Here is a 72,089-nt window from a genome sequence, read left to right as displayed (position 1 = left end):
TTGTTGTGACGTGTGCAATTGCTGCTTGTTGCCGTAAGTTTTGTTGTTTGGTGCTTGTTGCAGTGCATCACTTTTTACCGCATGGTGCTATGCAAAAGACTGTAGTGGGTTACGTTGTGTGGTGCTTTTTGGTCACAGTTTTCCCTCGGTGGTGACGTTGTCATACAATGCAAGAAACTGCTTGCGTAATTGCTGTGGGGTTGCGTAGTGCGATTGCGTAGCATTTTGGTTTTCTTTGCTACTGTAGCATGATTTTGAAGACCGTCTTGTAGCTGCCCTCATTGCTATGATGTCAAGCTTTGTGGTTGATTTCTTTTTGTCGTTGTGACTTTGTCATCGTCATTCTTTAATGCTCACGAGGTTTGTCTCGCATGTCTTTTGCTTTAGTGAAGCAATATTTTTTTTTTTTTTTGCTGCCCCACTCTTATGCTTATGTTGCCTTGTTTGTTTTGTTGCAGCCATGGTATTTTTCAAGTGTTTTATGAGCAATACCATCACTATTCTTGTGAAGGAAGGTGATTTGCAAGATAAAGGAACGACATTGAAACTTTGTGTGCTGTTGACTGGCCCTAAGGCGCTTGTTCTTCCTGCAAAAGACAACTCGATGCATATCAGGTCATGGTTTTCTGAAGTATCCTAGGAGGTGACAAATTTTGGTCGGCCAAATACGAAGTAGAAAGCATGTACATCGAGGATTCTTATCTTGGGTCATTCACACCATGTTCGTGACAATCCACTGGCTTCGTTTAAGCTTATTAGCGATCGCATCCTTAGCGGAGCTATGACTTGGAATAGCACCTTGTCGACTACTAGAGAAGCCATCTTTGTTGAGTTTTATTGGGAGTGGTTTGAAGATGTCTTGAGCTGATCCAAAGATGTGCTTACTAACGTGGGCCTTTATCATGCTGTATATGCATCTTTGTTTAGTTATGATTGTCATCCTTCCGTCATTCTTGCGTTCTTTGAGCATTGGTGTTTAGTGACCAACACACTTCACACGACTTAAGGGGAGATGTTGTTTTCACTTTGGGATCTCCATAAGATAGAAGGCTTGCCGATCCATGGTAAGTGTTATGACAAGGTTGTTCCTAGCGTGGATGAATTTTCTCTCGAAATAGCTGATGATTGCCTACGAGTTGTTGCTATTTGTTTTGGGCATATTATAAGCTTTCCCAGGAGGCTCAGGGTAAGTCAGGTGTGAAGATTTCTTCATGGATTCGATTTTGGTATTTGAATGCTATGAAGTACAAAAAGCCTTCGAAGAAAAGTGGCCGCAACAAGACTACTAAGCCAAATGGAGCCTCAGACCCATCAGGTGCCATTAGTTCAACTAAGTGTTGTGTCCTTGCTGAGTTGAAAGTGTTTGAGGATCTTGGCGTTGCATCAGAGCACGTGGAAGAATCTTACCTAGCTGCTTTCTTAGCTTGTTGGCTTTGTAAGTTTGTTTTCCACAAAGATGACGTCAGCTTTATTCGTCCTGGAGTCTTTAAAGTGGCTAACAAGATGGTTGCAAGTGAATCTTTTAGCCTCGTTGTTTGATTTTAGCCAATATTTATGATGACTTGAGTATTGTTTCGAACAGAGTGAGCACTGAAGATTGTGTTACAGTACTCCCCTACCACTATGCATACAGTTGGTTGGGTGAGTATTTTGATGATGATTTTGATTTTTTTTTTTTTTGTTTTGTCATACACAGTTTATGCTCTTACGGGCCAAGAGCGCTAGGTGTCGCCTTTTAAGCTTGTGCGAACAAGGAGCATTGTTGCTATGTGCAGTTTAGGCTTGTGCAAGCAATGAGCTTTGTGTGTTGTCTTTTAAAATTGTGCAAACAAGGAGTGTTGAGTGTCGTCTTTTATGCTCATGCGAACAAGGAGCATTGTGCCGTGTGCAGTTTAGGCTCATGCAAGCGAGGAGCATTGAGTGTCGCCTTTTAAACTCGTGCGAACAAGGAGCATTATGCCGTGTGCAGTTTAGCGAACAAGGAGCATTGTGCCGTGTGCAGTTTAGCGAACAAGGAGCATTGAGTGTCGCCTTTTAAACTCGTGTGAACAAGGAGCATTATGCCGTGTGCAGTTTAGCGAACAAGGAGCATTGTGCCGTGTGCAGTTTAGCGAACAAGGAACATTGTGCCGTGTGCAGTTTAGGCTCATGCAAGCGAGGAACATTGAGTGTCGCCTTTTAAACTCATGCGAACAAGGAGCATTATGCCGTGTGCAGTTTAGGCTCATGTAGGTGAGAAGCATTGAGTGTCACCTTTTAAACTCATGTAAACAATAAGTGTCAAGTGCCACATTTTAAGCTCGTGCGAACAAGGAGCATTGTGCCGTATGCAGTTTAGGCTTATACAGGTAAGGAGCATTGCTTGTTTGGTTTAGGGGTAGTAACACTTCAAGAATCTGCCATTGATGGGGTCGATCTTTAAGCCGTCTTCCGTCATGATTAAGTAAGCGTTTGTAGACATTGAAATTTTAGTGAAATAAATTTTGACCAATGTATTAAAATTACAACCTTCACTCATTTCACCTACAACTTCCACTTACTTCACCAACCTCACACATTTATTTCACCTACATCACACACTCATTTCACCTACAACTCCCATTTACTTCACCAACCTCACACACTTACTTCACCTACCAACTCCATTTACTTCACCTACAACATCCACTCACTTCACCAAAAAAATGGATGGTGGTGATTCACTTTCAAAGCCTATAAATAGGCTTCTCCATCAAGAGAAAAAGGGGAGAGGAATTTACATTACACCAAAACCTCGAACCCTTGAAACTCTAAAGCTCTCAAGCAAATCCCGAAGGATCAAGAAAGCACTCTTCGTTCTTCGTCAAATCCTCATTCAAGATCAAGCCCCAACGGCCCTTGAAGAACTTCTACCAACTCAAGATCAAGCCCCGACGGCCCTTGAAGAAAGTGTTCATCGTTCATCATCCGTTCATCCTAAGATCAAGCCCTAACGGCCCTTTGGATCAACAACCTCAACAAATTCACACATCCAATTGTTCTTCAAGATTAAGCCCACAAGCTTTGAAGATCCGCTCATCCATCAACCTTCAAGATCAAGCCCAAAAGCCCTTGAAGAAATCCACACAACCATTATTCAAGATTAAGCCCCGACGGCCTTTGAAGAAAGTGTTCATCGTTCATCGTCCGTTCATCCTAAGATCAAGCCCCAACGGCCCTTTGGATCAACAACCTCAATAAATCCACACATCCAATCGTTCTTCAAGATTAAGCCCAAAAGCCCTTGAAGATCCGCTCATCCATCAATCTTCAAGATCAAGCCCAAAAACCCTTTGAAGAAATCCGCACAACCATTATTCAAGATCAAGCCCCAACGGCCCTTGAAGAAACTTCAAACTGTTCATCCAAGATCAAGCCTCGACGGCCCTTGGATCAATCGCACATCCACAATTCAACACCTTACGGAGATCGAATCAGAGGATCAAATTATAAAGAGATTGTAACCCCAAAATCATTAATTAATACAAAATATTATTTTGTACACGTTTTCTTGTTTCAGGAATTTTTCGTGTTTACAAATTTGGCACGCCCAGTGGGACAATCTCTACCTCTCATCTCTTTCTCCGTTCAAGAAAACCAAAGCACACCTCCAAAATCAATGGCATCAAGCAAGGGACAAGCCGTTCTTGCAACCACCAAGGGAAGAAGCATGAGCAATTCCGTCACAAATGGAGCATCCATTGGTGCCACAACCACTCCTCAACATGCCGCTGCAAAGTTGATACCGTTAAGCAAGCAAGAGCAGCATCAAAGACGTAAGTCGGTCATCAACCTGACCTTGCTGGGGGCACCAAAACATGCTATTGAGGCGCACAAGATGACACCCCAAAATGGCCAATGGGGTTCTTCATCAGCACTATGGATGTCTGAAGGAAAGTCGTGTCTATTGGTTGCACAAGTCATGACCATCGACGTCACCTCTGTTGAAGAACAACTGGCTCAAATGAGCGAAGCAATTGCAAAGCTTACACGGACTGTGGAAGAGAAGGATTTGCAGATCGCCGCACTCATTAACCAACTAGATGCGCGGCTCGACGTGAAAGTCGACCCAAATGTTGGTTCATTAAAGAAAGAAGTCGATGAAGAAGAGGAGCCTCCAGTGGAGAAAGTCGAAGAGAAGCTGAAGCTAGACCAAGCAACGGCGTTCATGGGATCTCTCTCTATCCAGCAGCTACAAGAGATGATCGCAAGCACCATTAAGACACAATACGAAGGAAGCTCACATGACTCAGTACTGTACTCAAAGCCTTACTCCAAGAAGATTGATGCTTTGAAGATGCAATGGGTTATCAGCCCCCAAAATTCATGCAGTTCGACGAAAAAGGCAACCCAAAGCAACATGTCGCCCATTTTATTGAAACTTGCAACAATGCTGGGACGGAGGGAGACTACTTCGTCAAACAGTTCGTGTGCTCTCTGAAAGGTAACGCCTTTGACTGGTACACCGACCTCGAACCTGAGTCTATGAACAGTTAGGATTAGCTAGAAAGGGAATTTCTCAACCGCTTCTACAGCACTCGTCGCACTGTGAGCATGCTGGAGCTGACCAGTACGAAACAGTGGAATGATGAACCTGTCATCGACTACATCAATAGATGGCGTTCATTAAGCCTGGATTGCAAAGATCGACTTTCTGAAACCTCCGCCATTGAGATGTGCGTTCAAGGCATGCAGTGGGGACTACACTATATCCTTCAAGGCATCAAACCATGAACATTTGAGGAGTTAGCCACCCGTGCCCATGATATGGAGTTAAGCATCACCCGTCATGGGAAGAAAGAACAGATCGTCGACTATAAGAATGAAAAAGTTTTGGGGCCAAAGGTGGATAAAGCTACGTGGAAACCCACCAAGGAAGCAATGACGGTCAACACAACTCCAGTCAAAATCCATACACGAGGCAAGGCGATTCAAATCGAAGCTTTTCGTGATCAAGAGATACGTAGACGCACTTTGAAGGAACTTGAGGAGAAGACTTATCCATTCCCCGACTCTGACGTGGTTGCCATGTTGAAAGACTTGCTTGACAAAAAGGTGATCGACCTACCTGAGAGCAAACGGCCGGAAGATATGAACCGTACTGACAGTCCAAGGTACTGTAAATTCCACCGCTTCATTAGTCATCTGACGGAAAAGTGCTTTGTGCTAAAAGATCTCATCATAAAGTTGGCTCAGAAAGGGATCATCGAGCTAGATCTTAATGATGTGGTGAAGTCAAACTATACCACCGTCACTTCTGGCTATTTGAACTCAAAATCTTCACCTCAACCGCTGGGGGCATGCTCCAAAACCATGTTAGTCAAGTCAAGTGAAGTTGAAGGATGGACTTATGTCACTCCAAAGAAAATGCACAAGAAACATACGTCTCCTCCACAAGTTCACCGGAAAGGGGGCAAAGCAGCTACCATCAACCTTCAAAGCTACATGAAAGTGTTGAGGATGATGAAATTATGACACAAAGATCGTCCGTTGCCATCACGATGCGCGATTTCTTCCCCAAAGACTTCTTCAATCACTCAGTCAAGACTCCTTGCTATGAAGATTGCAAGGAATGCCTTTCTAAGATCGTTTGACAAATTCAAAAAGCTCTTCGTTCTCACGAGCCTAAAAGGTGACAACCAAACGCTCCTTGCCTGCACGAGTTGAAACTGCAAATGGCACCAAATAAACTGTGTACGGCAAAATCATCACCAAAATCACCATTTAAAAAAAAAAAAAAAAAAAAAAAGAAGGGAAATAACACATCTTGGTGATATATATGTTTTATCTATATTTAGCACAATACACTGAATAAAATAAAGCATGTCCATTGATCTCTGAGAAATTACAAATGAGTACAAAAAAAAAAAACAAAAAAAACAAAAAAAAAAAAAAAGAAAAAGAAAAAGATGGAGCTTTCACAAAGGTTGCTCACGTGAAGCCCCACTACTTGGCAAAACTCCAGGAGCGGAAGGCATCGAAGATAGATCATTCGAGGCCTCAATACTTGGTTGAACGCTAGATGATGAAGGCAAAATGTGCCTCTGGAAGAAAGCCGCAAGCCTTTGACGGTCACTTTGAATTCGACCTTCAGATTCTTGCAGCTGATCAAGCTTCCTCTTCATGCTCGTCGAATAATTATTTGCAAGCATGTACAAATCACTATTCTCACGCTTAAGCTGTTTGATCTCTTGTCTAAGATTTCCACCTCCGCCATCAATGATTCAACTTGACGGGTTCAAGCAAGTAAGCGTTGGCCCATGTTAGACACAGAGCCCGCACACTGAACACTGAGAGCTAGGGACTCTTGAGCGGCCAACTCATCGGACCGTCTTGAAAGCAGCCTATTATCTTTAGGAGTGAGGAGGTTCCTAGCTACTATCGTAGCTGTTGTTGCATCCTTCATCACGAAGTCTTCACCTGTAAGAGGGCCATTAGAAGATAAGGGTTGGATGGGTTAGCCATTTTCAAAGATGTTAAAAGAGAAGGGTTGGATGGAGTAAAATCTCAAAAAAAAACAAAATACACCGGAGACGATTTTCACGAATGGGCAATCTTCAAAGTGTGCATGTTGGATGTGATCGATACCTCTATAAAAGGAGAGGCGACACAGCCACCGATTCAAAAAAAATTGAAGAGACACCACTCTTCAAATCTTAAAAGCCAGATTTTCCTGCGTAAAGTTCGTCAACGCTTTTCAGACGCAACCTCAGCTTTTCAGATAACGCGTGCAACTTTGTCAAAGATCTCTGACAAAGTTGAAAACGCGTGAAGGTCATTATCCCAACCACCACACTTTTGCCAACAAGCGTGGGTGACAAAGCCGCACCCGCACTACTACTTGCCATTAAAATCCCTATATATGTCAACATTCATGGCAAGGGATACATCCAAAAACGCATGACTCTTTTTCTCGGTCGAGAATGTAGCTGCAACCAAACCTCTCAATATGCTCAGTTTTCTTCTTCCCTTGAGAACACCTATTCAACCAAGTCTTCGAGAGTAAACGTATCCCATATCATTAGGGTTGAAAGCAAGAGTATCTCATATCATGCCTTTCCCCCGTCCTTTCCTTTGTTCTTGTTCTTCCCTGAAAGACAAAGAGAGAGAGAGAGATCAGTCGGCACTTGGAATCAAGCTTCTCGTTTGGAGCCAACTGCCTGGAATCCCTTCCCTGATTGCTTATCCAACCCTGCTCTCAAGTACTCATCTTCAATTATTGATGTACCCCCAAAGAAAATATCAGATGCCTGGAGTACAGATGAGGCAGGAGGAAACGGTAGATCGAAGCATATGGAGACAAACGCAACAAATATATGTGTTGATTCATTCGCTGCTTCTTCAAAAGCAAAAGTATCTTATATCATCAAGGGCGAAAGCAAAGGTATCTCATATCATGCTTTTTCCTCGTCTTTTCCTTTGCCCTTGCTCTTGCCTCCAAGACAAGGAGAAAGAAAGCAATCAGTTGGAACTCGAAATCAAACTTCCGATCTAGAATTGATTGCCCAGAACCTTTGCCTGGTTCCTTACCTAGCGTTGCTCTCGAGTACTCATCTTCAATTGTTGGTGAGTCTCGAATTCCCTCAGCGCATACTTCAGGACAGGTGACGGAGTGTCGGCTCTTTACACTGAAGCTGCCAAGCATGGATGAATTACTGAGAAATGATGCCCTGAAAGACCATTTAAAGGCAAAGGGTTGCGCACCACCTCGGCTATGTAAAAGAAACAAGCAGAGAAGAATGCGGTACAAGGAGCTGGAACAAATTGCTGGAGCGCGACGCCTTCCCCTGCAGAACCATCCAGACAGAGGAGTTTAAGTCAAATCCAAGCTCGACATCATTGTTCTAATCAAAGAGCTCGAGAAGCCTTAACAACCCTTCGCTGGCGCCGTCGCCAAAGAGCAAAGCCTCGCCGCGCGACGCCGTTAAATCGTCAACACTTCTTCAAAAAGCAAAAGTATCTCATATCATGTTTTCTCCATGTCCTTTCCTTTGTCTTTGTTCTTACCCGCAGGGCAAAGAGAAAGAGAGCAATCAGTCGGCACTTGGAGTTAGTCTTCCGATCTGGAACCGACTGCCTAGAATCTATTCCCTAGTTGCTTACCTAGCATTGCTCTCAAGTAGTCATCTTCAATGGTTGATACACTTCCAGAGAAGGTACCACATTCGTCTGGAGAACAGCTAGGACGAGTGACAATGAAACATCAATCTTATGGATCGTTAGCAAACGTAACAACTGCACATGCTGATTCAACCCCTAACCCTCTTCAATATGAATTGGAAAGATTGAACAAAGAAACAGGTTATCACCTCCACCTCGTGCTTGCCTGCCATGTGTCTGAATCCTGAAACCGCTCATGGTCCTATTTTCACTCAAGATCAAGCCTCGATGGCCCTTGAAGAAATCACAAGTTCGATTCAAAATCAAATGTTCACCACCCTTGAATCAAATTCAACTCCAAATAAAAGGAGTAAGTTCAGACCTTCAGAGGAGACCAAAAAAAAATCCTCCAGCCCAGTTCAAGATATAAGCCTGTGGAAAATCAACGATTGGAGGAAATCAGAAAATCTTCTAGTCGAATTCAAGATCAAGCCTCGACGGCCCTTAGATCGACATCTACGTTAAGGGACTTCAAAACGCATCTTCTACACATGACAAACACATGTATACGACGCGCCTTGAAGTGGGGGTATTTGTAGACATTGAAATTTCAGTGAAATACATGTTGACCAATGTATTAAAATTACAACCTTCACTCATTTCACCTACAACTTCCACTTACTTCACCAACCTCACACATTTATTTCACCTACATCACACACTCATTTCACCTACAACTTCCATTTACTTCACCAACCTCACACACTTACTTCACCTACCAACTCCATTTACTTCACCTACAACATCCACTCACTTCACCAAAAAAATGGATGGTGGTGATTCACTCTCAAAGCCTATAAATAGGCTTCTCCATCAAGAGAAAAAAGGGGAGAGGAATTTACATTACACCAAAACCTTGAAGCCTTGAAACTCTAAAGCTCTCAAGCAAATCCCGAAGGATCAAGAAAGCACTCTTCGTTCTTCGTCAAATCCTCCTTCAAGATCAAGCCCCAATGGCCCTTGAAGAACTTCTACCAACTCAAGATGAAGCCCCGACGGCCCTTGAAGAAAGTGTTCATCGTTCATCATCCGTTCATCCTAAGATCAAGCCCCAACGACCCTTTGGATCAACAACCTCAACAAATTCACACATCCAATCGTTCTTCAAGATTAAGCCCAAAAGCCTTGAAGATCCGCTCATCCATCAACCTTCAAGATTAAGCCCAAAAGCTCTTGAAGAAATCCACACAACCATTATTCAAGATCAAGCCCCGACGGCCCTTGAAGAAAGTGTTCATCGTTTATCGTCCGTTCATCCTAAGATCAAGCCCCAACGGCCCTTTAGATCAACAACCTCAACAAATCCACACATCCAATCGTTCTTCAAATTAAGCCCAAAAGCCCTTGAAGATCCGCTCATCCATCAATCTTCAAGATCAAGCCCAAAAACCCTTTGAAGAAATCCGCACAACCATTATTCAAGATCAAGCCCCAACGGCCCTTGAAGAAACTTCAAACCGTTCATCCAAGATCAAGCCTCGACGGCCCTTGAATCAATCGCACATCCATAAATCAACACCTTACGGAGATCGAATCAGAGGATCAAATTATAAAGAGATTGTAACCCCAAAATCATTAATTAATACAAAATATTATTTTGTACACATGTTCTTGTTTCAGGAATTTTTCGTGTTTACAGTGTTGTTGGTGTAGACTTCTTGTATTACGTAAGGTCCATCCCACTTTGATGTGAACTTGCTTTTTGTCTTGTGAGTTATGATGATAGGCCTTCGTAATGCTAAGACAAGATCTCCAGTTTAGAAAGACCTTGGGCGAACCTTCTTGTTGAATGCCTTAGATAGCCGTGCTTGGTAGCATTCCAAATGTTGTTAAGCTTTGAGCCTTCTTTCATCGAGTGCTTCCAACTCTTGAAGTTGTAGCTTTTCATTTTCCTCTTCAGTTAAGCCTTCTTGTATAGCCATCCTTAGTAAAGGGGGATTCGACTTTCAAGTGACAGAACAGCTTCCACACCATATACGAGAGAATACGGCGTAACTTGGGTATTGTTAACTACATTGCAAAACTATGAAGATCAATGGATGACAGAGTCAAAGAAGAAGGAAAAGAGAGAGTGAGAGAAAGAGAGAAATTGTATTAATGCTTCAAAAAATATTACACTGTTTTACTTACTAAAATGAAAGCCCTATCACCTCTTATATATCAACAAGTGCTAATTACAACAGTACCCTTCTACCTATATTAACTAACTAATCTTCTAGATAATGCCATGTGGCATTTCTATTATATTGGTTATTACTCCCCCTTAAACCGAACTTGGAATTTCCAAGTAAAGTTTGAATCATCCGGGCATTTGAAACTGATCTGAAACAGTAATAGTAAGATGTTTACAGTGCTTTACAAACATTGGACTGTGCAATCTTTTTATAAATACATCTGCAATTACTATTATGAAGCTAAACACTGCAGGAAATCCTAAACCCTTGTCTCTTGCAGTTTGGAGCAGTGTATGATAGTCTAGAGTTGTTAACATTAAGGCACTATGACTGGACCCTTTTGGAACCTCTGATTTACTGCAAATTGGTGACTTGCTTATTGAATTCCCTCAAATGCAACCAAGAACTCTGCCGCATCAGTTTGATTCAGTACCTTATTCAACACTAACTCAAGTGCCTTAAACCTAAGTTGTTGAGCTTTTGTGAACACCTTTTCGATTGTCTTGAACTCTAACTGAATGGAAGCCAAGGAAGCTCCACCTGATTGGATGTTTGTCGGAGCAAATGGAAGGTAGAAGATAAATGAGTTGTGATAAGAGCTGTTCAGTGCTCGAAAAATTGTATTGTATCTGGACAACCTTGCTATCTCGAAAATATAAAGTGATCCACAATTGAATGTTCAGTCCCACATCTTTGATACAAGTTCCACTTTTGATGCTGACAGTAACCATTTCGAATAAAGTTGATGATCCAACATTGTAGCACTTTTAACAACACCAACTTTGGATTAACTTGACAGCAAGCTTGCTGGAACAAATGCAACAAGTAACTATTTGCATTTTACTACTGTTGAAGCTAAACCGTAGTCCCATGAAGGCTAATAGTATGGTAAGAGCCGTTGCGTTTGCTGCTGAGGCACGTGTTGTTTTTCCTTTAGATGCTGCATCACTTCTCAAGGCTGCTTAGGTAAAGAATGATCTCCATATCATGCCTACAATTAGTTCTTCTACCCAATCGGTTAAACTTGGTGGCATGTCTACCCACTTAAAACTTCCTCCTAATGTACATAACTGCTGACCAAAAGATTACTGAGAGCTATTGCAGCTTCTTGAAGAGTTGTGACACAAACCAAAACCTCTACTCACTCCATTATCATCACACAAGACTACAACTTTAGCCGTTGGTGAAGCCATGATAAAAGACACAAGTATAATCTAGAAATCAAAAAAGAAAAAAAAACACAAATGAATTCTTCTAGGCAGCAAGAGAATGACACTTTTGACACAAATGCTAAGGCAACAAGAGAATGACACTCTTGAAAAATTCTAAGGCAACAAGAGAATGATACTCTTGACTCAAATGCTAAGGCAACAAGAGAATGACACTCTTGACAAATTCTAAAGCATCAAGAGAATGATACTCTTGACAAATTCTATGGAATCAAAGAAAGATTGATACTTTCTTATCCATCAAGAAAGAATGACACTTTCTTGAAATCTTAATCCAACAAAAATCATTGAATGAAACAGTAGTTTATCTCAAACAATTCATCCAAAAACAACAAAATAAAACCCCAAATTTCAATATAAACCCATATCGACAAGATCACTCCACACCAAAGAATAGAACATGAATCATATGTCTTCACTAACTTCACAAAACAACTTGAGATGTGCATTTCATCAAACATGTATACCATTAAAGAGAGAAAGATTCATTTCTGCAAGTCAATCTTCAGCCTAACAATGCCATGTGTGTATTTTAGGATGTGACCAACACTCTCTGTATACCATGAGTAACTTCACCAGCAGGTCACTAAGAATCACCCAATTGAAAGTAAAATCCATAAACCATCAACAAAATACTTTTTCTGACAATACTGAACCCTCATATTAGAAAAACAACTTGAAACTCATAAAAGATCATCGAAAGTGATGATTTCATGCCTTAAATTGGATGAAAAGGATTAAACCCAATTTTCATAAGTGAAAGAATGACTGAGAAAGGATAGTAGAACCTCAAACACTTACATCCAAGATATGTAGTTACATTGTTCTGACATTCAATTTCATTGAATCATAAAATCAAACATGTGATAGCAGGAACCCATTAGCCAACAACATTCAGAAACAAAGAGATAGCTGCCAAGAAGCACACGGCCAAGGAGATCGCCGCCAAGATAGATGCTACTACGATGACGAACTATGACGGCAGGAAGGTCGAAAAAAAAATCCCCAATTCAAGAACCAAGAAGTTCCCACTTCTAATTTGGCCCAAAGGATTAAGATTCAAGCTTACAGATGAAGAAAAATTTGCCACAATTCCAAAGACCAAGATATCATATCACTGATGATCTCTGATCACAACCCAAAACGAAAATTTACCCCAAAATTACAGAACGAATTGAACGATTGCGGAAACACCAAAGAAAGAAATCTTTAACAGAAAAATTAGAAAATAAGTAAAACTAGAAATAGATGAAACGAATGAGAAGTGGAACCACCAAAATCCATAGCATAAGCCAGGTGGCTCTGATACCATGTTAACTACATTGCAAAACTATGAAGATCAATGGATGACAGAGTCGAAGAAGAAGGGAATGAGAGAGTGAGAGAAAGAGAGAGATTGTACTAATGCTTCAAAAAATATTACAATGTTTTACTTACTGAAATGAAAGCCCTATCACCTCTTATATATCCATAAGTGTTAATTACAACAGTACCCTTCTACCTATAATAACTAACTCATCTTCTAGATAATGCCATATTGCATTTATGTTATATTGGTTATTAAGTATGAGTCCTATGTGTCGTCTTATATGCCTAAAGTGCTTTGCTTATTCTTTCGTGCCAATCTCTCTTTGTTCAGCTGATCACATTTTTTAGGAGGTTGCACATTGTTTTGTTGTATGCTTCTGCAAGACTATTGGCCAGATGATAATACATAGAAGACTTGTGCTGCTTGAATTTGTATTTCTCGGAGAGCTTGTCCATGAGTTGATTAGAGAACTGTTTTTCATTAACCATGATGATATAGCGAGGCACACCATATTGATGGATGATATGCTCTTTGATGAAATAGACGACAGTTTCCTTCTTGACTTCCCTTAGGGGTACAACTTCAGCTTACTTGGAAAAGTAATCCGTTGCGGCTAGGATGTAGGCTTCTTTTATAGATGACCTTAGTGTGATTGGTCTTACAACGTCTAATCCCTATGCATCAAACGGCCATGAAGCAACTGTAGGGTGTAATGACTCAGGTGGTTGATGTATGAAGTTGACATGGAATTGGCAGGCTCGGCACTTTTTAGCATACTACAGGCAATCTTTCACCATGCTTGACCAATAGTAACCCATTCTTTTGAGCTGGAAATGTAGCTTTGGTCCAGACTGATGTGCCCTGGATACGTCTATGTGTGTTTCTTCCTTACTTAAGCATCTCAAAAGCACTCATTCAAAAAAGAATCAGTAGAGTGTTCCATTGTAGTAGAGGAAGCGAGGTGCTTGTCGACGTAGTTCAGAGCTATGTCTAGGATCATCTGGAAGCTTTCCATACTCCAAGTAATCGATCAGCGGTTATCTCTATTATTTTGTGTCGACTAGAAGTACTAAGATGATGTTTGTGTCATCTAGTAGCATTTTAGTAACGAGAGGGATCACCCATCTTTGGGCAAATTGGCACATCCGCACCTTCGTCTTCTTCTAGTGCCATACTTAAGGCTAGGTTAGCGAGAGAGTCCGCCATTTGATTTTATTTTCTTGGCACACGTTCTAACGGCTTGGCCTCAAACTTTTGTAGTAGTTGAGTTGCTAGCCAAAATTTTGGGATGAGATCATCTTTCCTTACTTCATATTCATTGAAGAGTTGATTTGTTATGAGTTTGGAGTCACCATACACTTCTAGTGTTGTGATTTCCATGTCAATCGCCATTTGGAGTCCAATGATTAACGCTTGGTACTCAACGACGTTGTTGGAGTATAGTTTGCTTAGTCAAAAGGAATAGGGTAGTAATTGTCTTTGTGGCAACACGAATACTACTCATGCCCCCACTCCGTCTGCTTATGCAGATCCGTCGAAGAACATCGTTCATAACGGGAAGATGTCGATGTACAACACCTCCTCGTCAGGTAAGTCATCTGAGATTTTCCAATTGGTTGGGATTGGATGATTGACAAGGAAGTCTGCTAACACTTGTCCCTTGATGGCTTTAATTGGGACGTGGATGATCTCATACTGATTGAGAAGCAATGCCCATTCAGCTAGTTGCCCTGTCAAAATTGGTTTGGATATTTGACCGGGTTAGCTTTAGCAACTAAGTGGATGATGTAAGCATGCATGTAGTGTCTTAGCTTTTGGAAAACAAAGACTAAGGCAAGGCACATCTTCTCAATCGGTGAGTAATTGAGTTTAGTACCAGTGAGAGTTTTACTTAGGTTGTATAGTGCTATTTCCTTTTGGTTATCATTTTCTTGCACCAATAGTGTTCCAATGGAACCTTCTTGTGTGGTAATGTATATGATGAGCGGCTTTCTAGGCATGGGAGATCCCAAGATAAGTGGGCTTGCCAGGTACCGTTTTATGTTTTCAAAGGCATTGTGACATCTGTCATCCCATATGAGCGAAGTGTCATTCTTCATGAGTCGACTGAAGGGTTGACAATGTCCAGTGAGGTTAGAGATGAAGCGCCTAATGAAGGCTAGTCTTCCTTGTAGACTTTTCAACTTGTGTATATTCCTTGGCTTGGGCATGCTTTGAATGGCCTTAATCTTCAATTGGTCCACTTCAATGCCACGGTGCTTGATAATGAAGCCGAGGAACTTCCTAGAGGTGACACCAAATGCAAACTTCAACGGGTTCATCTTGAGGTTGTAGTGTCGTAGTTTGTCGAACACCATTTGTAAATCCTTCAAGTGATCAGAACTCTTTTTGGTCTTGACAACTACGTCGTCTGCATAACATTCTATGTTTTCGTGTAGCATGTTGTTGAAGATCTTCTGCATTGAACATTGATATGTAACTCCAACATTCTTCAAGCCAAATAACATTACCTTATAGTAGTAAACACCTTTTGGAGTGCGGAAGGTTGTTAGTTCCTCATCTTCGGGAGCCATATGGATTTGATTGTATCCAGAGGAGCCGTCCATGAATGATAATGCCTTGTGGCTAGTGGTTGCGTCCACCATGATTTCGATGATTGGCAACGGAAACTCATCCTTCGGGCAAGCATCATTGAGGTCGTGAAAATCTACACAAACACGTATTTGTCCAGATTTCTTAAGGACAATGATGATGTTAGAGATCCATTTAGGGTATTGCACCTTTCGAATGAAGCCTGGTTTGATTTGCTTGTCAATCTCGGCCTCAATTTGTGGGATGAGCTTGGATCGATAGCATCTTTGAGTTTGCTTTATTGGACGCATTCCAAGCTTGACTGCAAGACGATGCACGACAATGGTAGAGTTAAGGCCAAGTATTTCTTTGTAGGTCCAAGCAAATATGTCTTTGTACTCTATTAGCAGTTGATAGTACTCATCACCGCACTTAGTAGTGCACTTACGAAGATAGGCTTTGGTTCCTCGCTTGTGTCCAAGTTGAGCTCCTTAAGATCATCAACCTTGGCTTGCTCCCATCCTCGAGTTGTGGTGGTGCAGTAACGACGTCTTCCTCGGGGATTTCGTCTTCTTTGTCTTCTTGGATTGTGATGTGGAAGACATCTAAGACCTTTTCTTCAATGTTGTCCTCTTTATTGGCATGATGCTTGGCCAGTGTTGATGATAGTGCGCTGATGAGCCATTTCATATTATATATTTTACCCTAATCTTAGTATATTTTAGTTAATAATTTGGAAGAATTTTGATACTTTGAATTGCATTTCCAATATAGGACTTTCGACTTCTTCTGGAGCAAAACATGGGCAAATAGACGAATTTTGGAGTAATTCCAGTTGGAGGATGTTCGCGAGTCACTTAGCTTGATCGTATCAAAATATCATATTACAACAATATGTGCATGGTCAGCACCCGTTCAGCAGTGCAGAAATTGTTTCATTTTGATCCAGAACCTGAGCAGATTGTACGGAGGAGACGCAGGGAGAAAAATTTACAGTGGGTTCCTTCTTTGCAGGAGACTTTTCTGCAGTCTTTATTTCCTGAGGATATACACCGTAAGGAAACAATGGCATTTGTTATTCTAGAGGCTGGGCAACCTTTAGGGAATTCATTAACAGCTCATGCCACTAACATACCAAGTTGCATTACTTATCCGGAAGTGGAGGAAGGGTCTACATTCGAAATAAAGCAGCACATGTTGAATATTCTACCCACATTTCATGGGTTCTCAACCAACGATCCTAACATGCACATTGCAGAATTTTTAATGGATGCAAGAATATTTTGGTGAGAGGATTTTCATCCGAATCTATTAAGCTCCGTTTATTTCCATACACTCTAAAAGATCAAGCAAGGAGATGGCTCCTCACACTTCCATCTGGAAGCATTAGCACTTGGAACCAACTCAATGAAAAATTCTTAAGCAAGTATTATCCAGCTTCAAAAACTCTTGACATGAGAACTCAAATTTTATCTTTTGCCCAAAAACCAAATGAAGAGTTTCATGAGGCGTGGGAATAGTTCAAAGAGTTGATTAGAAAATGTCCACATTCTGGTATTAACTGTACATATCAAATGCACATATTTTTCAGAGGACTAAATATGACTACAAAAACTCTTGTCAATGCTTCATGCGAACGTTCATACAAGGATAAAAAGGCACAAAAGGCTTGTTTATTATTTGAGAAAATAACAGCAGATACACAGCAATTGGTAGTTAAGCAACCACAATCTAGGTCTGTTTTTGAGATGTCTAATGGTTCACCATATGTGTTGGCACAAATTGAAAAAATGGAGAAAAAGCTTGCAAGATTTGATGCAAAATTTGACATGTTATTACAAAGAATTCCAGGTTCACAAGTTGCTGTACAACAGCCTTTACAAGCTGCCTGCAGTATTTGCAGCATAACAACCCATGATTTTTTTAGTTGTCCACATAAAGATGCTTATCCGGAGTTTACAGCAGAGCAAGTTAATGTATTTAATAATTTTCAACGTCCCCGAAATGACCCATATTGAAATTTCTACAACCCGGGTTAGAGAGATCATCCTAATTTGAAGTGGGATAGAGATGAACATGCAAAGCCACAATTTCAACAGCAGGTACAGCAACTTGCTGCACCAAAGGCTACTTGGGAAATTGCAATTGAAAAATTAACAATAACTACAAATGCAAGATTTGAACAGACCAATCAAGAAATCCAAAATATGCATGCAACAATGAAAAATATGGAACAACAAATTGGGCAGATTACGTTGCAGATTTCAGAAAGAGCACCGGGTACATTTCCTAGTCAAACAGTACCTAATCCAAGAGGACGAGAAGAATGCAACGCTATACGGACTTTACGGTCTGGCAAAAGTTACGACAACATACATGAAAACTGCACTAGAAATTTGCAGGCAGCACCACAACCACAAACAGTTTCGGGAAATTTTGCAAAATTTGATATTTTTGCAGATTCTGGGTAGCAACAAGACAGATCCAAAAATACTGCAGAAGCTACTGCAAAAAATGCAGAACGTGTTTATGTGCCTCCAATGCCTTATCTAAAAAGGTTGAAGCCTAAAGCTAAAGATCAACAATTGATAGATTTTATGAAGACTTTGGCTAAAGTTCAAATTAATCTTCCATTAATTGATGCAATCGAGAACATTCCATCTTACGCCAAGTTTTTGAAAGACGTTTGTACAAAGAAAGAGAAGCTTGTGGATTTTGAAAAAGTGATTCTAACAGAACAGTGCAGTGCGATCTTATTGCATAAATTGCCTCCAAAGAAGAAAGATCCAGGGAGTTTTACTATCTCTTGCACCATTGGAAATTGTGATTTTAGTAGTGCTTTAATTGACTTAGGTGCTAGTGTAAACTTAATGCCTTATTCTGTTTTTAAACGTTTAGGTGAAGGAGAGCTGAAGCCAACCTCCAGCATTATTCAATTGGCTGACCGTTCAATTACCTATCCTAGAGGAGTCATTGAAGATGTTATTGTTAAGGTTGACAATCTATATTTACCAGTTGATTTTATGGTGTTGGACATGGATGAGGATTTGACAACACCCATCATTTTGGGCCGCCCATTCCTAGGAACAGCCCGGACTCTTATTGATGTTGAAGCCGGAACTCTAACATTCCGGGGTGAAAATCAAACAGTTGTTTTTAGGTTGTTTGAAGCTATCACACATCCAGGTGACAAGCAAGAATGCATGCGTGTTGATGCATTAGATGGTTTGCCTCGTACCAAATTTGTGACCAGATCATCAACTGACAATCTGCCCATAAAGACTCAAAATGTGATTCATGAGTGTGATGGTAAAGCACAGCATCACAAAATTCAGTTGCTTGAAGTGCAAAAATCAAAAATAGATCTAAGCAACTAGATGGACCAAAAACACCAAAATGTCAAGGGCAAGAATAAAAAGTTGCAAGGTAATCCAAGTTACGAAAAAATATAGCCTGGTAAAAAAGTATGGTTGTTAAGTTCAGATTTCAACTCAATTCCAGGGAGACAAAAGTCTTGGTGGAAGGGCCCTTATATGGTTAAGCAGGTTTTTCACAACGGTTACGTGGACATTCAAAAAGAGGGCAGGGGTTGTGTGCTCAAGGTCAAGAAGTCTTTACTAAAACCATTCCTAAGGAAGTTTAGTGCACGCGAGTCATTGACTCTAAAGGAACCAATGATTTGACCACCAAGCTTCAGCGACGTCTAACTATGGACGTTAACTAAAGCGCTTGTTGGAAGGCAACCCAATTTTCTATCCCTACTCTTTTTAGTTTCTTTTAAATTCAGTCACCTATTTTATGGTTGTTAATTTTGTTACTATTTGTTTCACTTACTATGGAATTGGGAAAAAAAAAAAATAGAAACAGAAAACATCCAAAAAAAAATAAAAAATAAAATAAAAATAAAAATGCAAACTACACAAATATTGTGTTTTTAATTTATCTTTTTCTAGCAGTATCTATGTGAATCTGATACACAAGTCTACGAATATGCAGGTTGCTTTCAAAACATTCCAGGCACAAACAAGAGATTGAAATGAAAGTACTAGATGCACCTAGCAGCAAGTCTACTTTATTATCATCCACATCAGTTACTTAAATTATAAATCAATGAAGGAAATGTGGAGCAAGTTCGAGATTGTACCTATGCAAATGCGGATCTAGGATTTTCTCTTGGCTTCCTAGTAGCTCCAGTTGATTTTGTGCCTTGCTGGGTTATCCGAATCTGCAACTACAAACTTTGAAATGAGATATAAACTCAGCATATCACTATTACAGCGTTCAAGTTTGGGGGTAGTCAAGATTGTATAGATTGCATCCTCAGGTCCATATTCAAGGTGCATATATTTTTCTATATCGGTTAAAAAGATGAGTTGTATACCTTCAGATTCGTGGATCATTGTGATCTGTGAGTTTTGAGTTCATGGATCTATGATGTCAGACTGTTCTTCCCACTTATCTTTTCTGTATCTGCGAGCCTGGGTTGTAATTTGTACAGTTCTTTTCATTTTCCTTGTGGATCGAGGGTACCTTTTCACAGAAAACACACATGCATGAATATTTGAGTAGGTTTTCAAGATTTGTTGGTCACACACAAGCTATAGTAGGTGATTAAGGGATTTTTACCTTTGCATGTACGGATGGAACTCCAATCTTTGATTTCTGAGCATAACTTTGCTCAGGGAATGACGGTGATGACGATCTGAGCTTAAATCCATGATGGTTTGAGGCATGGGAAACGAAAGATTTGGTTGAGAAAAACGGTTGAGGGTGAAGAGGTGTCACATCCTAGCCCAGGACGGATTACTTTCTGGGCCCGTTCCACCACCGTAGCATGATATTGTCCGCTTTGGGCTTACCATTCCCTCACGATTTTGTTTTTGGGTACTCACGATCAACTTCCCAGTGGGTCACCGATCATGGGATTGCTCTAGCCCCCTTTTCGCTTAACTTCGGAGTTCCTACGAAATCCGAAACCAGTGAACTCCTAAAATGCCTCGTGCTAGGTAGGAATGATAATATACATATAAGGATCACTCCCCTAAGCGATGTGGGATGTCACAAGAAGGGTGTGGAAATGAGAGAAAAATGTGAGGGAAGGAGATCAATTTTTCATTTTAGAGATAAATGGTTTCTGAGAGCAATGGAACATCATGGAGCTTTTCAGTTGGAATCCTAAGGAACTCACCACCAGGATGCACGACACGTGTACAAATCTGGAGCCTTTCATGTCTGTTCGAGAAGGCTGTGTTAAAAGAGGGGAAAAAAAGAGCTGTTTGGCTCTGGGTTTGATGAAACGAAGAGAACCGTTGGCTCTGAGCTCGAGACAAGTTCACAAAGGGGATCCAATGTGGGATTAAAAGCTAGGGGTTTTCGGCCCCCGTGTATGGCGTGCGTGTGAGCCCCAAGATGGCCTGCTGGGCTACATGAAAACATGCCAATTTTTTAAGTTTTTCCTTATTTGCGGCCCACTGCATATGCAAGGATCCAAGCCTTCTACTCCACGTGTTCATGAGTTGGACACCCCAGGTATCTCTTTCCTTGTTATTTTATTTTGTTAATTCATTCTCTTTTAGTTATTTTTCTCTTTATTTTTATTTTCATTTTTTACATGGTTTAGTTTATCTTAGTTCCAGTTTTTAGTTTATTCTTTCTTTTCCACACCTTGAGGATAAAGTGTGAAATAAGTTTAGGGGTAGGAAATAACATTTTAGGTTTTTAATTTTTGTGTCAAGTTAAATTTTCATTTTTTTTAAGTTAATATCCATAGAATATTTTAAACGTTAGAACAAATAGACAAGGTGAATGTTAATCTCACATTAGAGTCTTTTCTATTTATCGTTGTTTAGACACTAATTCATGAGTTATACTTTGACAATTTGCACATTCACATCAACATGGTTTGTGGGGATTGAGATTGATACACTTGCTTTTAGTCTAAGTTTCATTTTTAATTTTTGTTCTAAATAACATAAAGTTAGTATGTGTTATAAAGTAATAATTGTTTCACCCGAGGCTTTACCTAGTAACCGGGTCAATCCTGCCTAATTAGCAGTGATTCTCGCGTCAAACGGTAGAGTTTTGGCATGGGGCAGGGTGGTTGGTTAGTTTCGTAGCCCTTTCAGCTCGAGTTAATAAGTCCTTAGGGGTGTTCTACACCTAGTGCCCTAAAGCCCTAGTGGTTTGGGAGTCATTGACCTAAAGCTTGCTACATGGGTTGGATCGAAAGCTTAAGTGAACTGACATTGTACGACCACTACTGTTACTAAAAAAAATATTATATATGAAAAAAAAAAAAAAAGGAAGAGAAAATCGAAAAGAAGAAAGACAAAAAAATAGTTATATTTAAAGTTAATATGTGTGAAATAAAGAAGGACGAGAGGTAAAGTTTTAGTCGAGTCTCCTTAGCTATGTTGATTCACTTTACACCAATCGAAGTTTGTGAATTCTTTTCTAATTGATTCTAAATGGCTTAGACTCTGTGGTGAGATTGGTTGGAACTTTCGAAAAGATGTTTTGATTTTTAACATGTTCTATGGATTGCAACTTTGAAGGTTGAAATTTTTGTCAGTTAGTTTTAGTTAAGTTTTTAGTTTGTTAGTTTTTATTTTTGTTTTCTAGTTTTATTTTGCTTGAGGACAAGCAAAAAGCTAAGTTTGGGTTTGATGAGCCAATTTCATATTATATATTTTACCCTATTCTTAGTATATTTTAGTTAATAATTTGGAAGAATTTTGATACTTTGAATTGCATTTCCATTATAGGGGAGCAAAACATGGGCAAATGGACGAATTTTGGAGTAATTGTAGTTGGAGGGTGTTCGTGAGTCACTTAGCTTGATCGTATCAAAATATCAGATTTTTCCACCAAGCGGTTACTTTTTGGCGATAAAATAAAGGAGCAATGTGCAATGCTGGAATAGTGACGTTTTCGGCTTAACTTGCGTTTTTGGAGCCCAAGATGACCTCGGATGGGTTCGTGGCCTTCTGGAGATATGTTCAGAACTTCTTGATCTTCAAAACAAGCTATTATGGGCCTGATTTGAAGGAGATTTGAGGCTAAAACGTTGCTTGACAGTTTTTGTGCAGTTTATCCTAACTTAATTAGGACTTTATGTTTTAATATATTTTATTATTAGTTAGCTTCCTAGTGGAAATAAGATACTTGGTTCCTAGAGTTTGTGCGGCTGGCTTTGAGAGAGATATAAAAGGTCTTAGTCAGCCCTAGTTTGGGGATATGGTTTTTTTATGCAACTTTGGAGACAGAAAGTAATGGCTAGGGTTCTTGGAGATTTTCTATTTTAAGGTGTTTTCAATCCTTTTCTTAATAATATTTTCTATGATTTCAATTATGAATATGCGTAACTAATTCATTTTGCTAGGGCGAAGCCTTGAGCCTTAGCATTAATATGTAATTTTTATTTAATTGCTTATGATTGATTGCATGTGCACTTTGAAGTACTAATCACTGTGATTAAAACTATCTAATTGTCTTAATGCCTGATCACCATTAGGATCTTTAGAAAAGTGATTTGATGCAAATTTGGTTGGAAGGTTCCCTGAAATTAGCGTTGGCTTCTTGTGATTAATAATTGTAATCTCACTTAAGATGAACACCACATCTTAAGGGTTGCATGGTTTTTCAAAGGGTTTTCATAAAGCATAATGAGTCTTTCATGTTCAGATTTGATCCAAATGTCCGGACAGGTTGCATGTTAGATATACGTTATATGTTGGAGGTTCCAAGTAGAATATAAATTAGGAAAACCTAACCTTCAAAATGGCATGTGTAGATCATAAGTAATTGCTAAAAATGCATAGGATTGCTAGGTGATGGTGGAACCCTAGTGCTTTCTTAATTTGATTTTTCTAAAACAGTTTTCTTTCCCTTTCATCTTTAATATTGCAGATTAGTTTATTTTTATTAATTAGATTTGTTTTAATTTAAGTAGGTTATAAAAGCAATCATCTCAACTTTCCGCTTTACAATAACTAATTGAAATTTCATTTGTTTCGAATTATTTAATAATCCCTATGGAGAATGACCTTGTGAGAACCGTTTATACTACAACAACCTTGTCATTCTTGCAAGTAATGTAGGAGTCTTTAACCCGTTTGCGTGTGTGGTAAAATCTCTATCATGCGCCTCTTTACCTTCAGTTGTCCTTTTGTGTTGACTTTCAAGGTTGCTTGGCGCTTCATCCTTGAAGAAACTGAGCTTCAAACGTTGTCTTTTTCTGCTAAACAATCGAGCTTTTCTTCCTTTGACGTTGTCTTCCTCTTTCTAGAAAGTTGCTTGGTTTCTTCAAGTCTTTCTAAGGCCAACCGTCGTGGATGAAAGCTAGCCATGTTGCTTTGTTTCTTAGGTTTTGACAACCTTTTGAAAACAGAGCTTTGGGGTGTTGGCGGGTTAAGCCGCTTGAAAATGGAAGTTTGGTCTTGACCTTCAATGCGATCAAGTGTCGAAATTTTGGGTTTTGAATGATTTAACCTATCAAAGACTGACGTTTAAGGGGCGAGCTTATGCTCCTCTTGATTTTGTTCAACGTTTATGCTGATGTGTTGAGTGCTAACATTTTTCACTTTGCTTGAAATCTTCACAGTCGTATTTAGTGTGACGCCAAGTCCAGCTTTGTTGTTGTCAACTCCATAACCATGCCCCTTCAACTTCTTTGGAGTCTCGGTGAGGTCATGTTCTTTATTGTTGACGGTGTTTAAAACCTTCTTTCCAAGATTTGAAGGAAAGGTGAAATTGTACCCAGCCTTTGACATGAGTTTGTAGGCGTTTGGGTCGAAACCTTCTTCAATCCTCTTGGTTGGAAGAGTACTCGATTCTGCCCCTTTTGGAAGGGGTTTTACGAAACCTTGTGGTAGTTTTGAAACTTTAGTGTTACCTGCTATGTCAGAGGTAAAACTGCATTTGTCTTGAGCAGCTTTTTATCGTCCTTGTGTAGCTGTGTGTTGGCTTTGCTTGTTCCAATTTCAAATGGGGATTGTCCATTCTTTCTTCTTGATATTAGGATGTATCAGAAAACGGGTGTGTTTGGTCATTTTGAGGGCGTCATGCTCCTTTTGGTTGTTATCGGTTTGGCAAACTCATCATCGTTTTTGTTTGAAGATGGCACGGCTTCCCCTTCTTGCTTCTTGGGCATGGCTTACCATTCTTGTTTCTTAGGTGTGGCTTTGCCTGTGGATTTGATCTCCTTTGGAAGAGCTTCGGGTACCATATCTTCATCCATGTAGAACTTGGCATCCGCGAAGTGTGATTCAGCATCGGCGAATGGCTTGGTCACCTTGTATCACCTTTACTCCTTATCGGTAGAACTTCAAGCATTGATGAAGGGTAAACATCACCACTCCATTCTCTTGGATCCAAGGTCTTCCTAAGAGCAAGTTGTAGGAAGTTCTTGCATCAATCACATGGAATAGCGTGCTTGATTTGAGTTAGCCAATGGTCATTTCTACTTGAATCATGCCTATTGTTCTTTGTCCTCCTTGGTTAAAACCTTGGATTAGGAAGCGGCTTCAAGATAGTTCATCCATCTTGATGCCGATTGTGATCATTGTTGACTTTGGCATGATGTTTATGGCTGATCCACCATCCACAAACATGCGGTTGACTTTATGCTCCCTTACGTACCCAGAGATGAACAAATGACAATTATGAAGCTTTAATCCTAGTAGCAAAGTCTTCATCAGTGAAGTTGATTGCGTCATGGGCGGCACTACACGTGACATATTTGTGTGGTTGAAGCTTCAAGCCTTCGTCCTTGCTTTCTTGCACTTTGTGGTCGTCGAGACTCACCAAGACTGTTACTAGTGCTATTCGCATCTCCTTGGGCAATCGTAGTGTTTCCCCAATGCTAAAGTATGCCTGCAGGCCTTGTTTGGGCGTGAAGGTCGTCTCTTCCTCGATGGCAAAAGCTTTACCTTTTGAGGGCTCTTCTATCTCTACTTCAACCATGTGACAAGCAACGGTAGTGCACTGTTGGAAGAAGTCCTTCGGGAAGTACTCATGCAAGGAGATGGGAATGCATGACTCTTGCTCCATAGGTTCCTCTATGTACGTTGGCTTAGCAGCTCTTGCGCTTTTTCTAGGCTTCCTATTATTGCGGTGGCAATGTTTTCTCCCTTGTTCCACCTTTAGCCGTATGGGTTATGGACTTGGCTTTCTTGCCATTTTGTAGGTCACCAATGTCCATCTTTCTTCATCATCAGTAGGTGCATTTTGGTCGCTTGCCCTTAGTGATGGTTATACAGAATGTGTTGTGTGGCTTGAGCATGGATGACAGTGGTCATATGTCACTTAGAGAGGCACAAGATCGAAGGATTCGAACATAATCGTGGTAGTGTGTGTTGTGGCTGTGTCTTCCAGGTCGAGTTCAATTTGCCCTTGTTATGCTAGCTTCATCATGAGATCTTTGAGGATGAAGCACTTGCTAACAGGATGACTCACGATACCATGATACTTACAGTACCTATGATTGTAAACATGATTCATCTCTTCGGGGCGTTTGCATTCAGCTAACTCAATTACCTTTTTTTCCAGCAAGTCGTCTAGCATTGTAACCACGTCAGAGTCAGGAAAAGGTCTTTTGCTCCAGTTCCTTCAAGGTGTCTTTGCACCTATCTTGGGTGCAAGAAGGCTAACATTTCATCTCCTTTGTTTTGCTTTTGGAGGAGATCTTCATGGGTGCGGCGGAGGTCTTTATGGGGGGTAATATGGATGGCAAAAACTTCCTTGGTAGGCTTTTTCCCATTCTTATCTACCTTTGGAGCGAAACTTTATCCTTTTTTTAAACCGGTGATCAGCTCTTTCTTCCCATGATTGGTAATACTCAACTCCATGTCATGGGATCGAGTTGTTAATTCTTCAAAAAGTTCTTGGTTTTATGCCTTGGAGGATGTAATGTAGCCCCCAGTACATGCCTTGAATGCACATCTCAATGGCGGAGGTTTTAGAAAGCCGATCTTTGCAATCCAAACTTAATGAATGCCACATATTGATGTAGTCGACGACAAGTTTATCCTTCCATTGTTTCGTACTTGTCAGCTCCAACATGCTTACGGTGCGACGAGTGTTGTAGAAGCGGTTGAGGAATTCCCTTTCAAGTTGGTCCCAACTGTTATAGAGTCGAGCTCGAGGTCAATGTACCAGTCAAATGCATTACCTTTTAGCAAACACACGAACTGCTTGATGAGTTAGTCTCCATTCGTCCCAACATTGTTGCAGGTTTCAATGAAATGGGCAATAAGTTATTTAATATTGCCCTTTCCATCAAATTGCATGAATTTGGGTGGCCGATAACCCATTGGCATCCTTAAGGCGTCAATCCTTTTAGAGTATGGCTTTAAGTACAACACGGAATCATGCAAGCTTCCTTCATATTATGCCTTGATCATACTTGTGATCATCTTTTGCAGCTCTTGGATAGAGAAAGATCATATGAGTGTCGCAGCTTGGTCTACCTCTAGCTTTTCCTTAGTTTTGTCTATCAAAGGCTCATTTTTTTTATCAGTTCCTCATTTGGTGGATCAACCTTCAGGTTAGCTTTCTCGTCATGCTACGTCTCTAAACAGTTGACGAGTGTAGCAATCTATAACTTATTTTCATCCACGGTCCTTGTCAGCCTAGCAATTACTTCGCTCATTTGTGCCAGCTACTCTTCAATTGAAGTTGCACCAGTAGTCATAACTTGTATGGCTACGGGATACGAGATGCTACTTGAGTTGGCATTGGAAGTCAACGACTCAGAGTACCTCATCGGGCTTTCTTTCCTTGGCACCCTTAGCGAGGCCAGGGTGATCATGGGCTCGTGCCTCAAGTGCTCTTGCTCCTCTGGCAATGTTGAAGTAGGGGTGGAAGGCATGGCAGAGAGAGATTTTGCCTTGCTTCAGGTTATGACATCCAAAGTGCCACCATTTGCGGCAAATATGTTCTTGTTCTTCACGTTGATTGTGGGAATAGCTTGATCCTTTCTTGATGCCATGTGTATTTCTTGTGGATTTGAAGACAGAGATGAGAGGCAGACACGTCCCACTCGGCATGCCAAATTTGTGAACACGAAAATTCTGCAATGAATGAAACGAGAACACATGTACAAAGTAGATTTGTATGGATGAATTTGTTAGTTATTCATCCAAGGGTCTTGGCGACTTGATCTTGAATCGAACGTCGTTACCAGTTTTGAGCTTGTAACAAAGTCTTGAAAGAATCAGCACAAATGCTTGTTGATTCTTTAAGGGAATGGTTCTACTTTGGTCGAAAGAGAGCTTCAGCTTTGGTTGTACACTCTTCGAAGAGAGCTTTGGCAGAGTATTAGTCTTCAAAGATTTGGCGGTGGTTCTCCTTTTTGTGAGAATTTCGGCTCTTCAATGTAGAAGTTGTCCACCCTTTATGCTTGTCTTGGGACCTTGTATTTATAGACTTCTTAAAGCTTGCCTTTGGATGGATTTGGCTTTGATTTGTTTCTTGATTCGTCCATAGGAGAATTTAGGCATGTTTTGTGTCTTATTTCAGCCACTTTCCCTTACCTTGGCCAAATTATAAGGCTTATTACCTATTTTGTGAGCAATCTTCAATTCTTGCTTGTTTTATGAAGATGCTTTAGCCTTCTTTCCGGTTTTGGGAGCAACTTGGACCCCTTGTCGATTTTAAGAGGGATTTTCTCCCTCTTGCCCACTTTTGGGAAGGTTTTGTATTTCCTTTGCTTGATTTGTGCCACATGTCTTTGATGACTTGTCTATTTGTGACAAATGATACACCACGTGAAGCTTTGGGATGCATCATTTGTATGCAACGAAATTTATATGTCTACAGAAACATTTTAGTAAACTGAGCTTAAACTTGACTACTTCCACTATGAGTAAACTAACATATTTGATCTTAGTTGATGAGTGTTGCTAACTAGTCAGACAAGCACATATATAGATTTTAAATTGCAGATTACTTCCACCCCAAGTTACTCGGACTTCTTGTTATCAAAGGATTGTCCTGGATGGGTTAAGTCCACTTTAAGTTCTTTTTCTTGCCTTATGACCGAGGACTTTCAGTTCATAGTCTTGTATATTAGAGTGAGGGGAGTCCAGATCCTTTAAGTCATTTGTTTGGTTCTTGATTGGTTTTAAATGAAGGCGTATCCATCAAAGTGACCAGATCCAGACACAAATGAGGCTCTCTTAAAGTAGGAAAACAGATGGATATGACTTGAATACATGTTGGAGAATACATTAAGCAATAGATCTATTAACTTGTAAAACAAACGAAGAGCTTTGAGCAAGATTTCACCTTGTCGGTCAAGGTTGATCTTCTTGCAATCACTTCTATTTTGAGTTTACAAGGTTTATATGTTAAAAAATGATGGATGGCAAACAAGTTTACACAAGGGAATCGATACTACGCCACTAGGAGTGATATCATAGCTTCTAAACTAGACAAAAGATGGTTTTTGTAGGGAATGATCCTGAAAAGGATTGAGATATGGGCTGATTACAGTTTTTGGATGCAAATCTGGCTTAAGAGCAAAGTTTGTATGTTTGTTTGTTTGATTGGTTGAGTGTCCTTGTCTCTGGGCCTCTTCCTCATTTTATAGGCAAATTAGCCTGACTATAGTGACTTTACTCTTGCCTGAAAGCACATGGAGGGTAGTGAGTCATCAGCTTTTTACTTGTATTGCCACTGAAAAGGTTTTTTGGCTAATTATGAGTTAATCCCCATCACTTGACTTTTAAATCATAGGCACATGGCCTATGCATTAGTGGGAAGGCGCCAATTTGGCATCTTTGGGCTTGCAAACATTTGCAACCCAAATTTTCAAATATTAAGCCAAACAGAAGGTTCATGCAATCAAGGCTGAAAAACTATCGAGATAAACACGGTTGTTTTGAAAGAACCTGATTTGTAGCAGCAAAAATTCCTTTCAAATTCCGAAACGCAACATAGGAGTATGCTGATAACGTGTTATAACTTATATTTAACTAAGGAAGAGAGGGGATGCAACAAAGAGAGAGAGTGGAGAAATTGTAAGATGCTTAGGGATTTTGTGTGTATTCATCCCTACAATGCCTTAATTTATAGTAGAATGAAAGGAGAAGATTAACTTGTCTTCAAGTAAGTACAATCCTATAAGGAATGAATAAGTAGAGTAATAGATAATTTAGAAACCATATCTATCTAGAATTTATACTAGGGGTGGGCATGGGCCAGGCCGGGCCCAAAATTGAAGGAACCGGACCGGACCTGTTTTATTTACAAACGGGGCGAAGCGGGGCGGGTTTTGGATTTTTCAAAATGGGATCTGGACCTAACCTTGCCCTTTTGAAACGGGCCAATTCCTATAGGTCCCCATGAAGGAAGATTTGTGAAAAACAAGTTCATTTGAGCAACATCAACAACATGCAATTAACAATTAAAAGGCGGAATCATGTTTATATGCACTCAAAAACAAAACTTAACCCATGAACTTCAAAGCCTAGTAGATAGGTGAACCAAGACTCAACTCAAAACAAAGTGAGTTGAGAAATCAATACCTTTGTAGATTCCTCTTTGCATAAGCAAAGGCTAATCACCCAAAGAGAGGGCCTTCATTCCTTGCATCTTAGATCCATGGATTTGGATGGATGAAAAGGTTTCTCCAAGTTCCCAAAATTGAGAACCTCTAAGTCTCCACACCAAGGCATATTGTAGAAGAAATGAGTGACCTTGAGGAAGTAAGATTGCTAGATGTTTTCCTCAAGGGTGGCCGGCCTCTTTGAGAGCAAAGGGAGGTTTGTGTTCTCATCTTTACTCCTTAGAAAACCCTAAGGATGAAATGGCTATAAAGATGTCTTTATACCACCTCACAATGGAGTGGCAAACTTGCAATTAAGCCAAGTTCACTACCCTCCTCTAAATGGCCGGCCATATGGGATTTATTGGGCTATTTGGGCCTTTGTGAATCATTATTCATTAAGTTGTCATACAACTTAAGTCAATGAATTTGACGTTCGAAGCCCATTGGGCCTTAAGGTCCAAAACTATCCCGAGGTCTTTTAACGAACTTATTCGTTTGATTAATAATCATATTAATTAATCCTTGCCATAAACAATTAAACCATTTAATTATTCTTACTCATCTCCGTTGAATCTTCAATCTCTACCTTACACGGTGTACGATCCATTAGGTTCCTTTTAGCGAGGCAGTGGGCGATTCAAACTCTTTCAAATCGATTGTGAATTGAAACTTACTTTCAATTCTCCCGTTAGTGATAATACACTTTTAGGGCTTCCACAAACCATGGTTGACGCCTAGCAGCATGTCATGGTTACCCAAGCTAATCAGAAGAGGTGGAGAACCTATTCAGTTTTAGGATTACAAATGCAATACGGTCTTTCTCTAATACAATACTCTTGACCACATTGTTTGGTTTGATAGTTTATTCATGTCTACTATCCAATGTGAGTCTTGTGCTTATATGATTACCTTGAATGTGATTTGGAACACATTCCTAAATCTCATTCGTACTTTGGCCAAAGATTCTTAATCATATCATAGAGTATTCTCCCTCAAACAGTTTGAAGGTTAGAGATCCCTTGTTGCGCATTCACTTGCCTCCATGGCTAAGTGGCTTAACCCCAACGATGCCATGGACACCCTCCTGATGGAGTGACTTTGACATAATCAAAGATTAAGGACCTAACCACAAGACAACTGTGATGCCTCAGGTCAAAAGACTAATTTGCATTATCCCAACCATGAGTTCTCATGTGACATGAATATGAGAACTCTTCGTTGATCGTGTTCAGTGAACTCATTCTCTATTGAGCACCTACGTACTTGTCTTGATGTCACACACACCAATGACTCGAGACTAGTCACTCTCCCTGAGAGAAGACATAGCACGTACTGATCTTAACGGACTGTCAATGCCCAATTGACAATCCTATGATCAGGAACGTTTAGGATGTGTCAACGAAAGAATGGTCTCATGAATCTAACTTCTTTAGATCGCATTCTTCCAATCACATATTCCTTGGACTTATCGTTTAAGCATATAACATTTATATGAGACGGCTCAAACAATAATCTTTGCCCTTTACATTTAAACTGCATTAGTTTGAGATGTCCGTAAAGTATCATCATATGATTGGTTTTAGGGCACATTTCCAACAATCTCCCACTTGCACTAGAGCCAATCAGCTTAGTCATCATTGATGATACCTCTTCTGTAATTCATTTCATAAATGGCTGAGTAGTAGGCCTAAACAATGGATATCTATATGTTATCCATAGAAGCAACCTTGAGAATAACGACGTCACCATTATACATGATTCTCAATCATGTGGTTCAGTCTCTCATTTGAGTTCGGACCTTGATAAGACCTTGATTCCCTGGCTTGAGCTATCGCCCCATTAGTGTCATACACTTTCTGGTTGGAACCGAATAGAGAGTTCATAAATGAACTTTCCCATCCAAACAACAATGTTGTAAGCTTCTATATGGCAATATATTTTGCATACATGATGGAACACATTAAAGTCGTTTACTTTTAACGTTTCCACCCAAATATCTCTTTAGTCATAATAAAGAGATATCTCATTATCACTTCATTCATAATGAAGAGATATTCTATGATGGATTAGATTCATAATCTAATACATTTACGTTTCCATTACGTTACTCTAATTCTTCCTCATTCTTGAGGAATCCATCCTTAGTATTTCTTAAATACCTAAGGATTCACTTGACAGTTGCCATGGTTCTGATCCTGGGCTTGCACTGATATCATCTTGTACCGTTCTAGGTACAACTTATATCAATGTTTTCATACAATATGAAATACATAAATCACCTTTCTGCGTATGCATAAAGGATTCTATTTATGCATTATTTCTTTGGGAGTCAAAGGGTACATTCCCTTTGAGAAGAACAACTTCCTAGTCTCACTAGAATTGTCATTCTAATTGAAGTTTATCATCATATGAGAAACTTCCTAGCATCTTATTGTCTATTTTAGGGATTGATATAATCCAATTATATCTTGAAATCTATCATTATAGATTTCCATCCCATGTATATAGACTATGTCTCCCATATACATTCTATCATTATAGAATGTTTAAAGTCATAACTTTAACGATGAAGAATTCCTTTCATTTTCAAAATTAATATATATCATGTATATATATTCAAATTTAGGAATATGATCAACTCCCACTAATCTTTTGTAAACCTAGTAAACAAAAGATTCATATACATCTTTATGAGAAATCAAACAATTGATCTTTTCTCATAAGACGCTTATAGCTCCCACTAGCTTGCTAAGATCCATGATGGATGGATCTCTACAACTAACATGTCTTAGAAGTATATATCATATATATATGGGTAATTGATAATGTCCAACGAACTAAATCTTATTTATGTTCATTCTTCTCCTAATGGAGAAATTCATTATCTTACGATGCTACTTTCCTTGATATTTTTCAAGGAAATTAATCTAAAGTGTTACTTTTTCCTTGGATCAAATCTAAGGAGGTAAATACTTTAGACGTCTTACTCATCTACTTACATTTCTTGAATTCTTTGAAACCTTTTGCAAAGTATTCGGACTTGTGTTTATTCAAAATAAACTAAAGTCCAACCGAGAGTGATCTTCGGTGAATGTCATACAACATGAGTAGTATTATGTTGTGGACAAGTGCCACTAACATCTAAGTGAATTAACCTCAACAACTTTGTGATTCTTTCTTCTTTCCAAAAGAATAAAGATTCGAACATTTCGCCTCTATACAATTTTAACAAGAAGGTATTGGATCCGGATCTAACGATCCAAAGCATCCATCTATGACCAACTCGTAACTTATGTTTTAGAGGTATCACAACTCAGTTGGGATTAGTCACTACCTTGCAACCTTTTGGGTTTTAAGCTTCGTTATATTCTTAAACAGTTAACACTACCACATCATCTCTACTACAGGGACAATTAATTAGATTACCATAATCTAATCATTCATTAATAAAGAACAATGTTTTGTCAAACAAAACATTCATCCATCTCTACAACTGTGACGGAATTATGTTCCTTTAAAATTGGGACGTAAAGACAATCTTTGGTTTTTCCAATTTCTTTGGTAGTTCATATGAGGAAGTAAGTACAATCCGCTTTCGCAGAGATCTATATTCGATTCACGTTTGGACTGTGAAGTACTTTCTCTTCTCTCATTAATCTTCTACTTCTTATTAGCACACTTTTACAACAATTGTAAAACATAGTTACTAATACAGAATCATGCATTCAAGTAGATGAACCAACTATTATGAACTTTTCAAGAACATTTTACAACACCTTCAAAAGGTGTGTTCTTGACACTTGCAAGACATTTCTTGCAAATACCCCTTCCAATGTCCATCCTTTCATAAAGAAAGTTTGTTCCCTTGGAGTTATTTTGCCTTCTTCATTTGACTTCCCTTTTGATTACAATAGTCATGGTCCCTAAACTCCCACTATCTCTCTTGAAACTTATTTCAAATGTGTTATACACATCAAACGATTTGGAGAGCGTGCGGTTATTGTTCACTATATAGTTTACAATAAACTTAGTGAACCATTAGGATAGGGACACAAAGGTGAAGTCCTTGCCTAGTTTCCGTCTCGTTAAGTGGTTTAACACTTCAATACTCAATGATTCAAAATCATCATAAGTCCATATAAATGGACTATTTTTGTCAACCAACCATTATGTTCTAAACATAATAACAAACTTTCAAGAGTTGTTCAAGGCAACTCTCATTTCTTCATACAACAATTTGTAAGTGAAGAATCATGGCACATAAAGTGTCCATGCCCTTGTGCTTACTTCTCAAGTTCCTTGTTTATGTAACAAAGAAACAAGCACTAAAGTTTGTGTTGATTAAGGGTTGTTCAAAGCAACTCTTATTTCTTAATACAACAATTTGTATTTGAAGAATTATGACATTAAAAGTGTTGTCCTTCTCATGTTAGACTTATCTAACATATTCTTCCAATGATACATTATCAATAGGAAGATTGTGAGGATGAGACTACTTAGTTACATCTACAAGCCATTAAAGACAATCTATGGGATTGTAGAACTAAGTCCGGAAATTAAAGCATTCGGCTTTTCTTTGTCAAGTTTTGGATAGCGTTTGCAAATATATTGGTAAACAAATACATAACGAATATAAATTGATTGATTTTAAGCCATTTGATTCGGGTCTTTAAATCAAATAGCACCACCCACTATTTTTGGCAAATTCCATATCCCTCATCGGAATTCGAGAGTTTTGTTGAACTCTTAGCGGGGTATGGGAGACTCACCATTACCAAGCCCACCTCACGATGATACGATATCGGTTAGCAAAAATAATGATGAGAGAATAACACTTTACTCATTTACAACTCTTGTAATTACCCATCTAGTTTGGCCTCTAGAGAATGTGGCCTCACGATGATACGATATCGGCACCATTGCACTTAGTTAAGTTATTCCCACCATGCTTAGTTCATGAAGGGGTTCAAGAATAGCCTCACAATGATATGATATCGGCCATCCTCGTTGCCTACACTTACCTCATCATATGTTTATGGACTCCTCCTGAGTGTAAGCATGCACTTTGTACTCCCCCATGATAGGGTGAAGCCGGTGTACAAGTCACAAACGATTGGAGCCCACCACGGTGGAAGGCCACGAAGAGCTATTCAAAGCATCTCTCGCTTATCAACTTAATAATGGTTTTAGTTGAGGGTTTTTGGTCTCATCACATAAATATTCATTTTAATCTAATTAAAACAATTTTGGTCCTATTACAACTATTGGTCCATTTGATTGATTTAGTTGTATATAATACTCCCACTAAGCTTTTAAAACGGTTTTTAAAGCAAGAGTATATGATACTACTAACATAAGGTTTGCATTCATTGATGGACTATATAGTTGCCTTAGGGCCTTAGGATGACTATGAACCTTTGATTCGATTCAACACGAGCCTAGTGTTGAATCTCGGTCTAGGGATGGAGATTGATTTTAGTTACGCGTTTAATCACATTAAGGCGTGTTGTCTTAGGGCGTTGGACCCAACTACTCCAATTTCATGCATATCGAATAAAACAAGAAAGGAGTACTTCAAAGTAAATAAGAGCTTATGCTCTTTTACAACAATTGATCAAATCAAATTACTTTAAAGTAAAGAAGAGCTTATGCTCTTTTACAACAATTGATCATATCAAATTACAACCAAAATTTAATCTACACATTCCCATGGTTCAAACAAATTTGAAACGGCCTTTCACATAGCTCAATTATAGTAAGCTTAGGTTCATAATCACCCTTTCTTTAATTAATTAACGCTTTAACTAATTAAACTTGAATGCAACATTTTCATTTGGTTTTTTGTATCCATAGAATTGATTTAAATGGAGCTAAATGAAATGAAAATCCAATTCTCATTTAAAGAGACAAAACAATTTTGTTCTCTACCTAATTTGGGCCAAAATGCTATGACCTCAACTTGTTTGGGCCATAGTGCAATTAACCTCAACTTTTGGGCTATTTTGCAAAAACTTAAACTTTTGGGGTCACTTTGTAAAAACACAAAAGTCCACTACTTCATGTAATTACAACTAGAACCCAAAAATTTCCACAAAAGCTAAAACTTCATTAAAGGAGCAAAACAATTTGTCCTTTTAGTGATTTTGGACCTTTACGTAAAAACGTAAACTTTTGGGTCAAAGTACAAATACACAAAAGTATCAAAACTTTATGTAATTGCATAAAAGCCCCACAAGGACCCTAATTGAGTAGGGTGGCCGGCCATTGAAGCAAAGTATATAAAAAAAAATTTCAAAGTTTTGTAAGTGGGGTGTGTGAAATGGAATAAATCATTACACACCTACCCACTAAAATTTCTTTAATTTTTCAAAACAAATATCTAAGATATTTAAACATAAGAAATATTTCTAAACAAAAACTTTATGAAATAAATCAAAACTTTGAATCAAAACACCAAACCTTTTGTTCTTGGCAAGAACATATCAAGAACAATGAAGAACATCCATGAAAACCCATAAGAGCTCCATGAACATTCTTCACCCAAAAAACATACCAAAACCACTCAAACTTAAGGGAAATAACATACAACCATACTAGGGTACATAGGGGTTCCAAAAGTCACTTTAAAACACTTTTAACAAGTCAAACAAGAACCCAAAAATCCACCCTTTGGATTTGGCCGAATTTCCCCAAAAACATGGCACCAAATTTTAGCTCCAAAATTCATGCTCATATGAACTACATCTACAACATTTGAGATGGCAAATTTTCTAACAAAATTTACATTCAAAGAAGCAAGAATAAAGCTTGTAACAATTACAACATTCAAATCACAAACTATGAACTACAAAACCCAAAAGGATTCACCAACTACTAGACTTAGGCTCTTGATACCACTTGAAGGAAGATTTGTGAAAAACAAGTTCATTTGAGCAACATCAACAACATGCAATTAACAATTAAAAGGCGGAATCATGTTTATATGCACTCAAAAACAAAACTTAACCCATGAACTTCAAAGCCTAGTAGATAGGTGAACCAAGACTCAACTCAAAACAAAGTGAGTTGAGAAATCAATACCTTTGTAGATTCCTCTTTGCATAAGCAAAGGCTAATCACCCAAAGAGAGGGCCTTCATTCCTTGCATCTTAGATCCATGGATTTGGATGGATGAAAAGATTTCTCCAAGTTCCCAAAATTGAGAACCTCTAAGTCTCCACACCAAGGCATATTGTAGAAGAAATGAGTGACCTTGAGGAAGTAAGATTGCTAGATGTTTTCCTCAAGGGTGGCCGGCCTCTTTGAGAGCAAAGGGAGGTTTGTGTTCTCATCTTTACTCCTTAGAAAACCCTAAGGATGAAATGGCTATAAAGATGTCTTTATACCACCTCACAATGGAGTGGCAAACTTGCAATTAAGCCAAGTTCACTACCCTCCTCTAAATGGCCGGCCATATGGGATTTATTGGGCTATTTGGGCCTTTGTGAATCATTATTCATTAAGTTGTCATACAACTTAAGTCAATGGATTTGACGTTCGAAGCCCATTGGGCCTTAAGGTCCAAAACTATCCCGAGGTCTTTTAACGAACTTATTCGTTTGATTAATAATCATATTAATTAATCCTTGCCATAAACAATTAAACCATTTAATTATTCTTACTCATCTTCGTTGAATCTTCAATCTCTACCTTACACGGTGTACGATCCATTAGGTTCCTTTTAGCGAGGTAGTGGGCGATTCAAACTCTTTCAAATCGATTGTGAATTGAAACTTACTTTCAATTCTCCCGTTAGTGATAATACACTTTTAGGGCTTCCACAAACCATGGTTGACGCCTAGCAGCATGTCATGGTTACCCAAGCTAATCAGAAGAGGTGGAGAACCTATTCAGTTTTAGGATTACAAATGCAATACGGTCTTTCTCTAATACAATACTCTTGACCACATTGTTTGGTTTGATAGTTTATTCATGTCTACTATCCAATGTGAGTCTTGTGCTTATATGATTACCTTGAATGTGATTTGGAACACATTCCTAAATCTCATTCATACTTTGGCCAAAGATTCTTAATCATATCATAGAGTATTCTCCCTCAAACAGTTTGAAGGTTAGAGATCCCTTGTTGCGCATTCACTTGCCTCCATGGCTAAGTGGCTTAACCCCAACGATGCCATGGACACCCTCCTGATGGAGTGACTTTGACATAATCAAAGATTAAGGACCTAACCACAAGACAACTGTGATGCCTCAGGTCAAAAGACTAATTTGCATTATCCCAACCATGAGTTCTCATGTGACATGAATATGAGAACTCTTCGTTGATCGTGTTCAGTGAACTCATTCTCTATTGAGCACCTACGTACTTGTCTTGATGTCACACACACCAATGACTCGAGACTAGTCACTCTCCCTGAGAGAAGACATAGCACGTACTGATCTTAACGGACTGTCAATGCCCAATTGACAATCCTATGATCAGGAACGTTTAGGATGTGTCAACGAAAGAATGGTCTCATGAATCTAACTTCTTTAGATCGCATTCTTCCAATCACATATTCCTTGGACTTATCGTTTAAGCATATAACATTTATATGAGACGGCTCAAACAATAATCTTTGCCCTTTACATTTAAACTACATTAGTTTGAGATGTCCGTAAAGTATCATCATATGATTGGTTTTAGGGCACATTTCCAACACCCCACAGGTCCAAATCTTCACTCACGCAGTCTGGTCTTCATCATCCTCTTCGTTCCATCAAAACCACCACCGTAAGATCTGCACTCTCAAGGCAAATTAGGGATTAGATTAGGGTTTTCACATAACTTTTTCATACAAACCCACAAATCCAATTTGCCTTCTCATCGGCTATGAATTCAAATAATAAAATAAAAGGAATACCTTAGGGTTTCTGAATCTAAGCAATTTCAATCAATTCCCCTTTGATTTCCTCTTCCTTCTCATCGACCACCAAAAGGTTCTGCAAATAGAAAAATTAAAAAAGAAAAAAAGCATTGATGATTGATCTATAATTTCAAGTTCTAGATAAAACATAAAATTTCAAGTTCACAAAACACCTAAATAATCCCAATAAAAACCCTTGCAGCAGAAACTTAGTCGACCTCGTCGATCCTGGGACCTAGGCCGCTGGCACTAGAATAGCATCATCATCAACTAGCCGGCATCGTCGCCAGCAATTCCCAAGTTCACCTTGTGATTGTGTTACAGATGCTCTTCGACTCCATCTTGTCTTCATCTTGTTGCCTTCTCTCCCTCTGACAGATGAAAAATTGAAGCAATAGAAAAATTGGTTCTAGGATGTCGAAAGAGCGAGATGGAAAGGAGAAGACAAAATATTAATTTCAATTCTTGCTCAAAACCAGGGCAACCACACTCTTATATTTTCCACATAGCAATTTTGTTGTTAGTCTCAAGCAGAAATCAAATAACTCAACAAATTAGACACCCCAAATTTCAATCTTTATCACCGACCTTCAACCCAAACCCCAAATATTTTTCTTCACTAAACCAAAAAAAAAGAGCCAGGAGCATAAGTAGAGAAAAGGACAGAAGCAAAGAGAAAGGAGAGAGCACAACACCTAGAAAGAAAAAAGTGAGAAAATCAAGACAGAAGGAGAGAGACGAGAAAATCATTAAAAAGAAAAAAAAAAGAAAAAACAATAAAGAGAGAACATACACGCAAGGAGAGAAGACAAGAAAAAAGAGAAGGAAAGCACTACAGACAGGAGGAAGAATAGAGAAAACCATAAAAGGAGAGGAGGAAGGAGAGCACTAGCATGTAGAAAGAGGAGAGAAAAAGAAATTTAATCAGTAATCGTAGGATTGCATCGAACGACCAAGATCAATGGGAGAAACGGGTCCAGATGGGGCCCTGTTCTTAGGACTGTTGGACCCGCCCCGCCCCGTTAATTTCTTGAACCCGCCCCGCCCCGCCCCGCCCCTTTTATGTTTTACAATTTTCAGACCTGCCCCACCCCGTCCCGCGGGTCTAGTACCCGTTTGCCCACCCCTAATTTATACAATCACAATTAAAAAATATCCATAACAGTTTTTTATATTTATAAATGGTGTTAGGCTCACTTCTTAAAATTTGTTAGTTGTTTAATTTGTTATTGACTATTGAACATAAATATATATTTTGTTTTCTTAATTATTAAATTTGTGTTGTTTTAATTATTATGTATGATGAATGAATATTGATGAACGCGATTAATTTGTTATATTATAATTTGAATTATTATTTTTAATATATGCATTTTTTATTATACGTTTATTATATTTCTCCATGTCCTAACCATTTCTATATCCTTATTTTTTGAGATTTGATGTGTTGCCTTGTCGTGTGTCGCCGTATTTGCGTTTGTGTCTGTGCAACCTAGCTACAACCTACTTTCCAATTATTCTCTTGGTAGTTCAAACATTCCCCTTGTATTTATAGCTTTGCTACTTTCCTTTATGGTATTGATTTCCATGTATTAAAGTCCCTTCTCAAAGCATTGCTAATTAAGTAACTACAAGAACTTGCCCGACAGACATTGGAACTTACACGAATAGGTTTAAACTTTGTCCAATTACTTGTATTTATCAATTATTTTTAAATTATTTACCTTTCATGTTATTTACTGTCGTTTTGACTAACACCCCAGACGGGTTTGCAAGCATTTTTCTTACCGCTCTTGCTTTATTTCACTTTGCTTCTATCTTTACTATTCTTATAAGGATTGCAAACTGATTTGGACCAACACTGATCAGTTTGTGGTCATTACTTTGACATGCAAACTGAAAGTAGTTGGAAAAAACAAAAAATGAATTCAAACGAGCCATAAAATTTTCTTTTGATTCAAGCGATTTAAACTACGAAAAAATGAATTCCAACTTTGATGCTATTCAACCGTAAAAAGTTGAAGACAATAACAACTCCAATGCAAAGACTAACCGGCCGGTGAACAGTGTCCCATCATCAGTTTTCGGTTTTCGGTTGTGTTGAGTTATCAATCAATTCTTGACGCCGATCAACAAGAGAAACAGAAAGTAGTAGGCAGATCGGAATTTCACATCATGGTTGTTTCTTCCCGTCACCTACAACCACCCTTTTCTTTTCGGTTGATAATGCCGGAGCTTGACAAATGCATCGTCCAAAGCAATGAGCTTAGATCCCAAGTGGTTAAGCACGTTTAGTTTACCACCACATCGAACTATCTACCATTAGATTAGACGCTTCCACTTTTACCACACTGAGTAGCATAACTAGATGTAGATGTGAGTTAGGTCAATTGATCAGGACAATAAGTTCACCTCTTCCACCCAAGTTTGAATCCCCCGTCGTTTAAAACATTGCATGAAAGAAAAACAAATAACAGAGCTATTCAAGTGGGATGAAACAAAGATGAACTTGTGTTCATTTTCTCTCCCACAAAACATCGTTAGGTTGTACAAATGGATTCATCTGAACAAGTTTGAATTATTTTTAACCTTCCAAGATTAAACCGGGACAATGATTCGACTATGTTCGGTCCAAAGTAAACGTGAAACTCCATGCCTAAGATTTACATCACAAATTATTCCTGTGTAAAGGCACAAACTGAAAGCAGCTAAGATAGAAACTAGGGTTACACCTGAAAATTTGAAAAGGTTATAACACGAAATGACCCCGTTGATGCACTTCACGCCTCAGTAGAGTAGCTCTTCAAAAACGGGGTCTATCTGTTGTCCCCATTTCCCATTGTACAACTCCAATAGCTTCTCAGCTGGTGTTACACCTGCAATATAATCAACGTTCAACGTAAATGCCTACTTCCCTCAAAAAAGAAACAGAAAAACCTATAGAGAGTATAGCACACATCCTGGCCGATGATAGAAAGTTGGCTTAGCTTTTCGAAACAAGAGAAGAAAGATAATAAAAGACAGGAGGGAGGAACTCCCGTTTACGTACCAGCTCTAACCAACTCCACCACCTCATTCAAGAATCCTGTTTCTTTGAAACCTCTCCTTTCCAGGCCATCCTGCAGAAGAAAAGGATGCCATAATCTAGTCATGCACAGACACGGGCTCATGCAAACACAAAGAGAGCACCGAGAGAAGCCCAATTTACCTTTGCCAACGTTACAACATCTTGAGCTACATGCTTGAGCAATCCATCCCTAAATGGTGTCTTTAGACCAGTTAAGGGGACCTACTAAAAGTAACTTCACAATTAGGTTTGCAAACTTAATCACTGTTTAGAAATGTACGAGGTCTGTATCGCTAATAAAGAACAGAAGTATGAAATTTATCCTGAAGTTCAAACTTCAAACTACATGAATAAATATTGAATTGAAGGAATGCTAAACTAGCGAATTCCAAAGCTGTGTTTAGCTAAAGATAGAAGGTTGGGCACAGGTTCAGAAGATTGGCAAACGAAAAGGAAACTAGTAAAACATATCGCTAAATCACTTCAACTGGACTTTAACCAGAATGGCTAGGCCGTTTATTTTCCCTAGCTACCCAAACTGTCATTCCATTCCAGCACCAAATGTCTCTTCCTGGGCTCCAAAAGTGGCATAAAACAAGTTACACGCGAGTGCAAACAATTTGCAACCTGACCACATTATATGCCGTAAGTGCGTATGTTAACCACTCCACAGGGTATTTAGCATCACCTTATTTCTCAGCAACTGTCTTTCTTCAGGAGTCCAATCAGCTGTAAGGTCTAATACGTTTTGTAGGGAAACCTCATCATACAATATACCTACCTGAAATTTGAGACAAGCAAAATCAGCTGATGTCACTGGATATTAGTAGTGAATAACATAACCTGAAGAAGCTAGATCGCTGTCCTTCAGATACGATTTAGCAATACACAGACAACAAATGAGACACCAAGGACAAAAAGGAAACACCAGTAGAATAAAAGGATGAATATTTGTTCTATCTGTACATAATTAACAGAAAATAATGTTAACAAAAAGTGAAATGTAAACATACGATTGTGAGTCAAATGACTTACCCAAAAGGCGGGCAAAGCACATAATCTCCTCCAAGGCCCTCCATCAGCACCCCTCATCTCCAAGTATCTCTTTAGCCTGACCTGAATGTAAAAATAGATATCATATAATTAGGCAATAGTATAAAAAACATGTGATAATTTGATTATTGATGCTCGCATGAACCTCAGGGAATATGGTTGTCAAATGATTCTCCCAATCGTTCAGGGTTGGCAATTCACCCGGAATGCAAGGAAGCTTCCCTGCCAAAAAGTCCTGCATGTAGATAAAAGTACCAATGTCTTCAATAAATTAGTAGCTTCAGACAGACAAAAACAGCTACAGAAGAAAGCCTAAAATTAAAAGACCATAATGGATAGATGGAAACCCGGAAGCTCATTCCAGCGCAATCGATATACTTCTTTTGCCGATAAACAAAGTACATGGGAACATCGAGAGCATAATCAACATACTGCTCAAACCTGCATAACAAATAACTATAATAAACAATACATACAAAAATAACTGAACCATTCTCCATTCATTACATATTATGTGCAGAGCTAAGTAGTATAGCTACAAAAAGGGTTAAATAAAACCACTCAAAGTTAAATAATATATATATATATATATGTATATATCATTAAAAACCATTTTAAATTCATTATACCATTCATGTACTCTGTCACAGCTCCATAGTTCATACAAACCCATTCGTATAAAAAATGCATTAATCAAAACACAAAGCAGACATAACTCCGGTTTTAGTAGACTCAGCAATGTCTTACACGACCTGCAAGATACTAATTTAGTATTACGTTTTTCATTTGATTATTTATTGATTTAAAATATATTTTCTTTAACGGGTAATGAGTCGAGTCATATTATTCGTTAATATTAATGGGTCTATTTCGGGTTGAGTCAATTTTGGATCAGGCCATATTACCTGTTTATTTTAACGGGTGTTACACGAAACAACCCGTTAAGATATTGGGTATGTCATAAAAACGACATGAACACACAGGAAACATGACACAAATGCCAAGTCTAGTTTTTAGCATCCAAGTTGAGCAGTGATAGAAAATTTGACCAACGAAATTATATTTGGTAAACAGCTAGAAAATTGATGTTATCCAAAATTGCACATAGACAAAATATTGATGGAGAATGTTCTCTCATCAGGTTTTGATTTGTTTGGCTGAGATTCTTGAGAACATTATATTAAGAACAAACAAATAAGCAGATAATGCATAAAAAGGAGATCAAGGACCTGTTTCTTAACAAACACCAGTGTTTTGAAAAACGTGCCCCAAGGCACGCCTGGCGGCTGTGGAGGCCAGGCGGGGGTGAAATCACCTCTACCCAGTGGGAGTAAGCAAAAACTCACCTAGACGTGGTTGAGGCGCGCCTTACGGCGTTCTGAGGTGGCCAAAATCCTTGCCTAAAATTTGTTGGGGACCCTCGAAATCGAAGGCTGGGCCTTTGAGGCTCTGCCCTCTGGGTTTTTTTCTGTTGCAAAGGCTGCCCTCTGGTTTTCTTTCTGTTGCAGCGGCATCATCTTCACGAAGAAGACGACCGTGAAGAAGAAAAGAAATTCTTTTTAAAAGACTTGGTTCAAAACAACGCTATTTTGGCCAAGTCTTTTATTTATTTATTTTTTTTTATTGACTTGGCCCAAAACGATGTTGTTTTGGCCAAGTCTAATTTTTATTTTAATATAAATTATAACCCCTAGCAGATCCCCTTCTTCCCCATCCTAATACCCGATTCCCATATTCCCATCACAATTCACCCAATCCCCATCCCAAATTCCCCAATTCCCCAATTCCCCAAACCCTCAATCCCATATATCAATTTTACCCCAATCTCATACTTCAATTTGTTTCAAAATTTCTCCACACCACCACAATTTGTTTCAAAATTCAAGTAAGTTTTTTAGTATTCTAATCTCAATTTGGTCTTGATTGCTTGTTTGATTGTTGATTAATTTGTTTCACAAAGTATTATATTTATTAAAAATTTTGGGTCCCGTGAAACTTTGCCTCACGCCTCAAGGCTTTTGCCTAGGTGGGGCTACCCAAGAAATACCTTCGCCTTTTAAAACACTGACAGACATTGAACTTTCTATACTCAAAGTGATGTTACCTACCATCAAATACTTCAATTCTGAAGTACAAAATTCTAGTCACAGATTGCAGGAACTAGTTCATAAGTACAAATAAAAGCCTTAACCCCAAAAAAAGAAAAAAAAAATACTTACCCAAAAGAGTCATCAAAAACAAAAGGAAGCATGCCAGCACGATTATTATCCGTATCGGTCCAAATTTGGCTGTTACAAGAAGTAGAAGAATCAATACAGATGCTGTGAACCAAAAACAATACAGATAACACAGAAAATTTAGTAAGCATATATGACAAAAACATGAGAACAATAGAAACCTTCTCATGCTTAGAAAACCATTTGGCTTTCCTTCAGTGAAAGGTGAATTTGCGAATAGAGCTGTTGCTATCTGTTTCATTTGTTGATAGGTTAGATACCACATAAGTAACAGTTTTACATCAAAAGAAGATACCACAATTCCTCACAGGCTGCAAAGCAAGACCAGCACGAAATTTCCTTATCATGTCTGCTTCAGAACTGAAGTCCAGATTAACCTACAAAGGTGGGGAAAAATAAGGTTTTGCATGAGCTACAAAGATCTGACTCCGCACCAAATCAGCGGAATATCAGATTATGAAACCTAACCACGTGTAAGAAGTATTGATCAAAAATACCTGATTAGTAGTAACAAAGATCTTACCTGTACAGTGCAAGTTCTGAACATCATATCCAGTCCAAGAGTGCCAACTTTTGGCATGTAATTTCTCATAATATCATATCTTCCCTGAGCCAAAATACTCAATCAGCATGCATGTAATCGAAGTACAGAAAAGTTACGAAAAGTGGCGTTATTAAAGCTATAACTAGACCCAATCGGGACACTGAGTAAATGCAGTATGAAATTTCAAAAGCAGCATTTGATATCAGCATCTAACAATAAGAGTTACTGTAGAAGAGTGATGTGCTTTGGTGTTCCTTTTCCTCATTATAAAACTACTAAGACGCTGTTTCAAGAAAATTATTAGAAGTTCTCCATCAACTAAAGCTGCAACCCTTCTCTAGCCCTCCAATAACCAGTAAAGTGGAATAAAGAGGCATGCTTCAGCAACTGTGCGGATGTGCCATCTCAATTTCTAATCTAAACAAATGATTGATTTGTGCATTGCCATATGGTTGAGAAGAGGATTAAACAGTACCTTGGGCATTATAGGTATGTCCTTAAGTCCCCATTTAGGCTGAAAACCGATTCCAAGAAACCCGATTCCCATTTCCTCTGAAAGTGCTTTGACCTAATAAAAGTTAATAGAGTGCAAATTTACTCACCAAATACAAAACAACAAAAAAAAAATATAACAAACAGAGACTTCATTTGTCAACTCGACTTTACTTAAAATCAATTTATTCATGAAATATGACCCAAGTTTGCATGTTAATTCCAAAGTTCTGTTGTTCTTCTGACCTGATAAAGGTGTGAATTGACTTCGGCACAAGTTTGATGCAGAGTCTCAAGAGGTGCGCCACTAAGTTCAAATTGACCTCCAGGTTCCAGTGATATGCTTTGCTTACCCTGTCCAATAATGTTATACTTTTTCAAATCACAAACAATAAATGACAAGGGTTTCATGATAACTGATTTGACATGGAAATATGAGGATGCAAGAGTTATGAAGGGTTTCGAAATATTACAATCCGTATGACAGATAATAAAAGGAAGTAAAACAAATTACAAGCATCATCTGAAGTTGAAGAGTAAAAAAAGATTACCTGTTTGAGGCCAATAATTTTGTCGCCTTCCATAACTTTTTCCCAATCATATCTCTCAGAAATTCCATTAAGCAACTCAGCTATTTGTTCATATTTTATAGGACGTAAGGTTTTTCGTTCAAAACCAAATTTCTCATGCTCTGTGCCAATTCTGAGGATCAAGCATGTTTAAATTTTCAATATGATTGGTTATCCAACAAACTAGGTATATAGAGGGAGGTAGCATACAGACATAACATGCTGAAGTCTCACTGACTTTCAAACCACATTGTATAAACAATGAATCACGTAACTACACCACTCTGGTAAATGTGTAAATAAGGCAATAAATACCTCCATTTGTCCTTAGACTTGCATCCAGAGGCAAGATACGCTACAAGATCCTCTTTTGTCAGTGGCTCAGTAGCAATTACTGCATCTTCTGTTGGAGGACTGGCAGCAACTATCACACTATGCCCTCGTTTCTGTCCTACTCCTGCATTGGCTATATGCAAAATCTGTGCCTTACTAGAAGAAGAATATAATAGAGAAGAGAAGCCAATGGAATTTTCCTTCAACTTGGATGCATCTATACTGTTTGCCCTACTGAAAACCACATTTTTCCCAGATTTATATCGAAATAGCTCAGTACGGATGCAGTATGATGACCCCGTCTGTGAAAAGAGTACCATGGCCGCCCCTGGAGAATCTGTACACAACCTGTCAATCAACTACACTTTACAAATTCAAGGGAATTAGATGAAAATTAGCCATCCCAGAGACCTACCATTGCCTCTCTCCTAGTTAAGGCCTATCTAAAATGATATACTTCTTGCATTGAATGTCCATGTCATAGTTCAGTAAACCATCTTAAAGTTTAAAACCAACGATAATTTATTTATTTATTTTTAATACAGACAATATATTTACACGAAGACCATACAATGGGCTAAACCACACAATGTGCTGCCATAATAATTTGATGTCTAACTCGCTATCCACCAGAGTCGAACCTAAGACCTCCCACTTTCTAGGAATACTATCAAACCGTAATACTAAGTGGCAAAAACCATTGTCATCAATAATTTCAATTCTCTTTTCCATGCATAATTTTCCCCTTTTTCTTTCCCTTAAAAAAATCAAAACTTAACAACCCTACTAACAAATTAGAATATTCAATCACAGCCACTACAGAATACAGAAGGTGCATAACTGTATAATTGAATGGCCCAACAAAACAAGTATTTATAAAAAATAAAAAAAACCCTAAACAGCGTTATCATAGGATATCAAAACTGAAAATTAAACATTTAACGTTTGAAATGTAAATACAATCAAATCATTCGAAATCCAAAAACTGTGTATGCAACCTCCCACGGTAATTAACACAACCAAACTTCAAAATTGAGGCTCTGAAGATTAAAACTTGGCAACTGCAGGTAGGTTAAAATTAATCCAACAATAAATTATCAGATAAAAATTTATTGGAGGATTTACCTGGATAGCTGAGAATTCAGTCGCAATTCAAATCAAGGATTTTGCAAGAAGCTGCTGACTAGGGATTTTGGATTGCTCTCTAATAGAGAGAGATTCAGAGAGACACAGAAAAAATCAGAGGAGAGAGAGACAGAGAGACAGAGAGAGCCTCCCCTGTGCTGCTGATGAAAAGAAAGCACAAGCAGGTTTTTTTGGATGAGAAATTAAATAGTGGTGCGGCGGCTCAAATGATCCAGGTCCACTCCGGATCAGTTATCTCCAAACCAAATAATATATTTGGAAATTTTATTTCAACTCATATAATTTCTTTTTATCCTAATTTAAATTTTAAATGTTAATTGTCTTTTTACTATCACTTTCAAGATGAAATTAACAATGAAACTATAATTTATTAATAAACCCACACCCAATAATAATCTCTATCATCATTCTTTGTTTATATTACATTTATTTCATCTAAAACCCTAAGAACTCTTATAGAAAAAAACAAGTTTTTTTATCGATGGATAATGATTTTGAAGTTTTGAATTCTCAAACTAAGGTATGAAGCGATTTATGCAAATTTTGTTTTCATTTGTTTCAAATTTTTTTAGAGTTTAGAAGATAGGTTTTCGGTTCATATTAACGTCAGCGGATTCGGTTCATATTAGCATCAGGTTTTGGTAGTCTAATCTCATATGTTTTTGAGAGACGACGTAATGTAATATGACATATCTTTTGCTGCAAAAGTGAAGTTTCTTTGAAAATTTATGGAAACAAGTCTCTCTCTTTCTCACGCAGACCCAGTTTCTTTGAAAACACAACCTTTGAAGTATCTTCTGCTGCTCAAGCAATTCCATTAATTCTTGCATGCAATTGTGTTGTGCTATATCAACTATGGGCGTATTGTTGTACTACATTAACGAAAGCACTAATGCAAATAAAATCACGGGGATAAGGATATTCAAGAAAACAAGAAATTGAAGCGTTAGGTATATGGAAGATTCATAAACAAGTAGAAATTTTACTGAATTAATCAACTTGTCCACAGAAGTTGAATTCCAAAAAGCTTTCATTCCCATCAACAATGGAAACTTCACCAAATTATTTAATTTGAGATTTATTTTCTTTAATTAAATGGGTATAAAGATAAATTTATATTTTGAATTGGGTTTGGAATGATAGTTTAGGTAGTAAATTTGGGTTTAAAAGAGATACTATTTTTCATTCCCATCAACTTGTCCACATAACTAATATTTGTTGTTGACATAAAATCGTGTGGGATCAACTCTATCCAGAAATCTCTAAACCGAATAATATTAGTCAACGATGTAAAATCGTGTGAGGTTAGTTCTGTCTAGAGCTCTCCGAACCAATAAATATTAGTTGGAGACCAAATAATATTTGTCGTTGACGTAATATCGTGCGGGATCAGTTCGCTCCAGAACTCTACGAACCGATTAATCGTCGACCTAAAATCATGCGAGATTAGTTCTATCCAGAACTATTTGAACCAAATAATATTAGTAGAAAAAGGTAAGCAAAATCCTCCATTTCATTATTGTCAATGTTTGTCGTTGCCATTTGTCTTCAAGTAGGACTTATATGCAGCTGTTGTGCGTCATGAGCTCCTAAAGCCAATCACCAACTATAGCCTAATGTAGAAACAAGAGCATTAATCTAATGACCATCAACTCATATTTATCCAATCTAGCTTTCGACATTTAGAGGAAAACTTTTTGGAGCGACATCTTCGTTGATGCAAATTTTCGCCATCTCTAACTTTGACGAAAAAGCACCTGCAAAACAATCAACATCTTTGATCAAGAACCTAAGGCTTATGCGCCCACAAGGTTAGGGGGAGGGGGGGTTAGGCCAATGGATCTCCAATGCTTAAGTTAGTTTCTCTGAGAAGAGTAAAGTGTTTAGGGCTTTTAGGGGTAGCAAAAGCTTACCGAAATTTGGTAGAATAAGGGATATATATAGAGGAGTGGCCGGCCATGCTGTTACGGTTTTACCCTACCCATAGCGACATCCTATTGGCCAAGTTTTTATGGAGAATTGTTCTCAAGATATTAAATAGGAAATAATATATTGAGATAATGGGGTAATTATCCCTAATTGATTTAAATAAGGATTACTTACTTGAATGGAGTCAATATTCAATTGGGAATGTATTAAACATAGGATTTGGGTAATTAATCCTTATTTTTAATGCTTTGACTTTTCCTTGCCAATGGCAAGTGAGCTGTAGGCAATCGTATTTAGCTATTGGGACCTTCAAGGGTGTGAGCTGCGCGTGGGAGTATCTGAGGAGCTTGCTGATTTAATGAGGGCAATCTTGTCTTTCTTGAGCAAAAGTTCACATGTCACCTTTAGAATTTTTGGGATTATTTTAGGCTCCACAAATACCCCCACACCTGTTGGGCTGTAAGTAGAAAAAAGGGGAGTAGGTGTAGAAATCTCAAGCTGCATAGGCTTGTAGAGTTGTTTTCCAATTTGAACTTGATCACCTTCCTTGATTTAGAGATAGACTTCTTCTAGGAAAAGGAAACTAATTGCCCCCAATATTCTAGGAAAAGGAAACTAATTGCCCCCCATACCTATTTAATTCTGCCTTAAGCAGGGGATTAAATAAATTTGGAGAACAATCATCATTCCAACAAGGAAGAGAGAAGCTAGAGGAAATTTGTTCCCCCTCCCCTAGCTTTCTTCTTCTCTTGCCCTTGCAAAGAGTCGTCTCACGTTGTTGTTCTTCTTCGCCGTGCCACACAAAGGTAAGAAAATTTTTAATTTTCTTCTTCTTAATTTTTTGGAACTTCGGGGCTTGAAAAATTAGCTCAGCAAGGGCTGAAAAGGCGTGAGAAACGTGGCAGGGGTGCCACAGGGCTGCTGTGCTGCAATGGACAGCGTGGGCTACTAGTGGTGCAGCACAGGAATCGACTCAGCTTGAGCCAAGGTGCTAGAAGTAAGAGCAAAGCTAGGCACGCAGCTGGCATGGGCTAGGTGATGGCTCGGCACGAGCCAAAGGCGGGGGGCGGGGAGCGGAGCTGGGCTCAGGCCCGCTAGAGCTTGTAGGAGAAGGAGAGAGGCGTAGGGCGCTCACCCCCCTCGTTGGTGGACTGGGCCAAGAAGCCTTTAGGCCAGCAGTGGTGCGCTGGGCACGAGAGAAAGAGCTAGAGTCCAGGCCGTGAGGCTTGGCGTGCTGCTGGGCTCCTAGGGTTTGGGCATGCACTAGAGGAGAGAGAGAGAAAGTGAGGACTAGGCCCTCTTATGGCCTAGGCGTGTAGGTGAGCTGGGCCATGGGGCTTAGCGCTGGGGCGCTGGGCTCTACAATCCTCTTTTTTTTATTTTTTATTTTTTATTTTTTTGTTTCTCTTCTAACGAGCTGCCTTCTAATATTTTTCTTCGTACTTTTGTAGGGATATTGAGATGTCTTCCTCTGATTGCAAAACTGACGAATACCCTCCACTTTTATACCACCAAGGTGGTTCTTCCAGCAAGGTGGCCTACTTCAAGACGGCACATGTCAAGATCAATTCTGATGAGCGGTTTCGGGATTTTCTTAAGACGTGCAAGTATGCGATTCCGTCAGGGGTTCGCGTCAAGCGGGTGAAGGATGATAGTGGCCATGAACCTTGCGGAGAGGGTGTCATTGGTAGGAGGAGGGCTATTAAATTCCATTTGTATTACTTCTTGTTGGGATTTACTTTTCCCATGCCGCGTCTTTTTTCAGGAAGTGATCTACCCCATGAAATGCAATTCTGCTCAGTGTTCCCCAAATGCAGTTCGTGCGATGGTGGCGTTGTCTAACTTAAGTAGGTTTTTTTTATCTTGGCTTGACCATAAGTTCTGATACTTCTTTGAAATCGGCCACAAGGAAGGTATGGGGCAGCTGATGTCTCGCGATAGGCTACTTGATGCTTTCTGCAAAGGTGATAATGGGTGGGCAAGAGATACCTTGGAGGTAAGTGGAAAGTGGGAGTCTGAATCCTCTCCTGAGCTGTGTGTTCCGACTGTCTTTATCAATGGTAAATGAACTACTTCATTCCTGGCCTGCTTGAATTTTTGTTAAGTTACTCCATGACTTTCGTTTATTGATAATCCTTCTTACTTTGTGTAGATTCAGAATTTGGCTCAACTCCAAGAACTTCGGCGGACATGAAGAAAGTGCACATCGATTTGGCCATTCATGCTGAGTACCGTAAGAGGTGCTGGCTGCTCAGTCTTATTCGTCGGGAGAAATGTGACATGTCTCCAAATGAAGAGATAAAGTGGATATAGGATCAGGCTCTTTCTCACCCCATCACCGCTGTAGAGCCTACTGCCAATAAGGGTGGAAAGAAGAAACATTCCTTACCTGCTTGTGAACCTTCGGCAGAGAAGTAGACAAGGACTTCTTCTGCTACTTGCAGGGGCTCATCTACTACTAAAAAGCTTGTCATCAATCTGACTTCTCCCAAAGGGACGAAAAAGACCGTTGAGTCAAAGCCTGTGAAACCTGATGCTCCGAAGGCAGCCACGACCATTGCTGAGAAGATTGCCCAACGGAAAGGTTCGGTGGTGCCACCGGTGTCTGGGTTTGTGTCAAAACGCATATCAGGAGCCAAGTTCGATTTGGCTTTTGAGAGGCTCACCGCTATAAAGAACGGGAAGATGGATTCTGCTACTAAGATAACGCCTAGGCTTGTTCCTTCTTTCATTATGACTGATTCATCTGCTGAGAAGGGGAAGTTTACTTGCATGGACAGTTGTGAGAGATCCACCGAGTTTGAAGCTGGGAGTTTCCAGAAGTTTGTTCGTTGTTGAAGGCTGACCTGCTTGAGGACGTTGATGTATGTGCCAAGTTTGTTGATAGTGTTAAGAAAGTTGTCGTCTGCTCAGACTCTTTTGTGAAACTTCCTACCTACTCGATGAGGTCTTCCCTAATTGCTACAATGCATAAGACTTTGATGATGTGGTATAAACTCACACACAAATTAAACCCTATAAATTATGCAATTGTAGTACGAGTAAGTAGGGATCCTTCTATTCCGGGGATTAGAAGAGATGTTAATCAACACAAATTAAACTTATTAAACTGAAAACTAAGTTAAACTAACAACAAAACAATGATTGGGGGATTTTGGACGAATTTAATTAAAACAAAAGAAAATGGCAGCAAGTAAATTAAGTTGTGAATGAAATATGGATGAAATGATAGCTAAATGATTCTTCTCCACACATGAATCATATGCATACAAATCGATTTCCAATTATTCTTCCTATAAACCACAAATGACAATGCCCCAAATTAATTGTGAACAGTACTAATTAACTCTCAAGTTTTCCTAAGTTCATTGAATTGGACTTAGCAATGCAATCAAATTATTCTTCTCAAGTTCCCTTACTATGAAAAGCATGATAGAGATACATCTCAAAGATCTTTAAGTTATGTGAAAATCATAAGCATTGACAAAGCATTCGTAACTATGAAAAACATGATACTCCTGCCAAGAATTTACTTAACTCAATCATGACTAGTGACTTTTACTACTTGCAAATATAAGTTCATAATGATTAGGTGAAATTTCCTTATATTCTAGTATCAAATCCCTGCATGCAAACTAAGTGTGCACCATTAATAAACATACAAGAATAAGTTCTCTATAAAGCAGATAAGTAAATCGCATTCATGTCTTATGAAACAATAACTGGATGTAATCAATTTATATAAAACATATGATCATGGCTTTGAATTCACCTCTAGCTAAAAAGAAACTTAGTTACACATGTTCATCATAACTAAAAAGCAATCTAAAATAAACATTGAAACTTAAAAAAATAGAGAAAAAACTCTGAAAACTCCAACAACTTCAATGGATGAATAGCAAGCACGACACACCCTAAATCGCTGCAAGAATTTCATATTTATAGGAAGGGAAAGGTTGAATCCCAGGAGGAAGGGGTTTTGGTGTTTTAAAATATTTTACAACTCTAAGAATCAGTAGAAAGTGTTGGATTATGATTAGGATTCCTCCTTGCAGCTAGAGATAAGATAAGATGAGGTTTGATAAGATAGGATAAGATAATGTTCCTCTCCAACTAGGATTCCTCTTTCTTGTGTAATTCCTTGCCTTCAAAGCCTTAACTTTAATTCCGCCAAATTTTAGCACATATCTAGCACCATTTAAACACCAAAAACGTCCAACCCATATGCTATCCACGCATGCTATCCAATCTGAGCCCAAAACTGCTCCAAATTGCTCTATTTGGCTATTTATTGTTATCTTTACCAACTGGACCTAAAATTACTACAATAAATGGAAATTAACTAAATAAATGTAAAGAAATACATAACAAAGTCGCATAAATTTGCTTCTATCAAATTCCCCCACACTTAGTTTTTGCTAGTCCCCGAGCAAAACAAAGAAAACAAAACAAAACCTAAACCTTCCAACAATTGCCTCAGGGATAGGTAATGGGTCTTCGTCATGTACCAAATCACTCAAATCGTTAGCCACTACATTCTCCTTCCTTTTTTGTCTCGGATTTCCACGTCAAACTCTTGGAGAAGAAGTATCCAGCGAATAAGCCTTGGCTTGGCTTCTTTCTTCGTAAGTAAGTACTTCAATGTTGCGTGGTCAGAGTAAATTATAACTTTAGTTCCAAGTAAATAAGACCGAAACTTATCCAAAGCAAACACAACAGCAAGTAGTTCTTTTTCAGTAGTGGAGTAATTCAATTAAGCAGCATTCAAGGTCCGAGAACCGTAATAGATGACATGAAGCTTCTTGTCCTTTCTTTGTCCCAAAACAGCTCCTAAAGAATAATCTGAAGCATCGCACATAAGCTCGAATGGAAGATTCCAATCTGGTGGGACAATGATAAAGGCTGAAGTTAACATCTCTTTGAGGTGATTGAATGCCTTCTCACATTCCTCATCAAACACAAACGGCACATCCTTTTGTAGAAGTCGACACAAAGGTGTTGGAATCTTTGAGAAATCTTTGATAAACTGTCTATAGAATCCTGCATGTCCAAGAAAAAAACGAACCTCTCTCATCGAAGTAGGAAAGGGTAAGTAGCGTACGAGATCTATTTTAGATTTATCAACTTCGACCTTTTTCTGAAACTATATGACCAAAAATGATGCCTTGTTTTACCATGAAGTGACACTTTTCCCAATTTAAAACAAGGTTAGTTTCGTTGCAACGTTTCAATATCAAAGTGAGACTAGTTAGACAACCATCAAAAAAATCACCAAAGACAATAAAATCTTCCATAAAAACTTCAATAATCTTCTCAACAAAATCTGAAAAGATACCACCATGCATCTTTGAAAGGTGGCCGATGCATTACATAAACCAAATGGCATTTGACGATAAGCAAAAGTACCAAATGGATAAGTAAAAGTAATCTTTTCTTGATCATCTAGAGCTATAACAATCTGATTATATCCCGAATAACCGTCAAGAAAGCAATAAAAAGAATGACCATCTAACCTTTCAAGCATTTGATCCATGAATGGTAGAGGAAAATGGTATTTCCTTGTGGTGGCATTGAGCTTCCTATAGTTAATACAAACTCTCCAACCTGTTTGGATACGAGTGGGAACAAGTTCATTTTCTGCATTCTTTACCACAATGACTTTAGATTTCTTTGGTACTACTTGAATCGGTGAAACCTAACAACTATCCAAAATGGGATAAATGACTCCACAAATTAGAAGCTTGATGATCTTCTTTTTCATAACTTCCATCATTGGATGGTTGAGTTGCATTGAGCCTCTTGATTTGGTTTAGCCCCCACCTCTAGAAGTATGTGATGCATGCAGGTTGTAGGACTTATTCCCCTAATGTTGTCCAAAGTTTATCTAATGGCTGTTTTGTACTCTTTCAACAACCTAAACAATTTTTCCTCCTCTAATACCGTGAGTGTTGAAGAGACTATGACTGGCAAAGTCTCTTTGTCTCCCAAGAAAACAAACGGTTAAAATTAAAGTTGTTCAAGTTCAGGACTCTGCTAGAAAGAACAATAACGAAGGTGGTAGCACTAGTAAAAAGGTGGTCGGTGGTAATATGGTCAAACCCAATGAAGGTGGCGGTGCACCGGCTAAAGCTGGCGGTGGTAGTGGTAACGGGGGTAATAAGAAGCGATAGATTCCCCTAAAAAAGTATAGTAGTTCCGATGCAACCATATATATCCTACAGAAAAGTTTTGTTCAATGAGTCGGGTACTACTTCAAATGATTTGGTAATGGTTTAAGCTCAAGAGGGGGTGCCTAAATCACTGAAGATAACAACTTGTTAATAGAAATAGAGATTGGAATTGGATGAAGAGGCTTACCAAATGTTGTGGCAAAGACTCAAGGGCAGCCACAATATCAAAAATTTTTGCAAGATTAGGCTCGACCATATTGGTTTTGAGTCCAATTTCTTCAGCAATGGTGTCTCAAGTGCATTGCTATTTAAGAATTCAAGATATTCGTGTGCCAAAGAATCAACTACATCAATAGAAAAACAAGAATGATCATCAATAGGATACCTCATAGCTTCAAAAATATTAAAGTTAATGACATCGCCATCAAATTCCATTGTTAACGTCCCATTGAACACATCTATCTTGGTTTGGGTTGTTTTCATGAAAGGTCTTCCAAGTAATATTGACAATGGTGTAGAGTGGGTTGAATCCTCCATTTCAAGCACATAAAAATTTACTGGAAATATCAAGTGGTTAACCTACACCAAAACATCTTCCAAAACTCCTTTAGGTTATGCATTAGATCGATTAGCTAATTGAACACCATTATTTTTAAGCTTTCCTAGATTCATAGATGCATAAATGGAGTAGGGTATGACATTAATTGAAGCACCTAAATCTAACATAGTACATTCAAACTTGGTATTACCAATAACACAAGGGATAATGAAACTATCTGTTTTCTTGTTGTACAAAGCTCTTTCAAAAATTTAGCATACTTTGGAACTTGCTTTATTGCATCAAGAAACGAGATATTAACTTGTACCTTTCTGAAGGTTTCTAAGATGTCTTTTTCATTTTCTTCTTTTTTTAGATTGCATAAACTTGTGAGGAAAACTACATTTGGTGCAATGGGCTTAGAAAGAATTGAATTTTGACCAACCTTACTTGAATTGGGTGGTATAGGGGCTTTAGAAGGCTACGACAAGGTTTGTTCCTTCCTTGTCGTGGCCTTGTCTTCCTATTCTTCTTTAAGCAGCAGTTGTTCGTCCTCTTTTTTGCTTTGTTTGGACATTTTTGGATTAGTTCCAATCTCTTTACCACAGTTTCAAAACCTCCCTTTAGACTGACAATGGTTGAACTATGAAGTTTGCCTTGTTCTCTAAATTGTCCAATGAATTCTACTATCTGTCCAATTTGATTCTTCACGTCGCCCATCTCTTTAGCTTGGTTTTGTAAACCCTGAGTCAAAGAAGTTAGTGTTCAAAGAATTTTATCAAAATCCATTGACGAACCAAAATTTGGTTAGGAAGGTTGTGGGAGCGACTGTGGTGGTGCAAATAGCCTTTGATAGAGCCCTGGAGGTGGCTGTCTATATCCGTCTCGTTGTTGAGTTTGTTGAGGTTCCCTCCACTTCATATTTGGATGATCTCTTCACCTTGGATTGTAAGTGTTGGAGAATAGGTTACTCCTTGGTTGATTTTGGCCTTGATAACCTATGGTATTGGCACTTTCCCATCCCTTATTTTCTATTAATTGAGGACATTGATCAGTAGGATGTCCTTGCATAGAGCACACACCACATACAGCTACACTTTACACTTTAGATCCTTTAACAACCTGTGATATAAGAGTAGAGAGATTAGCCATTTAAGATTGAAGTTCTGAAATAGCACTTACCTCATTGACTTGGATTGGGCATGCATGTTCTTTTTCTCCAACTCTTTCATATTGTTGTGCATTCAACGCACGATTAGCTATTAAAATCTTCGCAACAACTGGGGTTTTGTCAACTAAAGCACCTCCAGCTGAAGCATCAAGCATTTGTCTCTCAAGTGAAAGTAGTCTTTCATAGAAATATTGAATTAAAAGCTCTTCCTTCATTGATGTTGTGGACAAGATGCAACTAAAGTCTTGAAACACTCATAATACACTCGAAAAGATTCTCCTTGGCCTTGTAGAATTCCACTAATTCTCTTTCTCAAAAGAATGACTCTTGAAGTTAGGAAGAATTTCTCTAAGAATGCTTTCTTCATGTTTTCCTAAGAGGTGACGGTTCTAGGTGCTAATTCAAAGAGCCAATCTTTAGCCTTTTTTCCAAAAGAGAGAATGGAAAAGCTTTCATCTTCAAAATATTCCCATCCACATTAATTGGTGTCATGCTTGAGCACACAACTTCAAATTCCTTAATATGCTTGTTCGGAATGGAAGACACATTACAATCCTCCTCACTAAAGGTTAGGAATGCAGGAGTTGAGGCGAAAAGGGCTTTGGTCATCAATATACTCTAGGTAAGGTTTCTGGTATATTATTCTGAATAGCGGGCAAGCCTATGGTTGAGCATTCTGGACCACCATCTTTATCAATTATGCTAACTCATTTTTAAGTTGCTGGTTTGCCATGTTGTTGTGCGGGGTATAAGGAGGTCCCCACTTCGAGCTATGTTCATTGCCTGAGAAAGCTTCCTTTTATGGTTTTAACTATCTCCACCTAGCTCCCCCTCATTTATTAGCCAATGATGGTGGCCTATAAGGGAGGGGTTTGCCCGCAATCATGGGCAAACTCATTCCACTATTTTCTCCAACTTGCTAAGTCATGCCAAACTTCTTTCCTTCTAGCCCGATCTACCCTCACCATTTATTGGGAATAGTAAAGGGTCGGGCAAACTTGTTTCCTAGATCTCTTCTTCCTCTGGTCGATTGGTTCCAACTTCTTCCTTCTTCTTCCCATTATCCTTCTTTTCCTCAAGCAAGGGAAATAGAGGAATCACTGGTTCTTTCTTTGGGCTTACTTCTCTGATCACCATTTTGGCATAACCATTTCTTGGTGTTGAGTACTATAATTCCAACTTTCTCTACAGAGTTCATGTTAAGGAACAGAGTTGAGTACTCTAATTCCAACTTTCTCTACAAAGTTCATGTTAAGGAACAGAGTCTGCTAACTTATCTTCTGGTTTCCAAAGTGATATTCTCCATACTTCTCAACACTTGCACCATAGTAGCTTGAAAATCTTCATTCGTAACTTTTCGACTTGACTTCTCAGAAGAAGTCGGGCTTTCCAGAATAGCAGGATCTTGTAAGGAGGGAAAGTCTTTCGAGTGATCTGTCATGTCTGATTATTTTGGACAATGGGGTTGCCCATACTTTGTTTCAACCTGAAAGTTCACTCATTTCTTCTTCTTGGCATACAAGGTTATTGTGATCCCACCAGGCATGCCAAAACTATGTTCAGGCAGGACTCGCACAGCTCCTCGAGGAGGTGGCACTTTGTTGGTTGTCGGGCAGGTTCTTGCTGCTTGGTGCAGTGCAAGAAGAGTTTGTAGTTGATTTGAAAAGTACCTTTGTAGTGCCTTTGGTGTAGGCCTTGAGGCTCACAATCAAAACTAACAAGGATTTAAGTGTCCCACTGTTATCTTAGTACAACAAATTATTGAATAGGAATGAGTTAAGTTGATTACTTGTGCCCCAAGTTACTTTAACTTCTTATTTATCAAAGGATTGTCACATATGGGTTAAGTCTGTATTAAGTTCTTTTCTTGCCTTGTAAACAAGGACTTTTAGTTCATAATCTTGTATGTCCAAAACAAAGGGAGTTCAAGCCTCTTTCAACCACTTCCTCGATCACAGTTTGTTTTTAATGAAACCATGTTTATTAACTTAACCAGATTCGAATACAAATGAAACTCTTAAGTAGAAAACATTTGATAATAACTTGAATACACACTGGAAAGTATATTAAGCGACAAATCTACTAAATAAAAGTACAAACAAAGAGACTCAAACAAGATTTCACCTTGTCAGGCAAGGTTGAACTTCTTGTAACCACTTCTCTTTGGGTTTACAGAAGGTTATATGCTAAAAGGAATGGAAAGTAAATAGGTTTTACATGAGGGAATCGATACTACAATACTAAGGAAGGTAGCAGAGCTTTTACACTAGACAAATGATGGCTTTTCCTAAGGGAACTATAGCTAAAAGGATTGAATCTTGACAAGTTTCAGCTTTCTGGGTACGAACTGGCTTGAGAGCAGAGTTTGTATGTCTTTTGATTGGTTGGTTGAATGTCCTTGTCTCTGGTGTCTCTTTCTCCTTTTATAAACAAAGTGGATCAGCCATTCTTGCCTTGCTTTTAACTGAGATTATTTGGAGGGCAGTGAGTCATTGCTTTATTTACTTGTCTTGCCCTTGAAAAGGTACTTTGGGGTGCATTTAACAATCATTTTGTTTTTCATTAACTTTTTTTTTAACAAACGATATTATCTACACTAAGGGAGTGGGGGAGTGAGCTAAGCCTCACAATGGGCTAGCAATAATGTTATTCAAATTGCCCTTGGCAAGAATCGAACTTAAGACCTTTTACTTACAAGTAAGAGAAATACTACTAGACTGTAGTACTAAATAAATAAGCATACTCAAAACTGTTTTTTAGCTTTTAATGTTCATTTTTTCTTACTAGAGATGCATCATTCCCATTTTCCTCCATCATTCATTCTAGGGGTGGGCAAATGGGTACTAGACTCGCGAGGCGAGCCAGGTCCTTACCGTTTGGGGCAGGTTTGAAAATTGTAAAACACAAACTGGGCGGGGTGCGGCAAGTTCAAGAAATTAATGGGGTGGGGCGAGTCCAAAAGTCCCAAGAAACAGGGCCCCCGCTGGACCCGTTTCTTCCAATCCCACTCAGTTTCCCAGTCCAAAAGTCTAAGTTACTACATTGGTTTTGTGCAGTACACTAGTACTTGTACTACATTTGTTTTCTTTTTCTTTTTGTTTTATTTTTTTCACTCATTTCACTTAATTTTTTCCACTCATTTCACTTATTATTTTTTTCACTCAGACCCTCATCTTCTCCATCCCAAGAGACCCACGATCCCCAAACTCCATTAAGGACAAGAAGATTGGAGCAAGCTGCCGGCCGACAAGAAGAAGATCGAGGACTCAATCGAGAGACAAGATGGAGTTGGAGAGCATCTGCAACCTAATCATAAGGTGAACCTGTGAGTTGCTGGTGACGATGCCAGCAAGTTGTTGATGATTCTTTTCCAGTGCCAGCGGCCCAGGTCCCAAGATCAGCAAGGTCGACTAAGTTTCTGCTGCAAGGGTTTTTATTGGGATTATTTAGGTTTTGTGAACTTGAAATTTTATGTTTTATCTGGGACTTGAAATTATAGATCAACACTTTTTTTTTTCCTATTTGCAGAACCTTTTGGTCGAAGAGAAGGAAGAGGAAATCATATGGGCATGGATTGAAATTGCTTAGATTCAAAAACCCTAATATAATGCCTTTCTTTTATTCTTTAAATTCATGGTTAATGAGAAGGAAAATTGGATTTGTGGGTTTGTATGAAAGAGTTCTATGAAAACCCTAATCTAATCCCTAATTTGCCTTGAGAGTGCAGATCTTGCAGTGGTTTTTTTGGTGGAATCGCTGATAATCGAATAAGCGAATCTTCAAACGAGGAGAACGAAGAGGGACCGTGGGGACCCGTAGAACCGGCCCATTTCAAAAGGGCAGGGTTAGGTCCGGATACTATTTTGAAAAGTCCAAAACCCGCCCTATTTTATTTACGAATGGGTCTAGTCTAGTTCCTTCAATTTTGGGCCTGGCCCGGCCCTTGCCCACCCCTAATTCATTCCTTGTGTTTCCTCTTTTCTTCTAACCAAAAAAATGAAAATTATTAAAAGCTAAAATTAACATGGTTATCAAACACGCCCTTACAGGCCATCTCCAATGGAGACGACTAAACGTCCTAAAACCAAAAAATTGTTTGATTACCCAAAAACTCATCTTCAACTGATGGCTAGGCTATAACTCTATAGAGCCCACCAGACTATTATTTAGCCAACCCCTCTTAGCCCTTTTTTGGGGGTCAGCTCCTCAGTTGCAATAATTGATTCATATTCAAAGACTAAATTTGAAAACATTCAACGAGTTTAACTAAATTAAACAATAAACTTAAAACTAATAAATTGTTGAGAGGACTATGTTTAGCCCTTTCGGTTAGAGATAGACTTAGCTTTATCTAAATCAAATCAAAGCTTTGCGCCCAACAACACTAAATAGGGGCCTTCAAATCCTAAACCCTAACATCGGCATTCCAAACTAGAATCACACATTTTGGGCAGACTATTTAGTGAGCGCTAAGATCCGGTCCATTTTTCAAAGGCATCTATTTTCTTCTCAGCAACAAAATCTCAAAAAGCAACCCATTGTTTTCCTTGTTTGAGATATTAAAGTATTTTTCTAGTATCTTATGGAACAGTTGGGGTAAGACGTTTCTTTAGCATTTAGTAAGCTTTCAGCAGATCTGGTAGTGATAATCGAAAACCATAGCGATTATGGCAAAATCTTCAAATAAATGGATGTTGCAAAGTTTTGTAAAAACTAGTACCTCTATTGATTACGTTTTAGGCTCTCTCTTTAGTCATGTTTGGAGTCTAGGATTCTGATTGAATGACTCATTCTATTCAATGTATGCTTACGGAAGATGAAAAAGATTTACCCAACTTATTCTACCAATGGATAAAAGTTTCATTCATGTTTATTCCCTCTAATCCATTCAAAATGAAAAAAATATTCACCTCTACCTTCACACGTACCTTGAATTACAAGCTCCAATCAAATCAAGTCCTATCTCAAATGACAAATAAACATATGTACATTTTACAGGGTTACCGGAAATTGTCATCGAATGCTACCCTGGTTAACGTAGACGGATCCTAATCTTCTTCCATTTCCAACTCTAGCTCTCCATACCTGAATTCAGACTCGATAGCAACAAGATTCTTCAAATCAACCATTGATAGCTCGTCCAAGCACCTAACCACCAAGTTTGTAGCTACCAACTCATATACAGGTTGCTTACTTGCAACAGCCACACACTTCATCCTGGCATCATGGGCAACCTCAACTGTCTGATTTGATTTCCCAAACACAATACACCGCTCAGGTATGAACTTTAAAAGTTGTACCGCGTACTCAAACATTTCTGGATCAAGTTTTCCCCTTTGAACATCTTCTGTAGCTACTATCACACTGAAATATTCTTCAATACTAATGGATCTCATTGCAACCTTAAGAGTTTTTCGAGGGCGTGTGGAGACCAGTGCCATTGGTATCTTGTAATGCATCAAGACATTCACAAACTCTCTAGACCCAGCTCGCAATTGATATATTCCACCCTGCAAAGCTTGGTAAATGTCTTCCTTTCGAGCAGCCATTGTTCTCAACTGCACTGGGTCTCAAGACAACATAGTACTTCTCACATTACTTGTTCATTCTTCATACCTTCTATTATTCTAAGCATGAAAGTCGAGGGAGGAGATTTTCCCTCTTCTTGAGAAAGAACTAGCCAGGCTTGCTTCTCAAGATCAATATTATCTTCAATCAAAACTCTTTCTTACTCGAATATTGCAACTAGCCAACCATTCCCCATCCGCTCCTGCCAAACCAAGGGATTGTGTGGTGAAGGGTTATGTACTCTATTCTCTGGTGGCCACAACCCAGGTTTTCGATCTACACCAGTATCAAGAGGATAATTCCTTTTTTGAGGAAGTTTATCCTCCTTGAATGAATACATCTCCTTCACTAGCTCCATTGCAAGGGCCTTGATCGAAGAATTCTTTGACTAACCAACCCTCAACCTTGACAAAGGAGAAGCCATAACAACCTTTTTACCAAGAACTTCCACTATAGGAAACCAACAATTATTAGGCAACCTCCTCTTGTTAGAGCAATTCTTAACGAAAGCTCTCGTATATGGTGGTCGATGTCCAAGAAGAGACGTTGAAGCAATTGATTCAGCCCTCGACTCACTAACAATACCTCAACCAAGGTAGACTTGTATAACTTCACAAATTATCCTTATTCAACAAACCCTTTTTAACTTTCAGTTGAATTTCCACAAATAAACCCGATATCGAACCAATCTAACACCAATAAATCCTTTTCCAGCTGAGGATTCAGAACTCTAATCCAATTTTCCCTCTTCAAGTCCACTCAAATTTCGCCCAATCCTATACATATTTGGTTGAGTACCCCATAATTTTGCTAAAACTAAGTCCTAATTATGCTTTACCAAATCCAACTATGTTGTCAAAGAACCATACAAAAAAAATCCCTTGACGCAAAAACTAAGCATAACCCATTAGACCCATCAACCTAAATTCCCAAATTAACAATACCCACAACTTCAAATCTATTAAAAATCCAACACCAGAAAGTAAAAAAAGCTGAAAGATAATGGGGAAAAAATATTTAAAATATACAAAATATACACAGCAATTCAACAGAAACCCACCAAATTTGAGCCAAAATGCATTTCTTATAACCTCTAAAATTAATCAGATTTTAACTCACAAACCAACCCAATTAGGCAATAACTATATAAATATACAGGTAAATTACACTTTACCACCTCAGGTTTGGGGTCGATTTCAATTTCTTACAACATCTTTAAAACATTTCACTTTCATACCTCAAGTACTATTTTATTTCAATATAATACATTCGTCATTTTCCATCCATTGATCCATTAAGAGCTGACGTGGCTACCACATTTGTGCCACGTGGCTGCCAAATGTGTGCCACATGGCAAAAAAAAATTTAATTTAAAAAAAAAAAAAAAAAAAAGCATTGATCCCCACACTCCCCCACCCCCGCATACAAACCCACATACCACCCAACAAACCCAGAAACCTTCCCCCCCCCTCGGCGCTGTAACCTTCTCTTCCCCTCCCCCCTTCCCCCGCACCGCAACTTTCCCTCCCCCTCCCCCCCCCCGGCGCTACAACCTTCTCTTCCCCCTTATTCGCGCCGCAACCTTCCCTCCCCCTCCCCCCCCCCGGCGCTGCAACCTTCTCTTCCCCCTTATTCGCGCCGCAACCTTCCCTCCCTCCCCCCACCGCCACCGCCACCGCAAGCAAACCAAGAAACATCCACCCCCCCAAACATACCCAGATCCGAACCCTTCCCCCTTCCTCCAAAAAAACCCCAACCCAGTGCTCCTCAATGCATCGCCGAGTGGGCTCGTCGGTCGGCTCAGGCAATGAGGTATGTATTCAAATTTTAAATTTTTTCGGTGCTTGGTTGGTGGTTTGAATGGAGTTAGGTTTGCTAAGGGTGGGTAGGGTTGCAGATAAGAGAAGGTCAGATAAGGTGGGTTAGGGGTGGGGGGTTGCGGGGGAGGTGAGGGTAGGGTGGGATGGGATGAGCTTTTGGATGGGAGGGGAAGTGAAGAGAGTGGAGGAGAGGGAGGTGGTTGGGAGGCTTGGGAGGGAGAAAAGGGGTGGGGTGGGTTTCTGCGTTTTCAAGTTTTTATTTTTTTTTTTCAGGTTTTTTTTTTAAAATTAAAAACCTATTCTTTTTACCATGTGGCACACATTTGGCAGCGACATTAGCTCCTAACGGATCAATGGATGGAAAATGTAACGGATGTATTATATTGAAATAAAATAGTACTTGAGGTATGAAAGTGAAATGTTTTAAAGATGTTGTAAGGAATTGAAATCGACCCCAAACCTGAGGTGTTAAAGTGTAATTTACCCTAAATATATACACACACACACACAAAGACAGAGACTTTTTGGTATATTACAATTATATAAAGTAAAACCTTGGAAGGACCAAAGGGTTTGATGAAGGATTGGAGGCCTGAGATGTCATAAAGAGAGAGAGAGAGAAAGAGAGAGAATGTTTGGAAAAAGGATTGGATGAATCTCTCCCTTTTTAGCGTTTCTTCAAGGGAGGTGTTTTTCTGTGGCTTATAAATTGTGCTTGGAGAGAGAGAAAAACGGTCATGCCAGCAAAAGTATCCGGCTTATGGACACGTGTCGGTGATTTGGTCTGATAACTTGCTCCTTTTCTCCAAAAAAAAAAAAAAGGAGGTAGCACCTTTCATTTACTATTTGAGTTGCTAGTACTTTGTTTAAAAATGCATTTTTCTTACGTGTCAGAAAATTTATAAGGTCGATTGCTACTTTTTATAAGTTAATAAATTGGGTTGTGGAATATATTTTATTTAAAAATAATGTTTAGCAAAGAGTTTGGAATAAAAATTGAACATATGATATTTGATTTTTTTGAAATAAAAAATAAAATTTGAAGAGTGTTATTTTTAGCTGTAATTGTGTAAATCCTAGATGGATTTGGTTTGTAGATTATCTGTTACTCTAGTTGTTCTTTCCCTATAGGATTGTATTTACTTGGAGAACAAGTTAATCCTCTTCTTTCAACTACTATAAATAAAGGCACTGTGTTGGGTGGAATACACACAAGAATCCTTAAGCATTCTACAACCTATCCACTCTCTCTTTTTGCAGCACCCCTTCCCTTCCTTAGCTATTTTCTTTGATTGCGGGAGCAGCTTAACCTTTCTTTGAATCAATGGAACTCAAATGGAGATAAAGATAAGAGGTAGAGAATGCCCCACTAAGCGTGCCAAATTTATAAACACGAAATTCATGCAACAAATGAAACAAGAACATGTGTACGAAATAATGAATGAATTAGAGTTAATCTTTGAACTTGATCCTCTGATTTGATTTACAAAGATGTGTCTGTGGTTGATCCAAGGGTCGTAGAGACTTGATCTTAAATCGGACTTGATTTCTTCAAGGGTCCTCGAGGCTCGATCTTAAATAAAGCATACCACGACTGGTTTCACATGGTGGGAGGTCCTCTGCTTTGGTGTGGATGACACGACACGTGTATTTGTTGTGCTTGTTGATTCTTTACAAGCTTGATGAAAAACATGAATGTTTGGACATTGAGTGTTTGAGCATCTTAGGGTGTGTGTATGTGAAAGGTCTTATTTGTCTTAAATTCACGTATTTATAGGCCTCTCCATATCTTGATTGAGGCTTCATTTGGTCTTAATTTTGGACTTGATTTGGAAGTATGAAGATCCTTCCAACTGTTTGTGCTCCAGAAGCAAACAATTCCAGATTCATCATCTCTGCTAAATCTGAGGCCACACAAAAGCCAAGTTGGTTGCTTCAACTTTCAACAGTGTTCTCACTTTTGCCACCAATGCCACAAAATTTGTTAGAGCAGCCGCCTTCAAGTACGGCACGTCAACACTACAATCTTACAACAAAAACTTCCATGCAGTTGTAAGATGTGGAAGATAAATTTATATACAAAGAGAATTAGATTGGGGATGAATTCTAAGCCTGTATTTCAAATGGTATATTTTGAGTTCGATTTTTGCCTTTGGTGAATCGCACGATGGTGGCCAAAGTGAGGCTGAAATTGTTGGAAATTTTGAGTAGAAATTTCTTTGTCCCACATTGGCCATTCCCAAAAAGTTTCCTCACTTTATAAAGCTTTGTCCCTTATAGAAAGTGATTGGAGTGATAGGCATTGGAGACTAAAATTGGGTTCACCCTTGGGGTTGGGCTTTGGGGTGTACTAATTAATTGGTAATTAATCTCTAATAATTAAATTAATTAATTATTTTCGGATTTAATTAATTATTTTCGGATTTAATTAATTATTTTTAATTAATTTCGAATTTAATTAATTAATTATTTTTTTTACCAACAGACTCATCTTTTCAGATGAAGTCTGAAGAGTGAAAAAACGCATAACACAGAAAGAAAACACCCCTTTGAGAAGATGTCTCCCAATAGATGCATCCCTTCCTTATACTTGTTGGGAATAGGCATAATCATATTATATATACATCCATCTGCATGGCATTTAGAAAACAGAAAATACAATTCTTCTTCTATAATCCAAAACATCCTTACTGAGAGAACCACATAGAAATTCGCCAAAAGCCAAGTTTTCCGAGGCTGGAATTCTAACTTGATCGTTGAATCCTGGTGAAGCAGACGTCCGTAGAACTACAAGCACTGAGTAGGGACGAAATTTCTGTTTCAAGGACATTGCGGTACTCAAGCCTCGATCTTCAATATTTATGTTCAATACTATTTCATTGTTTATACTTTGTTAATTTCCTATTTGCATTTATTATTTATTAGCATATATAATTTTATCACAGATTGTTGACATATACTCAGCAGAAATGTCTCTGTGAATCTTCATAGTCTTCGAAATGATAGACTGCCGAGACGAAGCCACTAGTTGGTTTTTTTTTTTTTTTTTTTTTTTTAAGTCATATAAGAGAGAAAGGCCAAGCTTTGCATGAGTTTATTTTATTTATTTTTAATTATAAACGATATTCTACGTTAACCTACACTAACTAGAGAGGAAGGAAAAGTGTTTGAATTCGAGACATAATTGGTTGAACATAAAGACCTTAACAACAAAAGCGGTTCACCAGGATTTATAGAGAAAACTCGACTTTCTTCCTCAATATGTTTCATTTAGTTAAATTTTTCGTAAAATTATTATTACAAAGTTATGATAAAAGAGAGAGAGAAAAAAAGTGTAATGTGACGAGAGCAACCAAAACGAGTATATAACATGTGGAGACGTGTTTTAGACTTTTAGTGCAATAGGTAAATTTTTCTCTCGATGTTATAATAATTATATTAATTGTCAATTGTCACAAACTAAGAAGAAAAATTGTACCGATTTCATCTAATTACAATACTCATCACCATTCAAGTGAATCGGCTATGGTACATCTCATTTACTGGTAACAAGAATATTGTTACATTGTAGGCAAGTGACAATTTGATTTGTTTATTAGAAAGCAATCTTCAAATTAAGATTTTAATGGTAACTGGAAATAGTAGACTATATTGATTTCCTTATTAAACCCATACAATGAATTGACAAAATTGATAATCCTAACTGCTGAACAAGTCAAGCCGATCCAGTCTATTTGTGCAAAACATTCGGGTTGGTTGATTTCAGTTTGGTTAATAATACTTCCACCCAACTCAATTCACTTTTTGAACGACTGATCGGATTTTTACCCGAAAATAAAATTTTAAATTTTACAACCCAACCAAAACCATTTCGGATGGTTGGTTGGGTTTGTCGGTCAAACCACTAAAATGACCACACATACAAAATTCGACATCGAAATCATGCCAAACAAAACCTTGCTTAACTCGGCATGTCCGTTTGACTCCCTAAATATAACATATGAAGCTTTTGGATTTTTGTAACAAAAAAAGAAAAAGAAAAAAAAACCTTGCCACTTACTAATACGGTTTATAAATTCGAATTGAGTAAATGACGAGTTCTCAACCAATTTATTTTTCATAGTATAAATACATATTTTTATCAAAGAAAATCAAAAGCTCGATAGCGAATTGAGTACGATTTGGGCCTGGTTGCCAACTCTACCCATCGGGCTTGTAGATTAGGAGTGAAGATAGAAATATTGTCCATACCATGCGCATTATTTGGCTTGATCAAATCTCAGCCGTCCACGTTTTCAAATGGAAACAAGCGGTCGTGATGAAGTTTGAAGATGAGAAGAGAAGACAAGAAAAGCAGTAGTCTGGTCCGCATCGGTAGGGTTCTTTTCTCTTTTTATTCTCGTCTCCTTCTCTCCTCTTTTTTCATAAAATGATTTTTGTTTTTTTTCTAACTATTAAAAAATTAATATAAAATATTAACGTGATTTAAAAGAGTTAGAAGTGGACGGGGGAGAGGGGAAAAAATCCTACTCGTCATCCATCCAATAAATCAAATCAATCAACCGTGCAGCGGCGCAGTCCAACTGTTGGACAAAATTCCCCAAAGAGAAAACGCCCCAAAACAAAGCACCGCCATGGGCAGGAGAGGAGGAGGAGGAGCTCAGAGGGCGCCAAACACCGCATTCGCGTCTACCAATAACATATCACTGAGAGAAGAATTGACCGGGAAAAAGCAGACCAAGGGCGGCTCCTCCATCAATGCCAAGGCCGCGCTGAAGCTCGAGCACTTGCAGAGACTCGCTGTGTGGACTGGCGCGGAGGCTTCTGTACCTTCTCTGGGTGCATTCTTTGGGCGCACCTTGGCCGTTGCCCAAGAGGCCATCGGTGTGCCCCCTGAACCTTCTCTCTTCCCTTGCCAGAGGTATGCAAAAAATCTTTAGATTTTTGATTGACAAACCCCAAAAGAAAAGGAGGGTTTATTGTCTTTGAATTTGGTGTGGTTATAAGTGGATTTAATTACAAATTTAATTGCCTTTTTAGTTCAATTTTGTGGGTTTTGCATGTTGTAGGATTGGTTGTGAAAAAATGGTGGAAGATTTGAATTTCTGTTAGAAAGTGATCATGAACTACTCACTGTTAAGGTGGGATTGTGAACTATTGGTTTCATATGATCATTGTAATATTTTTGTGATTGAAAGTTTGTGCAACTGTTGATTCACTTGCTTTCGTTAATAGTTTTCGGTGTTAAGAGGCTTGCATAGTTTGTAGTAGTTAATTTGTCCCTGATACAAAATTAGCTCTTTGAATGTGGCATGACTTAGAGCTGTGGAGAAAAAGAAACAAGAAAACAGGCTGTTTGCTTTAGTCCCATCCAAGTCGTTTGGATTGGATTGCAATAAAAATTTATAAAACCAACGAGATAGGTTCGTTCTACCAAAATGAACCAAACCAATCCAGCTATAACAGGCATTATTGACTTGCGTATCTTTATAAGGAGTCTTGAGTGTCGTGGGATTGCGTATCTTCTATATGATTTCATAATACAACCTTGTATTTAGCTTAACCATACCTGCTTTCCATAAAGATAATTGATTGTAGTCATGATGCGTACTGAAGTTACATTCCGCCTTGATTAAGCTTAGTGCACCTTAAAGATGGAAATCTTATTGGTTTGGATAGGTTTGAAACTATTTAGCATGGCAATGGGGGTAGCATTTCTTGTCGCGTAGCTAAACGTGTTGGAGTTCTGAAATTCTTAATTGTTACATAGTTATATGGGAACAACATGCATCTAGGATTCACCATCGAAAGTCAGATATATAAACTAAGAAACATCTAATGGAATGTTAGGCTCGAAAGGTGGAGAGAGAATAGGATTATGACTCGTCTAACCTGAAAGCCTAGTCAACTACATGTTTGTTTAGTCTAAATTTTCAGAAAGGTTGTTATTGGTTAACCCATCAACAACAACAAAGTCTTTCCCACTAAGTGGGGTCGGCTATATGAATCCTAGAACACCATTGCGCTCGGTTGTATGTCACATCTTCCGTTAGATCCAAGTACTCTAAGTCTTTTCTTAGAGTCTCTTCCAAAGTCCTTCTATGTCTTCCTCTACCCCTTCAGCCCTAAACCTCTATCCTGTAATCGCATCTTCTAATCAGAGCATCAGTAGGCCTTAGTTTCACATGTCCAAACCACCGTAACCAATTTTCTCATTTTTCCTTCAATTTTAGCTACTCCTACTTTACCTCGGATATCCTCATTCCTAATCTTATCCTTTCTCGTGTGCCCACACATCCAACAAAGTATTCTCATCTCTGCTACACCCATTTTATGTACGTGTTGAGCATCACCACCCAACATTCTGTGCCATAATGTTATTGGTTAACCCATGAATAGATAAAATCCTAACAAAGTTCTCACGACCTGCAATTGCAGGGTTTTCTTTTCCGCGTAACTCATTTTGCATTGTATACTGTATTGGCATGAAACATGAATCTGACTGAGTGTCACACAACAGTGACAACACAAATA

The 72,089-nt window shown here is 38.6% G+C and overlaps 3 protein-coding genes, 1 non-coding gene and 1 pseudogene across 7 annotated transcripts in view; 2 read left to right on the top strand and 3 right to left on the bottom strand.

The window, feature by feature from the left end:
- Window positions 1-16,912: 16,912 nt before the first annotated feature.
- On the bottom strand, window positions 16,913-17,017 carry LOC125480001. Its single transcript, XR_007260413.1, has one exon. It is a non-coding gene; the product is annotated as a small nucleolar RNA R71 (small nucleolar RNA).
- Window positions 17,018-17,062: 45 nt separating this feature from the next.
- On the top strand, window positions 17,063-18,838 carry LOC125479937. Its single transcript, XM_048590098.1, has 2 exons — window positions 17,063-17,437; window positions 17,933-18,838. Exons 1-2 carry the CDS (start codon window positions 17,063-17,065, stop codon window positions 18,836-18,838), a joined length of 1,281 nt encoding a protein of 426 aa, XP_048446055.1.
- Window positions 18,839-41,476: 22,638 nt separating this feature from the next.
- Window positions 41,477-48,571, bottom strand: LOC103954817 (glutamate--cysteine ligase, chloroplastic-like). Of its 4 annotated transcripts, none has more exons than XM_009366646.3 (16): window positions 48,339-48,571; window positions 47,196-47,577; window positions 46,863-47,013; window positions 46,558-46,665; window positions 46,295-46,387; window positions 45,799-45,882; window positions 45,584-45,652; window positions 45,437-45,507; window positions 45,258-45,326; window positions 43,386-43,479; window positions 43,184-43,273; window positions 43,021-43,101; window positions 42,674-42,766; window positions 42,127-42,207; window positions 41,968-42,037; window positions 41,477-41,794 (listed from the first exon to the last, which is right to left on the bottom strand). In XM_009366646.3, exons 2-16 carry the CDS (start codon window positions 47,531-47,533, stop codon window positions 41,706-41,708), a joined length of 1,581 nt encoding a protein of 526 aa, XP_009364921.2. In that variant the 5' UTR covers window positions 47,534-47,577; window positions 48,339-48,571; the 3' UTR covers window positions 41,477-41,705. The 4 variants fall into 4 exon arrangements, with proteins under 4 accessions (XP_009364921.2, XP_009364920.2, XP_009364922.2 ...); XM_009366645.3 differs by having other exon boundaries at window positions 47,196-47,572; XM_009366647.3 differs by having other exon boundaries at window positions 47,196-47,561.
- A 14,596-nt stretch (window positions 48,572-63,167) lies between these two features.
- Window positions 63,168-64,538, bottom strand: LOC103954849 (annotated as a pseudogene).
- Window positions 64,539-70,075: 5,537 nt separating this feature from the next.
- The window catches only part of LOC103954820, a 3,304-nt gene continuing 1,290 nt past the window's right edge, over window positions 70,076-72,089 (top strand). Inside the window, exon 1 of the mRNA XM_009366649.3 lies at window positions 70,076-70,476. Within this exon, the coding sequence (XP_009364924.2) occupies window positions 70,190-70,476 (287 nt within the window). The 5' untranslated portion in view covers window positions 70,076-70,189. The remainder of the gene's footprint in view (window positions 70,477-72,089) is intronic.

Source organism: the organism of the source record quoted next, unplaced genomic scaffold (assembly GCF_019419815.1).
Source record: "Pyrus x bretschneideri cultivar Hongxiangsu unplaced genomic scaffold, Pyrus_bretschneideri_v1 Contig30, whole genome shotgun sequence".
NCBI classification, from domain to species: Eukaryota; Viridiplantae; Streptophyta; class Magnoliopsida; order Rosales; family Rosaceae; genus Pyrus; species Pyrus x bretschneideri.
Note: the sequence above shows the minus strand (reverse complement) of the source record. Positions and strands in the feature narration are given on the sequence as shown.

Bases quoted from the DNA above. Each gene is read 5' to 3' on its own strand.
- LOC103954817 (XM_009366646.3), bottom strand. From the start codon at position 47,533: ATGGTACTCTTTTCACAGACGGGGTCATCATACTGCATCCGTACTGAG. The intron at 46,666-46,862 runs GTAATCTTTTTT...ATTATTGGACAG, and splicing joins AAATTATTGGCCTCAAACAG to GGTAAGCAAAGCATATCACT. The intron at 46,388-46,557 runs GTCAGAAGAACA...AACTTTTATTAG, and splicing joins TCAATTCACACCTTTATCAG to GTCAAAGCACTTTCAGAGGA.
- LOC125479937 (XM_048590098.1), top strand. From the start codon at position 17,063: ATGACTACAAAAACTCTTGTCAATGCTTCATGCGAACGTTCATACAAG. The intron at 17,438-17,932 runs GTATTTAATAAT...GATTCTGGGTAG, and splicing joins TTACAGCAGAGCAAGTTAAT to CAACAAGACAGATCCAAAAA.